The following is a 72,089-nucleotide window of genomic DNA, read 5'->3' on the forward strand; positions in this document are numbered from 1 at the left end:
AATTAACCACATAATTCTCTAAAAGGGGTAATCATAATCATATTAATTGATTTGACAATAATGCCTCTAAATTTAACACTCATTTAACATAAATTTTAACAGAGAACTATATATCTATGATAAAAAATAACGTGTTTTTACAAATTGAAAGTCAAAAATTAAAAAGAGTACTAGCTCAATAGTCAAAGGATCATTTGTAGTACTACTCTAAACTTTTTAACTAATTTGGTACGCTAATGTGGCTTCGATCCACATGTGATTATAAAATAATATGTTATTAATTCATCAATGGAAGACAATTGTCCTTGCAATTTTAAAAGTTTATAAACTTAATTGAGTTCTCAAGTTAAATCGTAATTGAGTTCAATATACTAAATCATATGTGGTTGATGGTGGTCGATTATTATTCTTCCCAAAAGGTTGAATCCTCAATCTTAATAGTCCCAACATCCCGACTCGACAAAGCATATGCGAGGATATAAATCATGGTAATTCAATTGAACCACAAAGGCTAGCTAGACATTTGCTTACTGCGCACAAGTAATCTCCCTCACTTTGAGAGGTTATACCCACATTATCGGTGGTCCTTGATTATTCTTTCCAAACTTTATCCTATGACTAATTGAGGTGTCGATTATGGTTATACGTGTAAACAAACAAATTAAAGAGCGTTACATTGGCGGTAGGCAGAGCGCGCAGTTGAACATCATAGGATAAAATTACTTTAGCAAAATTTCAAATGACAAGAAAGAAGATTCGTACGTGCAACATGTGTCCGTGTAATAAGACAGAAAAGAAAAGTGATTTGATGTACACATTAATTAATTTCGATTATTTTGACTTATTAGTGCTTCATAATCTGTACCAAAAGAGAGAGTCAAAAAAAAAAAAAAAAAGATTATTGGATTAGTATTATTGCGTGCATATTGGCTATGTACACGGATGGCTCTTGTGTGTATCCCTCTCCCTCGGTGGATATCTAATCATTCTGTTGGTGCATAAATCTTGAATTTTGGTGGATCAACTGTTGCAATTTTTAGATTTTGGAAACAAGTCTATTTATATACTCATCATCGCGTTTTCATCCCTTCAATTAAGGTGTTTTTATATTTAGAATAAAAAATTAATTCATGTGATAAATAATACTTTATACTCCACTGGTCATGTTTGGTAACATATAATTAATCTTTTCATAACAGACCATTTTATTTATTTTTTTGAAAACTACGGACTCTATTACATGAGGCTCGATCTTATGACCTCCCATATAAGAAAGTCACTACATGCCATCGGAACTCCCAACCAAACTGAAATTTTAAGTCACCTTATAAGGCTAAGTCACTTATTGACTTAGTCATATATTTACCCCACAACCATTTAAATAATAGATACTCTGTAATATACTCCGTATTATACTACGGAGTATATTTTAAACAAAATAAAATTAAAAAATTTATAATAATTTGTTTTTATAATATTGTGACATATAACGATGAAAGAAGAATATAATGAAAGCAGCGATTGTAGGTGTGGGTGGTCCTTAAATGGTGTGATGGATGAAGGGAAATTAAATGGCATGCAATAATGTGAATGGGAATTGAAGATGGAAAAGAAGAGAGTCCACTGTATATATATATATGCAGCGCAGCTGTATGCAATGATGCATGCAAGAAAAGCTACTGCGTATTACACTCATATATCTTCTTTTTCCCTCTTTTTCTCCGCTCCACGCCACATTCATCTTCTTCGTCTACGCCAGTCATCAGCCCACTGCTATTATTGGCCACGCAATTCATTCCCTACCTTAAGTCTCCTCTAAAATCATTGCTTCTGCCTATATATATAACCAAAAGGTTTTAAGTACACTTGTACTGTTAAAGTTATGCTTGTTCATTTTTAAATTAGTATGCAAATGAAAATAGGGTAAACTTCTTGAAATAGGGTTTGGTTATTGTAACTTGATTGGATTAGTCTTATCCTAAAGTTATGCGGTTGGTTTTCCACTACTGTTTTGTGAAGAAACAATTGTGGAAAACCAATCACATTTTTCTTTCAAACTGCGACTGTTTTCTTTAGAAACGATTGTCGATTCTTATTTAAATATTTACAATTATGTCACCGTAATTTTTTATTTAAAGAATAAAGGTTAACGTGTCATCCCGCACCATGAACCATTCCTAATTATTCATGCCGCACCAAAACTTTAATAAGTGATATTTAGAGTCATAGACCATAATTTTTTGTTGGAAATTAGTGAATAAATCGATACACAAAATATATATAAAAAAATATATATTTGTCCCGAAAGATGGAATTTAATTTATACAAAATTAATTCCAACCAATTTTGGTACGAAACCAAAATTACATACATATATATATACCTCGTATATATATTAACCAACTAGGGATTTATTTTATCAAAATAATCCCACTACAACTAGTACGAAACTAGTACACGGGACTTAATTTTCACGAAATTAATCCCACCACAACTAGTACGAAACTAGTACAAGGATTTAATCTATCCGAGATTAATCCTACCACTTGGTCCGAAACCAAGAAAAAATAAACAAGAGACGGGTTTCTAACCTGAGGTTTAACCCAATGCGAAGAAACAAGAAGAAGCAGATGAAGCCCGAGTCGTATGTACACACACTCTCCTTAAAACCGATTCGCCACCTCCCGAGGGTGCTAGGATCGTTGTGGCGTCAGTCTCCCAGGATAAAACGGACGACGACTTTGGCGTTCGAGCACTCCAACCCAAAGCCCGGCGAACTAGAACACAAGTTGAGCACTCCGATGTTTTATGGAATTATGTTGGCAAACAATTTTCTCTTTTGAAATCAGGGAGATTAGAGAGAAAAACAATGGTTTTTTGAGTTTAAAAAAAAATGGTGTCCAAAACATTATGCCAACATAACAAGCTATTTGTAGGGAAAGAGGAATTAAGTAGCATTATAATGGCCATTAACCAACATAAATCCAAGATTTAATAATTGGATAATAACGTTTGAAACGGTCGTAATTATTATCGTAATAATTCCAACGGTCACGAACTTAATACACGATTAATTCGTACAGACCATAACGACCCGTTTCAAAATATCTGAGTGACCGAGAAGTCCATACCAACCCGAAGGTTTAACGAATTGGGACCGAAAACCACACGCGAGTGGCTCACACGTACCGAAACAGTGCAGCACGAATCAATGCATATAGCATTGACTCGTGCTCACCAAATCCATAGCACGAAAGGAGCTCACACGAAATGAACTCATTACTCAATTCACTAATTAAGCTTTAGTTCCATTTCTCAAATTAAGCTCCCAAAGCTTAATTATACAACTTTCGTGTAGCACTGAATGCTAAGCACGAAAGGAGCTCCATTCCCAATTCACTAATTAAGCAAACAATGCTTAATTACTTAAGCTTAATCAAGCTTATTTCGTGTACAACGAATCAAAGCTTAATAACAAGTTGCTAACTTAATTAGCAATTATCTTAAGATTTTGACTTCTCCCAAATAGGTTTACTTTGAGAATCAATTTCTCATTCACCTATTACCCATTTTGAGCGTACATTATATCAAATTCTTCGTCTCACTACGAAGAACCCGAATCCACTTTGACCCGACCCAAATCGGAAGTGGACCCACATATATTTGTACCACAAAATAATCACTCAAAATGCCATTTTTAGCTAAAAATTCGAACATTTTTTTCGTCTAGAACTTTTTACAGGTTTTCTACAGGTTACCGGTAATAATATTGCTGACACGAATTTTTTTTTTTTTTTTGGTATTTTTCTTCTTTCGCCTTCGTATTATTTTTTTTCGTATTTTTCTTTTCTCCTAAACGTATAGGCCTGCTCTGTGTGTTTTTCGCTTCTCGTTTCTCCGATGCCAAACTCCGCAAAGCAGGCCTATAATGAGCATGCCTGATAAGAGAAACGAGAAGCGAAAAGCGAAAAACGAAAAATGCAGAATAGGCTTATACGTTTAGGAAAAAAAAAAAGAAAAATACGAAAAAAAATATGAAGGCGAAAGAAGAAAAATACAAAAAAAAAAAAAAAAAAAAACTAATTAAAAATTTCATGTCAGCAATATTATTACCAGTAACCTGTAGGAAACCTGTAAAAAGTTCTAGACAAAAAAAAAATTATAGTTTATGACTCTAAATATCACTTATTAAAGTTCATGATGCGGCATGAATAATCAAGAATGATTCATGGTACAGGATGACACTTTAACCAAAAATAAATTAAACCACTGTTCGTTTTAAAACAATTGCTAAAAGTCGGTGTTTTTTGTGCATTTCTGTACTAGTGAAACTCCCAAGAACTTTGAATCCCATATATGCCCCCATCAAGCTTATTTGCCTTTTCAAACATATATCTTAAAAATTAAAAGACGTAATATTTAATAAATAAGGAATAAGGTTCAAATTGGCCACTGAACGTAACCTGAAAATGTAATTAGGTCACTGAACGAAAAAAAAAAGTACAATTAGGCCACTGAACACTCCAAAAATGTGCAATTTCACCTGATAGCATGTTACCCTCAATTTTAGTAGGTTATCTGCTTACGTGGCAGCTGAGTTGGCATTTTTAATAAATTTTAAATCATTTTTAATAAATTTTAATAATAAATTTTTATTTAAAAAAAATTTTAAAAAAATAAAAACGACTTTATTTTACTTTTTTTTCAATTTTTTTATAAAATTTATTATTAAAATTATTTATTAAAAATTATTTAAAAATTATTAAAAATGCCAACTCAGCTGCCACGTAAGCAGGTAACCTGCTAAAATTGATGGTAACCTGCTATCCGGTGAAATTGCATACGTTTGGAGAGTTTAGTGGCATAATTGCACGTTTTTGAAGTGTTCAGTGGTCTAATTGCACTTTTTGTTCGTTCAGTGGCCTAATTGCATTTTCAGGTTACGTTCAGTGGCCAATTTGAACCTTATTCCAATAAATAATAATAAAAGTGGAAGGACAAGTTTTGGGTTGGAAGGTTAGTACTATTATTAGTAAATACATCACAACATAAGACGTGCAACGAAAGCTTCGTCTCAACTGCAATGCATGTAAACTAATTAATTAACTAAACGTAACAAAAGCTGAAAGACTTGTCACCAAATGAAAACAACGTAACGTGATATAGATAGATGTGCCCCAGACCCCCATGTTCAAGAAATTTAAGAGAGAAAGACAAGTGTTACCAATCAAGATAAACATCCTCATTTATTATTGTCAAAATTTATTTAGATTATAAGTGTCAAAACAAGTTCATAAGGCAAGTTTGGTTGGATAAACAATTTTTTTCTTCATATTATGCTAGTTTTTGTATTCTGCAGAATAGGACTAAACTAATCGAATTTCTGTATAGTTTCATTTGAAAAAATTGCCTAAAAAATATTGCATACTTATAGGTTTGAATTTCTAGGTGTGACTTCTGACCTCATTATTAAAAATATAATAAATTTCAATCAAAGTTATATTCTTAATTTATGTCTATGTTTTAATCATTTTGTACATTGTACTTTTACAGCACGTTTGGTTCACGGAATGAATTTTGAGGTAATAGGAATGCTATTCCATAAGGAATAGAATAGGCAAGGAATAGAATAGGAATTGCATTCTATTGTTTGGTTCGCGGAAGGAATAGACTTTATGAATTATATTACAGTGTTTGGTTGATTTAAGGAATAGAAATGAAATATGTTTTAAAAGACATAAATACCCTTATAAAAATATGTGATGTTGGCGATGGTGGTGGTGGCGGTGGCGGTGGTGGTGATGGTGGTGATGGTGGTGGTGGCGGTGGTCGTGGTGGTTCTAGGGTGGTAGTGGTGGTGGTGCGGTGCAGTGGTGGGGGCAACGGTGGTGGTGGCGGCGGTGGTGGTGATGGTGGCGGTGGCGGTGGTGGTGGTGGTGGTGCTGCTGGGGTGGTAGTGGTGGTGGTGGCGGTGGCAGTGGCAGTGGTGGGAGCGACGGTGGTGGTGGTGGTGGGGGCGGCGACGGTTGTGGCGGTGGTGGTGGTAGTGGCGGCAGCGGTGGCGGTGGTGGTGCTGGGGTGGTAGTGGTGGTGGGGGCGGCGACGATTGTGGTGATGGTGGAGGTGGTGTCGGCGGCGGCGGTGGTGGTGGGGGCGGCGACGATTGTGGCGATGGTGGTGGCGGTGTCGGCGGCGGCGGTGATGGTGGTGGCGACGACGGTGGTGAAATAGGATAAATTTATATATAGGATAAAAAAATTAGGTTAAAGAAAAGGGTAAAAAAGAAAATAGATTCTAAAATCTATTACTGAGGGTTCAGTAATAGGCTAATACCAGGGGGACCCCTAGTAATAGCTATTACCTTATTTGAGGTAATAGGCTATTACCAGGAATAATATTCCTGGTAATAGAAATGGTTACCAAACAAAGGAATAGGCCTATTACTGGGAATGCTATGCCATTCCAGGCCTATTCCGTGAACCAAACGGGCCATTAGAGTTGGTTCCTTACTGTTATAGCTTTTTTTTTTTTTTTTTTTTTTTTATCTTTTCCATTATTGTTAACATGCACCATGTATCCACTATATATTTTCTTATATTCTTTAATGCTAAAAATATTTGTAGACATTATATATTGAATTAATATATATAACAAATAAATTTAATTTCATATAAATTTTAATTATTAAAGATTTGTTAGTTATTTTTCAAAATATAAATATTAGGCATATGTTTTTGCGCATCGTGCATAGAAAAGACTAGTTATAAATATAAGACCGATTTTAAATAAATTAATTTCCATTTCTAAGGCAACTTTAACTAGGTCCAAGCAACCCACTTTCGTTAGCACTCGATCTGGGCAAATTATGCTCTGGAATCGTGTCCACCTTGCAAGGTGGACACGGTTTCAAAACGGCATCGTTTTGGTGAAAAATGAAGTGTCAATTACAAAAAAATGCTTTCTTTTGCCGTTAACGGCGTTTTGTCTTCAGAAGTATATGTTCATAATTATAGAACTCTATATTCATAATTATAGAAATCTATGTTCATAATTTTTGAACTTTATATTCATTAATTCTTGAACTCTATATTCATAACTGCAGAACTCTATATTCACAGTTACATAACAGTATATTCACAATTTTTGATATCGCTGAATTCTTTTGACAAATTAAAAAAAAAAAAAATCTGATTGAATTGGTGGAGGAAAATGGTACCACTAACGACACCGTTATTCCAAAATTACCAAACAGCGTCGTATTGGAATCATGTCCACTTTAAAAGGTGGACACAATTCCACGGCATAACAATTGCTCGATCTGGGCATTGTCCATTCCACATGAAAGCCCAAATTTTTCTTTGATCAAAATGAGTTTGTTTTGGGGTAAAGAACTGTTAAGGTCCAAGATTCATATCCACCGAACTGACAACTGCTTTGTAAGGCAAATTATATCACGCACCGCGTGTCTTTTTTTTTTTTTTTTTTAAATGAAAATAAATAGTGTTTGTTTTTCGCCGTTTCGCACCCTTTTGCAAAAAGTAACTCTGTTCTTCAGTGTCATTTTGTACACACTGCAGTTTCAGTTCAACACAACTACAGTTTCATTTGGATATAACTATAGTTTCATTCGATATTTATAGACTCAAATATGTGAAAATGTTATTTAATTTTATTTTATATACATGATCATTTTGATATAATTACAGCTTCATTGTACAATATACACTCAAATATGTGAAATGTTATTCAATTTCATTTTATATACACTGCAGTTTCATTTCACTATAACTACAGTATCATTTTGATATAACTGCAGTGTCGGTTTAGATATACTGTAGTGTCAGTTGGTGTTTAATACACCAAACAAGCGGACTTCGTTAACTATAACGGCGGGGCGTTTCTTTACTTAAAGAAACGGTGCCGTTTTTTACCGCGGTGCACATGCACCGCGGTCTATGATATAACGACTGGCTTTGTAAACTTCAAATTGTTTTTATTTTTGTTAAAGCATGAGGTGTCCTGAGCGGAAGCTTATACCGTGGATCCTAGTCTTATATAACATCGTTTTTTAATAACGATTTTTTTTAAAAAAAAAAATTTTAACGGCAACCGTTTGATTATTCAATTCACGTTATAATTTTTTTTAGCATGTGTATATATCTTGTGTTATGCAATTCAGTACCTTAAGAATATGACACCCTTAGCTTAGTTATTCAGATTGACTTGAGAGAAAAAAAATTATTATACAACATAGCAAAATATTGACCCCTTTTATGCATGCTCAATATTTTCACTCAGACTATACCTTTTACGAGACTAATGTTTATTTATGTGTGCTTGTATGTTATTAGACCCGTCATATAATTAGTAATATAACTTCTTGATTTCATAAGTTACCTATAAATATCATTCAATGCATTAAAAAGAAAGGGTTGATACTTTGCTACTATAACAAAACTCTACTATCAAGTCATAACGCTTTGGTTAGGCCTACTACTATAGTAGGCATATAGGCTAGCTACTTGACTACTTCTAGCTTATATAATGGCCATTCCACTTTGGTGTAGTAGTATAAGCCCTTTTCCAACCTAGGAAAAGGAATCCATACCTCCCATTTTTTGTTCTCGGTGGGATCTGAACCGGCAAATTATGCCCTGGACCCGTGTCCACAGTTCATTGTGGACACGGGCCCAAAATGACGTCGTTTTTAAAAAAAAAAACGCGTCATTTAGTTAAAAAAAAAAAATTGTGCGTGTTTTGCCGTTAACGGCGTTATGTTTTTTGGATTATGAATATACAGTTATGCTGTTATAAATGTACAGTTATGCCGTTATGAATGTACAGTTATGCAATTATGAAATTATGAACACAGAGCTCTAACATTATGAACTTACAATTATGAACATATAGTGATAAAATTATGACCATGGAGCTTTAAAATTGTGAATATAGAGCTTCGAAGATTATGAATGTACAGTTATGGAGTTATGAATGTACAGTTATGGAGTTATGAATGTACAATTATGGAGTTATGAATGTACAGTTATGGAGTTATGAATCTACAGTTATGAGATTATGAATCTACAGTTATAGAATTATGAATGTACAGTTATTGATCGAATTATGAACAAAGAACTCTGACATTATGAACTTACAATTATGAACATATAGTGATAAAATTATGAACATAGAGCTCTAAAATTGTGAACATAGATCTTCGAAAATTATGAATGTACAGTTATGGAGTTATGAATGTACAGTTATAGAGTTATGAATGTACAGTTATGGAGTTATGAATGTACAACTATTAACATATAGTAATAAAATTATGAACATATACTCCTATAACGAAGCGGTTTGAAATTTAAAAAAAAAAAAAAAAAAAAAAAAAAAAAAAAAAAAAAAACAATGCCTAACGGCACTGTTACCCGTGTCCAACATGCATGCTGGACACGGGTCCATAGCATAACGATTGATCTGAACCATGTACTCTACGAGACTAATAGAAAAGTAAAATTTATAACCGTATATTGGGCTGGCTGATCAGTTAAGTTGTGCCTCAAGGAGCCATTCCCATATAATTTCTCCAACATAATGTCATTTGCGGCATGCATTCCTAAATATTAAATTTCGACTACTCATTTATCCATTTCTTCTCCTTTCTTAAAATGATATGATTGACTTTTAGAATCTTTGTTATTCATTGTACTGTTGAATTTTTAAAAACAATCTCAAGTGATTGGTAAGTTAAGATATGTACTTCATGACCTTGGAAATAAGGCACAAGCATTCTTATCGTAATCACAGGTTTTCTATGTCTCAGTCACACTATGTGGAGAAACTTTTGACAAAATTCAATACCATTAATTACAAACATGCTAACACTCACTATAATTCTAACATACACTTAAAAGGGTATTTGGTTGGAGGGAATTTAAATTCCCTTTCCACTTAATTCCCACCTAATTCCAAAGGCAATAAAATTCTTTAGTTTGGTTGGAAGGAATTGTAATTCCATGGAATTGCAATTCCCCCATTTTCATAGAATTAAAATCCCATGTCCCCCCTGGTATTTTAATTCTTGGGATTTTAGGAAGAAAAAAAAGCTAGTGATGAGACAAAATTACCCCTCCATTTTTTAAACCTAAAATTAATGCCATAACAACAATGGACATTTTGAACTTTATACTACTTATTCCCTTTCCATTCCAATGTATACCAAACATTGGAATTGAAATTCCCAGTAATTCTATTCCTGTAAACCAAACACTGAAATTTAAATTCCCAATTTATTCTCAGTAATTCATCTCCCATGGAATTGCAATTCCTTTCCCACGTAATTCCCCCCCAACCAAACGCCCTGTTAAGGAAAATTATGGGAGCCCTATATCCCAAGGAGAGTATACTAAATTTATTGGAAGCGTGAAGTTCTTAATGAACTACATATGATTTGATATAGTATATGCAGTGAATAGACTCAGGCGGTACACCCATAACGTAACCCTAGCACAGAGCACTGGGATGCTCTTAAGCGGTTGTTAAGGTACCTAAAAGGTACCATGGACTGGGGCTTGCATTTTGTGGAATATCTTTCTGTATTAGAAGGGTATTGTGATGCAAATTGGGTGACCGGTAATGATGATCTAAGTTCTACAAGTGGATCTGTAGTTACATATTCACTATGTGCGAGACTGTTATATCATAGAAATCTACTAAGCAAATGTGCATAGCCAGCCAAATCCACTATGAAATCTGAGCTTATTGCTTTGGACCTAACAAGGCAAGAAACTGAATGACTGAGAAATTTATTATTTGATATTTCATTATGGAAAATGCCAGCTCCACCAGTGCTTTTATCACAAATCAATCATCTACATTGCCAAAAATCGTATTAATAATGACAAAAGGATGCACATTAGAGTAAGACATGGAACTGTGAGACAATTACTCATGAATGAAGTAATAACGATGGAATATGTAAGATTTGAGAAGAATATTATATACCCTCTTATTAAAGGGCTCATCAAGAGGGTAGTTCTTGACATATCAAGGAAAATGAGGTTAAAGCCTATGAGGTGAAGAATTCATTGTGGATACCACTGTAGTGGTTAACAAAGCCTTGGAAAGATTCACAAAGAGTATACAATTGCCTTGATGTATAAGTCATATCCTTTGCTGAATAATTAAGAGATTGAGCGTGAATGTTCTTAATGATCTCAAGTCTGTAAAGGGATAGAACATGTGAGATCACCTATGTGGGTGAGAAGGTTAGTCACCTTCTATGAAAGAATATCAAACTTCTTTATCGCAGAATGTACTAATTTGAGAAGATATGTGTTGCATTTGGTTCAAATTATGATGTCTATAGAGTTCAAGATTCATTCATTCAACAAGTAACAAATACCTAATGTCACTACGTATTGGTTCAAGTTTTATGACGCCAACGTTTAAGCATTGATTCACGGATCAAATCCTCTTGAACAAGCACTAGTACAGAATCAATCATTTGCGTCCGAGGAAGGTTGGACGCATATGCAGGAAACGCAGATTGTATGAACAATCTGTGTCCGAGGTAAAATCGGACGCACATAGTTGACTATATGGGTCCGAAGTTGTTCAACGCATATAGTAATTATATATTTTTTTAAATACAATCTGCCAATTATTATTTTTTTCATTTTATTTGATTAAATTTTCAATTTTTATCCGGTACAAATTCACACTACCAACAACACTGCCAATCTGCCACTACTGTCACTACCACTTCAAAGCTCTCAACCACACCAACACCATCACAATACACTACAAAACTAACTCAAACTAATTCATATATTCAACACTTCAACACATTAGCTAAAGTTCATAAATTTAACACTTCAAACACATTAGCTAAAAGTTCATACTATACGTTCAACACTAAACACATTCAAATATCTAACACTTTGAATTAAAATTTTCAACATATTCAAACATCAACACTTGAATTAAAGTTCTCAACACTTGAATATCAAATTCATAAGCATATCAATGTATATTTATCTACAAAAATTTTATAAGCATTCTTCACTAAAATATTTGGCCAAAACCTCACGAATCTCATCAATTTGCTCTTTTGAGTAAGACTTTGCCTCAAATGCCTATAAAAAATTTAAAATAATCAAATAATTAATTTTAACATTAGTAAAGTATAATTTAAAAATATTTAGTTTTAATAAATTTTACATACCGTTTCTAAATGTTCAAATTCATAATATAGAGTGTATATCTCATACATGTATCTCAACACATAATACCCGCACTAGCATGTCATTGCAAATTCTTCTCATCCTTTGCATTTGCAAACAAACGTTTGAATCTTGGAATCACCGGTAGATACCACAACAACTTCGCTGGAGGACCTTTCTTCTGCTCACATGCATCATCGAGACCTTTACGCGTCCGTTTATAATGTGATGATCCACACTTTGGACACACATGTAAGTCTTTGTATTGTTTCCAATACAAAGTACAATCGTTTGGACATACATGGATCCTTTCAGTCTCCATACCCAACAGACATAACATTTTCTTTGCCTCATATATAAGTTGAACAAGGAAGTTCATTCTCATTAGGAAGCATGTCCTCTAAAAGTTCTAATAACCCCGTGAAACCCTTATCACTCCACCTATTTTTTGCTTTTAAGTTATACAATTTAAGCATTGCTGATAATTTTGTAAATTTACTACATCCAGAAAACAAAGGTTTTCGAGAATTCTCAAAAAAACTTTCAAACTCTTGAGGCATTTCATTCAAATTCCCTTGCATATCACGCATCAATTCATCTAGCCGGTCATTGTCTCCATCATTTCCAACATTATCTTCATTACTTGGATCTTTCTTTACATTTTTTCTACATTTACTTTGATATGTACTCACACTAGTAGGTACAATTTCATTATGCCATATCCACCGGTCATATTCTTCCTTAAAACCACGACGTATCAAATGACTCTTAATTTGTTCAGAACTACGAAACTTTTTTAGATTTCTACAATCATAACACGGGCACACTATATAATTTTCACCAATTTGACTTGCATATTCCTCGGCAATTTTTATAAACTCTTGAACTCCATGAACATATTCAAGTGTATTGCGTATCTTATACATCCAACACCGATCCATATCTCCTATATATTGTCGCACTACATTTGAGATATGATATATGAGTTAGTTTACTTGAGTTATAACTTAAAGGCTCAAGTTCAAGCTTTAACTAGATAATTTAAAATTTAAAATACTACGTAAAACTAGTTAATCTAAGCTACTCAGTGGAGGCGTTATTGGTTCTTTGTGTTTCAGTAGGTTGAGAAAGTATATGAATAGATACTACATTGTAATAGAGGCAGTAGCATTCAAAAAAAAAAAAACTACATAATACATAATACATAATGCACATTTTTTTTATATACATATACAATAACACACAACAAATCTAAACTAAAATAAACAACAATAAAACTTCTAAAATATATTACAAATAAATAAAATTAAATTAAAAACTTAAATAATATATATATACATACATACATACATACATACATACATACATATATATATATATATATATATATATATATATATATATATTAAAGTATGTACCTTGCGGCGTCGATCGGCTGGAGACCAGCGGTAAGCTTGCGGCGTGGACGGGAGCCGGTAGTGGCGGCGAGGCTGGAGACCGATGGCGAAGGTGACAGGGCTGGAGACCGGCAGCGATGGAGGAGTGCAACGAAGGAGAATAGCGTGGGGTTGTGGGACGAGAAAACGATGGGCTGTGGGGACGATGACGACCGGTCAGTGACGGCGAGCGACAGCGACGGCTGTGGGGACGACGACGAGGGGGTGATGGAGAGCGGCGGCGGCTGTGGGGTGTTTGTTTGGAAGCTGTGGGGAATATGACGGGTTGGGGGTTCTTTTATTCAGAAAACCCTAATAATATGCGTCCGATGTTAGGAACATCGGACGCATATTATATTTTCGCGTCACCTATATGCGTCCGAAGTGCAAGAGCTTCGGACGCATATATTTGTTCTAAATACGCCGCGCCACAATGTGCATCCGAAGTTCCCAAACTTCGGACGCACATTGTTTTATATTTAAAAATAATAATAATTATATTGTGGCATTTTAATTACAAAAATGCCACCGCCTCCCACATTACGCGTCCAATGTTTAAACTTTCGATCACTAGTACAAAAAAAGCTTTCTGAGTCTCCAATAAAACACTTTCCGAGTCAAAAAAATGTAGCTCGGATTCCAGTGACTGTGAAACTCCTTCGCTTTCCGAGACACCCGTACAAGGTGACGCGGAAAGCGGAGGAATGTTTTTTTTTTTTTTTACAGACTTTCCGAGGCACCGGCTCCGCGCCAACTCCATTTTCCAACTTATTAAATTGGTTTATTTTGAAAATCAATTTTTCATTCATTCATTATCCATTTTGAGTATATGAAATTGCACCGTGAATCTTGAAATCAAAAAGTAATGTATTTTTACTTGTTTTTTTAAGTTAAGCACCAGTTACGTTCATTAATTAAACTGGTTTAAACAAATATAAATAATGAAGACAGAAAGCATAAACGAAAGTAAAAACACAAAGAAATTGTTACGCAGTTCGGATCTCTTTTTCCTACGTCTGCGGGGCACTCCACGTCTGCCCAATCCACTATAGATGTTCACCAAAAGGAGTATTACAAGAGGTAAATACAGATGGCCTCCAGCCTTTACCACTATCACTCTTTCTAACACCTATCCAGGACTGACACACGTATGCCAGAACAATCTTCACAAGATGTTTCAGCAGTACCACGTACAGAACATGTATTACAGATTTAAGTCTAATTAACAATTAAATAACATAGCAGATTAAATTAGGAAGCTTTGTAAGGAAAGTGTGCACTCAGAATTGTAGTTTCAAAATTGGCAAGTTTCCCTTTTGATGTGCTTTCTGTTTATACGTTTCACCTTCCACTTTCTTGATCCACATTATGTGTTACACATGTGATTCAAACATCTTTAGCCACTCATTTTTTAGTAATCTCTGACTTGCATTTTGAATCCTTCTTCATGAGAAAATCTCCACCACAAATTGATCTTGGTCCAAAAGATTAACTAAATAATAATACTACTAAATAATACAAACTAATAAATCAATCTAATAAATTGAACTAATAAATTAGCCAAATTAATGTGTACTAATTTGTACACTTACAATCTCCCCCTTTGGCAATTTATTTGGTAAAACTACAGTATAAATATACTTCGAGAAATAACAGAATTTTATTTTATTAACGTTCCGTAGTATATGTACTGAACAACAGGATAAAATAAATTACAATTGGAAATTTAATTCTTTTGGACCATAAACCACTTGTGTGTGGTATTTAATTATTTAGACCTTGTTGGTTGTTGACTGACTTCACACACACACACACACACACACACACACACACGCACGCACGCACGCACGCGCACACACACACACACACACACACACACACACACACACACACACATATATATATATATATATATATATATATATATATATATATTATGCTGTCAGTAATTCATGCATGTCATAAGTTAAGAGTGTACCAAACATACCATTCAAGTCACACTGCATTGGATTACTCCCCCTAACTTGGAGCCGTTTACTTTCGACTACTCCCCCTAACTTAGTGCCGTTTATTTTCAATAAACCAGTGAAAATATTAAACCACCAAAATTATCAAGAATTACCAAACAACCAACTTACCAAATAAACTCCCTTGTAGACTGTACATATCTTCTTGACTGGAGATACGGTTCATGGTCCATAAGCAAATTCAACACACACTAATTAGATTGACAATTAAAGTCGCCAATACAAATGGGTTTTTAATGTGTATCATTTGTACACTTACAATCATCTCCCCCTTTGGCAATTTAACTGGCAAAAACTAAAACATCTATACTTAGGGCAAACAAAAGATAATAAACATCACTTTTATTAACAAATAGCCCATAGTATATCTGTTTGACAGGATGCTAAAAGTAAGAGTTTAATTATTGAATTACCTTGGCCAGTGAACCGTAGCTCCTTTCCCAAATAAGTCTCATTCAATTCACTGTAAGAGGAGTCAAAACTGTAGATTGTTTCATCCAAAGATAATGCATTATAGTAGATAATCCAATCCATAATGCAACCGAGACCCTTATACCAAAATAGAATCCATAATCCATTCATGCCAAATACTAAACATAACAAATTCCATATTCCAGAATTAACCAAAACTCCCCCTTATTCCAACCATACTCCCCCTTAGTATATACTCCCCCTTTTTGCCAATAAATTGACAAAGGTGAATATCTATATTAGTGGATTGAGTCTGACGGAGTGCCCTATGGGACAGAACCTGCAGAAGAAGATTAGAAACAAAATGAGAAAAGCAGAACGTGATAACAATTTTAACAAATAACATATAAGCACAAGTCAAGTTGGGGCAGATTAAGTAGATAAAACATACCAAGTAATAAATACACTCAAGCACAAATTCGTAGCAAATATAACAAAAGGCAAGGTCACTCAAAAAGACAGATTAATAAATAAGACAATAAGCACATTCAGATAAAACACATTTACGCACAGATTCATATAAAGCAAAGTCAAGCACAGATTCATACCAGATAGCACGGAAAAACACACAAACAAAACAAGCATGATCATGTAAAGCATATTCAGCCAGAGATTCAAATAGATCAAAATCAGGCACAGATTCATATAAATCAACTTCAGGCAAGAATTCATAACAGTTAGCGCAATAAGTACACAAGCAAACACAGATACGGTCATGACCAGACCAACAAAAAAAAACATTCACATAGTAACAAAGGAGAGTACAAATATTAAACAAATTGCATCAAAAGTTCATCAAGTAACCATAGAGAATTCAAAGATGCAACATAGAAACACCAATAAAATAACTTAAGCAAAAAATATGTTTATTAGTTAAAAGCACTCAAAACAACGCAAGTATAACATTTAGTAAACGCATAGAAAACCGTCAAGAACAAAACAAAGAATCAAACCGCAATTTAGAGTAGTAGGTAACGAAAAGGACTAAATGCAAGAAAATTTAAAAAAAAAAAAATTGGAATAGTGGACCAATCAATCATAGAGAGACACATGCACAAAAAGACATAGATGCAATGCGAGAGCATGTAGGAACTGAACCATTAATTCAAAAGGTAAATTCTCTTATCCTGAGACAAATTCTATTACAGATGCAGAATATTACATTGGCAAAGATGAAGAAATGTCAAGATTTGATAAATGCAAGGATATTGAAGTAAAGGGCACCAAATTAGGTAAATGAACACATAAAAACTTAGCTTTAGACATAGGAATATTTGCAGGTATTTCACAAGACACATTAGACAATAACACCCTTAAAACATTAAAGGAATTAACAAAAGGAATTAGAGAGTAATGAACCTGTAGACCTTATCACCAAAGATGATGGCAAAATTAATTTTGAAGATGGATGATCTATTGTGGATGCGTGTTGGGATGTCAATGTCGTCTTGATCAGTGTCAGATTCTGATTCTGGTTCTGGGACAGGTTCAGATGGCGTTGGTGATGACGTAAGTGACTCTGGATCTGGTTCAGGAGTTTCAGATTCTGTCACTGACTCAGGTTGTGTATACCAATATCATTCGGTTGATCATCAATTACAACATTTGTAGACTCCATGATGGTCTTGGTCACTTATTTGTATACACGATATGCACTGCTGTTCGTTGAATAACCGGAAAAGATCCCGTCGTTGCTTTTTGGTTCAAATTTTGCAACAGTATTTCTATCCTTCAAAATAAAACATCGTGAGCCAAAAATATGAAAATATGTAACGTTCGGCTTCTTACCTTTCCATAATTCGTATGGGGTTTGTGTTGTGCCGGGACGAAGATAGACGCAGTTGATAATGTGACATGAAGTGCTTACAACCTCTGCCCAGAACTTTTGAGGTAATCCTTTGGTGCTGAATACTCGTGTTTATGGTATGTTGAGTTGGATGAAATGATTTGGTAAGTTTCCCAGCTTGCCAGGCACCACAAATGGTTGATTCAACTTTCATCTTGGGTAACACCTTCTATCTTCGTTAGTTTATAGATGGCCTCCAGCCTTTACCACTACCACTCTTTCTAACACCTATCCAAGACTGACATACGTATGCCAGAACAATCTTCACAAGATGCTTCAGCAGTACCACGTACAGAACATGTATTACAGATTTAAATCTTCTTAATAATTAAATAACATAGCAGATTAAATTAGGAAGCTTTGTAAGGAAAGTGTGCACTCAGAATTGTAGTCTCAAAATTGGCAAGTTTCCCTTTTGATGTGCTTTCCTTTTATACGCTTCACCTTCCACTTTCTTGATCCACATTATGTGTTGCACATGTGATTCAAACATCCTTAGCCACTCATTCTTTAGTAATCTCTGACTTGCATTTTGAATCCTTCTTCATGAGAAAATCTCCACCACAAATTGATCTTGGTCCAAAAGATTAACTAAATAATAATACTACTAAATAATACAAACTAATAGATCAATCTAATAAATTAAACTAATAAATTAGCCAAATTAATATGTACTAATTTGTACACTTACAGTATACAATATATCGATTTCTTCATCTCACTATAAAGAATCTAAATTCACTTTAACTGACTCAAATTAGAAATTAACCCCACATATATTTGTACCACAAAATATACACTCAAAAGTCAAAAATTTCATTTTAACTAAAAAATTCCAACAATCGATAGAACAAATCATAGAGTAGATCGCCTCCACTAGTCATATTCTGTGGTGGCGTACACCTGAAGCTCATTTGCTACGCATGTTTAGATGCGGAAAATCCCATATTGCTGCTATGGAAAAAGCTGCAAGCAACAATTTGAACAACACTATTCTAGTGTAAATAAGAAACACAAACAAAAATTAAAGTAAATTAAATAAGAAATGTGAGCTTTTTTATTACTTTGCCCCGAGCCTATAAAATAATAGGATTGATCCTGTTCACAAGTGGCGCTAATGCTAGTGTAAATTGAACCAGTGATCCTAATTAATATTTGCCTTTTAGAGTTTAAGCTTGAATTGAATGAATAAGCAAATAAACATAGGCAACATAAAGATGATAGAAACCCTAAAACCCTTAGTTACTTGGAGCGACTTGAGAGCATAATTTTGTTATAGTAGCCAATTATTGACCCCTTAATTATTTGGTTAATTAGCAATCTATGAAATCTTAATGTTATTTATGAAGGGTCCAATAACATATATACATGCATAAATAAACCATTACCATTGTAAAAGTAATAAGGCATAGCCAGAGCGAGAATATTGAACTATATATTATATAACTTATTACACAAGTTCCTAAGTAACCACTTATGCTTGGATGACAAAAAGTCATTCAAGAACATAACACTCAAATATCGTGGTCTAGGGTCTAAGCGTCAATGACCGAATGGCCTCTCTCATTCTATAAGAGTCATGTTCATGAGATCATTCCATGATCGGTTGGCGAGACCCGAGAGTAATAATCCAAATTCGTGTCTAAATAAAAGAAAAGAAAACTTGAAAAAAAAAAATTCATTTAGAAAGGAAGATTGAACGTGTCTAAATAAAAGAACAGAAAACTTGAAAAAAAAAAAAAAAAAAAAAAAAAAAAAAAGAGTTTTTCATTTAGAAAGGAAGATTGAACAAATACTCAAAAACTCTCGAAACTAGTATGTTTTATCATTCACAGTCAAGACATCAGTTCTACCAAAACACAACACAATAAATTTTTTCATTAGTTACAGGACCTCATTACAATACCTTCTCTTGGAATAGACTAACAGTCCATTTAGTTCATTGGAAATAAATTTTTAAAAAAGTTTTAATTTCTTTAAATTGGAAATTTCATGTTTGGTTGGTAAGAAAATTTTCCCATGGTGTTTCAATAGGATCCCTTTAGTATTTTAATTTCCACATCAGCAAAGAATAAGTAAGCATATTAAGACAATATTGTTACTATTAAAATTATATTTATTCCTTTCAAAAAAAATATATTGTTGGGTAAAAAAGGTGGAAAATCCCAAAATAATAATTCTACAGAAAAATTATTATTATATGAAAAAACAGAAAACTAGGAAGGAAAAGGTGGAGTGTTTGGATATAGGTTTAGCACGAGTTCGAACACAAAGTTATTTTTCTTAAAACCTTATTTGCTACCTCCCACAAGTGCTAGGAGCGTTGTAGCCTAGGTTTCCCAGAATAAAACGTGCTACAATTCTTTGTTTAAGAACCTAAACAAAGAACCCGGCAAACAAAACAAAGTAGTGAACACTGTTGGCTAAAGAAGAGAGTAGAAGCAGAGTTTTGGTGCTGAAAACTTACCGGAACTCCTCGTGCCCGCAAGTGAGCTCGGGCTTGAATCAAGCCTTTTCGATCTCTTCTAGTTGGAATTTGATTTGTCCCTCCAAAGGTTAAAGTTTTGTTCTGGCAAGCCTGTGCTAAATGCCTCCCAATTAGAGATCTGCTTCGCGTAAAGAGAGTTAGTTGTGAATTTGTGATGTTCATTGCCCAATCCGTGACATTGGTATTGAGTCTGCTTATCATCTTTTTGTGGAATGTAATTTAGCTAATGAATGTTGGAATAGATTGGGAATGCAACTGTTGCGTATGAGGGAGCCCCTCTTCCATGAATGGTTTAACCACAATTTTCCCAAGTTGAGTAAAGATCAATGCTGCCGCTTAATCATGGGTTACTGGGAAATTTGGAAGCACAGAAACAACAAAGTTTGGCAGAAACGGCTGACTCTATCCTAACCAAAGCTCAGAACTTCTTGGCAAACTGGAGAGAAGCAGCTAAAACCACTTACTCCAGTCCGTCTGAAATCTGAATCTAGTGCTCATCATGCCAAATGGACAAAACCTTAGCAAGGCTTCTTAAAACTTAATGTTAATGCGACTATTGACAAGGAGGGTGGTATGATAGGCTTTGGCCAGGCCTAGTCCAAACATTTTAAAGGTCCGAGGCGAAAATTAAAAAAATGACTCATATATGAAAAACTAAAATTTAAGTTTAATAATAATAAAAAAAATGACAATATCAAATAACATGAAATAAAATTAGAAAAATTCAACAATTTTTTAAATACAAAAATATTAATGACAAAAAATTTCTAAGTGTTTTACTCGATGCAAAATCATCAATAATTGCATCAACATTAATATTCTCTAGCATATCCTTCTCAATACACAAAATCTTTAAACCATTCAATCTTTCTTGTGACATTGAAGATCTCAAGTAGGTTTTCAATAACTTCAATTTTGAAAAACTTCTCTCCGCTGATGCTACAGCCATGGGTATCGTCAATAATATTCGATAAGCAATAGATATCATTGGGTAGCAATCCGCAACTTTGACAAAATCAAGAATCTCAATTGATGACATTAACGTTTCTGGCAAAGTCATATGTAAAACTTTTAATTCAAAGAAAAGATCATCAGAATCAACATCAAACATATCATTATGAGAAAAAGTAATTGCAAAATTATTGCAACATTCTTTTAGTTTATTATTATCCAATGACTTCAATATTTTTGAATTGTATAAAAATCCAAAAATATTTTCAAATATTTTAGTTGCTCAAATATATTATTCAATGAAAAAATTTCCATATCCACATGTTTTGAGTAAGTAACCATTTTAGATCACTAGTTTCTTCATTACTCAACTTTCTAGTATAATGAGCATATGAAAAATGCCTAGAGTTATTATCAAAAAGAAACACAATATTTAATTCTCTTATAGGTCCCTTTTCAACTAAAATATCTTTTGATTTATTATCAAGATTAGACCAATTTCTAGGGTCATAAATATCAAAATGAGGAGTAATTTGTTCATCAACCAATATATTTTTAACATTATTCTCATTTGATAAATTATCATGTTCACCCAAAGGACTATTATTAATTACATTATCATGTCCACTCAAATTACTAATATCCTCGCCAATGATCTTGATTACTCAAATTTTCATTAGATTGATCAAGACTATCCACGTTTGGTCTTTCTAAATTTTCTTTAGAGGATCCTATTATTTTAATAGATTTATTCATAGCTCCTCTTTGTGAATCTATAAACTGCTCAACTTTTTTTTTTTCTCTTTTCACTTCCAGATGAATGTTTATTAGGCAACATTATATAAAAAGAACTATTATAATTAAAACTGATCTTAACCAAAAAAAAAAAAAAAAAAAAAAAAAAAAAAAAAAAAAAAGAGAAGAAGAACGGGAACAAAATCACCTGGCACGTATGAATCAGTCAATCTAAAATCTTTATTTCTACCAGTAGGCAACACGTAAACATGTGCCTTCAGTCCCTGCATAAATAAATGAAATTATAACATATAAGTCAATGGCCAATTAATTCTGAGTAAATGCCAATATTTTTTGAACATGAACAGGAGCAATCCACAATTAATTTTGCATATGACATTCTAATAGACACCATTTTACTTTGAGAATTATTAAGGAATAGATATAGTTGGGCTTAAATAGTTAAACTTATTAATTACAATTACATTGTAAGTAGAAAACTAGGAATTTAAATCCCCAATAAGTAATAACTTATAGTTTTCAATTTTCAAATCCCAATTCTGCAAATTCTTCTGCAATATTTCCAATTCTGAAAACCTAATAACTTGTAGTTTTCACTTTTCAATTCTACAAATTCCTAAATTTCTAATACAGTAATACAATACATTATACATGCTGGCATTCTACAATTATTCAAATCCCAAATCCCAATTCCCAAATCATAGACTTTTCAACAATACAGTTAACAATACGGCCTAATTCCCAAATCATAGTTTTCAAAAATAAAAAAATCTCAAATCATAAAATACCTTTGGCTTTGCAAATTAAAATTGTAGACCGGAGTGGTGAAGGCGCGGCAATTCCCGACGAATAGGACCGACTAACTGGAGTGACCGGCGATTATCGATGAGTGTTGATGATATTGGTAGAATCGGTAGATTTGCATAGAAGATTTGTTATTTAATTTGTGGATTATGAAAGTAGATTGTTGAATGAATGGTTGTGACTTCACTTTTCTTCGATTCTTCCCAAATCTTATGTCTTTTCGACTTCGATCAGAAGGCATCCAGTCAATAGTAATTAAATAATTTTTTTTAATGTATCATAAGAAATATATATTATATATATAATATATAATCCTTTATATAATAAAGCTATATGGTTTGGGAAATAATTAATGTTACAATTAATGCCACAACATCCTTTATTATAAAAAAAAAAAAAAAAAAAAAAAAAAAAAAAAAAACACAACATTTAAAAAATAAAATAGCTATATATTATATAATCATATAAAAATATACTTTTGAAAAATAAAATAGCTATATATTATATAATCATATAAAAAATGTGTTCAATTAGAGTTTAAATTTACACATACAAAATTTAAAATTTGCTTTCCAAATGTAATTATTTTGGTTAGTATTCGTAATGTGAAAATTATAATATAGATGAAATACAATTAAGAATAAATCAATATAATTATGTAAATTATCTCTATAAGTTTATTTGAATATGCACATAATTAGAGATTATATTAACCATACAAAATTATAATTATAATTTTAATTTTAATTTTAATTTTAATTTTAATTTTAATTTTGTATTCTATAAAAATAATAAATACTTGACCAATGGAACCTCAAAAATATTATTATATTAAATAATTTAAAATATTTTAGTTTTCTATTTTTTATTTATGTTTATAATAACATAATTTTTTTCCGTGCATCGCGCGGGTGATTACTAGTATATTAATATATCATAGGGTCTATGAGGCCCCCTCTAGAGATGGGCCCTGGGCAAGGGCCCAGCCTGCCCTTGCTCCAAGGTCGGCCCTTGCTTTTGCAGTGTATTAAGGGACGACAACGGAAATTTTATTGCAGCCAGGGGTCTAATGGAGTGGAGCATATGTACCAAGGGACGTAGAGGCAATGGCAATAAAAGAAGCCTTGAGTTACAGTGAAACGGACTCTCTCCAAGTAGTTCAATTTCTCAATTCTATTAGAGGAGACTTTGTGTTTCATTTTATCCTTAGGGATATTGAACACTTAATGAGTCAATTCTCTCATGTGTTTGTTTCTTTTACCAAACAATCAGCGAACTGGCCAAACCACATGTGGGTCAATTTTGACAAGTCTGGTTATTCAGAGTGGTTCTCCAACCCTTCACCCCACATGTTAACTAGGCAGTCTGTTTGTTGTTCAGAGTGGTTCTCCAACCCTCCGCCCCACATGTTAACTAGGCAGTCTGTTTCTATGTCTGGTTGTTCAAAGTGATTCTCTAACCCTCCACCTATCATTTGTAATGTTTGTCTTCAGACTTGATTTAATATATTCTCGTTTTTAAAAAAAAAAAAAAATTATCAATTATTGTTCTAATCGATGCAATCTTATCACGCACTCACCTAAAAATTGGAGATCTCAATATAATCTTGTCAGCTCATCAATTGGAGAAGCTTTCACAGTGAAAACGCACAAAAAAGGATCTTTTCTCAACAATGGGAATACAAGGATGGGGAATAAAGAGGGTGCACTACTAATGGCACCAAACCCATCTTAACACCTTTTGCCACATTATGTTTTGGTTAAGATGTCGCATCATCTCCTCATACTTTCTCCACAATTCTTTGCTGTTTTCCCATTTGATTGAACAATTTCATCTTCTTCTCAGAAATCAATATACAATCAATTTAAATACCTTTGTAGTTGCAGATGTAAACTACATATGAATTTTCGAAGATTACACGACGTTACAATGATGATTTTTACCTATTCAAATTAAAATTAAAATTAAAATCCTATGGTAGAAGTAAAAAAAAAGAGAATGAAACAAAATAGTTTCACTATTATAAACCAAATAACAAACAATACCCTTACTTGATTATCAATTTCACAGAAAAGCATCCCCAAATCATTCAATAATTCATTTCTAATCCACGAAACCTACCTAAAGCTTAAATCAAATTATCCCCAAACAATCCCCCCTTCCCCCCTTTCTCTGCTGGGGCACCATAGCTTTGATTTCCCGCCGTTTGGATTTTTTTTTTTTTTTTTGGGTTTGATTCCCGATTTCTTCACACCTTTAGAATCTTAGCAGCTCGGACCACCGGATTTTCCCTCGCAATCGCCTCGCGTCCGGCGGCTTTGTAATCGAAGGTGCAGTCGTGGCGATCCGAGTACCTGTGCTCGGAACAGAACACCTCGCCGCACCGGCATCGGAAGCCGATCAGCCCGACTTTCCGTCTGCACCCGTCCCCGGAGCACCGGTTGACTTCTCTCGGCCTCTTCAAGGGACGATTCACCGCTTCCGCTTCCGCTTCCGGCCTCTTCGGAGGAGAAACGACCGGATCGGACCTCTCCGGCGACCTCGCGGCACCAGATCTCGAATCATCAGCATCGGAATCCTTCGGATCTGATCTCGCGGAGCTACCGGCAGACGACGAAGCCGCCGCCTGCGCTTGATCATCGGCGCCTGAGAGCTGCGGAGACACCGGAATCGTGGGAACGCATACGGATATGGTCTTGGGAAGCTTGAGCTCGGTTTCTTCTTTCTCCCGTTGATGAGCCATGGATTGTAGAGAGAGAAAGCTGTAAAGGAGAATTCTAGAGAGATAGAGGGGAAGGGCGTGTTTGGTTGTCTCGAGCGAGAGAGAGGAAAATAGAGAGTCGCAGAGTCGCAGGCAGAATGGGGTTTGATAAGTCGGTAAAGGTGGGCTATGGAATGCACATCATTGATTTGGGGAAACTGAGATTACCGAAATGCCCCTATGACTTACTGTTATTACGATGTTGATGTTCACAAAGCATCGGCGTTTTTAAATCATCGGTGACGTGTAGCTTCGTGGGCTGAGGGAGCGATGGGACGCTTTTGTCCTTTTCTCCATCTCAAGCTACGCAACAAGAGCCACATAAAATGCACCACGGCTTAGCTGTCAAAATCGGAATTTACATCTAATTAGCTCGTCTCTCTTCCATGCATCAACCTAAACGCCAATATTTAATATATATCAAAAATAATTAATTAGCTGAATTGATACTTGAAATTATTCAATTACTTGCCATAATAATTGATACTCATTTATTAGTTTTGTTCATTGTACATGCTTGCATGAACTAATTAAAATAATAATTATTATTATTATCAATACTACTATTATTAAAAAAAATAAAAATTTTAACTTTATGCCCAAACATTTAATAATAATAAGATTAGCAGTAAAAAGAAAAAAATCCATAATTCGAGAAACCATAAATTCCATAATGGTCTAAAATTATTTCTACATGTTATTTTACTATTTATTGAACTGTTAGAGTCTATAGGGCTGTTAGACTATCTACAAAGTAGTTTCCACTTTTCATGTTATTGTCTCTGTATAAATAGCTGCTCAGTTCTTCGTGAATAAATGTATAAAACCATTTTTTATATAAATCATCTTGTATCAGCCAAATCCACGATCCCATGGCCAGTGAACAAAACCCACCCATTCCAGCCGCGGATTCTGCCTCCGCCGGCGGCTCTGCTGCCATCACAGCCATCCCGGAAACTCGCCACACGAACAATCTCCACCAAGCTCACCATTTTGTCTCTATAAAGCTTTCTTCCTTCAATTACCTTTTCTGGAAAGCTCAACTCGTCCCTTTTCTCCGAGGCCAGAGTTATTTTGGCTATGTCGATGGATCCAGTGTATGCCCGCCGGAATACGTCACCACCACGACAGAAGCAGCTGCCCGAACGATGAACCCTCTTCACGCCGTTTGGGTGCAACAAGATCAATCGATCCTCAGCATGCTTATTTCATCAATGGCGGATGACGTTCTATACCTGGCGATTGGTCATCTCACGTCTCGTTCCCTGTGGATGGCCATCGAAACGGCATTAGGTTCCACTGCCCGAGCGCGCTCCCTCAGCTTACTTACACAGCTACAAAGCTTGCGCCAAGGAAATGCATCGCCGGCGGTGTATCTCGGCAAAGCCCAAGTCTTGGTCGAGCAGCTTGCACAGGGGGGCGCCCTATCAGACTGGACGAACAAAACCTCCACGTCTTTCGTGGTCTTCGTCCAGAATATCGGAGTTTGGTTGCATCCCTCACGACGAAGAGTTCTCCTCTGACGATCCCGGAAGTTGCAGATTTATTGTCTACACACCAGTATTTGTTCCCAGAAGAGTCGTCTGTGGCGCTGCCTCCGTCGTCGGCGGCTATAATGGTTCACCAACCACCATCTCCGACTTACAACCGGGGTCGTGGTCGTGGTAATAGAGGTAACCGGGGAAAAGGACATCGCGGCGGTCGTAGCGGCGTCAGGTGTCAACTCTGTGACACCGACACCGCTGGCCATACGGCGTTAACTTGCTACCGCCGGTTTGTTGATCCGTCCGGCGTGCAGGTTCATTCCTCTCACACCAATGTTCATGCCGCACCGCCGCTGCAAGCCCATATGGCCTCCCAACATCCGCAGGAAGACTTCCATTCCGCCCCTTTTTCCAACACTTGGTTCCCCGACACTGGAGCTAGTGCTCATGCAACACCGGACACAACTGTCTTAAACCATGTCGAGCCTTACATAGGTGATGAGATTCTCTGAGTAGGGGATGGTACAGGTCTGTCGATTCAAAATACAGGTTCTTTTTCTCTCCCTTCTATGTCACGGTCACTGTTTCTACATAATGTTCTGCACGTACCTAAATTGCGTGCTTCACTTCTTTCTGTTCAACAATTTACTTGTGAAAATGGTGTTTACTTTGAATTTCACCCGAGTTATTTTGTTGTGAAGGACCATACCACCCAGCAAGTTCTTCTTAGTGGTCCTAACCAAGGAGGTATATACTCACTCCATGCCTCCCCGGTTGCGTTTGTCTCAGCTAAAACATCCCCACAAACCTGGCATAACCGCCTCAGGCACCTGCATAATCAAGTGTTGCGTCGGTCCTTTCAAGTTGTCCCGTTTTAGGTTCTTTCCATTCTATTAATAACCTTTGTACTGCATGCTAGATGGGAAAATCTGCACGATTTCCCCTACCCCACATTACAAGTTCTAGTAAGTCTGTATTAGATTTAATTTTTACAGACATTTGAGGTCCTTCTCCGGTTCCCTCAATAGATGGTCATAGGTACTTTGTCTTGTTCGTTGATGACTACTCGCATTATGTCTGGTATTACCCAATGAAGCTAAAAACAGATATATATGCAATATTCAATGTATTCCATGCTTCTGTTGAAAAGTATTTTTCCAAGTCAATAAGATCTATTCAATCAGACATGGGCGGTGAATACCGTAAATTGCACTCGGTTTTCTCCGCCGCAGGCATTTCCCATAGATTATCATCACAACACATTCACGAACAAAACGGGCGCATGGAACGAAAACATCGCCACGTGGTTGAAACTGGACTAGCCCTACTGGCTCAAAGTCATGTCCCGAAAAAGTATTGGGTCTATGCGTTCGAGTTAGCAGTTTATCTAATCAATCGTTTACCAACCACAGTCACACAAAGGGTCAGTCTGTATTATCTCTTATACAACAAGTCTCCTAATTATTCCTATTTAAGAGTCTTTGGGTGTGAATGTTTTCCATGCTTACGTCCTTATAACAGACACAAAATGGACTATAGGTCCACTGCGTGTGTGTTTTTGGGATATCCAGATTCTCTACTTAGATACATGTGTTTGGACAGAAGTACAGGCCGAGTTTACATGGCGAGGCACGTGCGCTTCAATGAAAGTGTCTTCCCTTTTGCAACAGTACGGGAAGAAAATGCATGTGCCACTGGTGATGTCACACCTGCCATGCCCTGGGCATCTGCACATCTACACAGACTCCACCGCCAACACAGTCGTCCCCGCCAGCCTTGCTTGCTGTCCAGCCACCACCCACGGCAGTGCAACCAGCCGCCAACATCAACCCAACCTCATCGTCCACGGCGGCCCCAGCCACGACGTCCTATCATCCGTCGACGTCTTCAACCATCACCACCAGGCGCCGGCGCACGGTGCGTCCCACTGTCCGTACGCACCTGATGCAAATGCGGCAAACCATTAATGCACGACAACGGCCGACAGCTCTGGTGGCCTCCGTTGACGACGTGCCATTCGCAAGCTGTGAAAAGTTCGCATTGGCGAGCTGCGATGGACTCAGAATTCAACGCTTTTTTACAAAACAAAACATGGTGTTTAGTTCCCTCCCCCCCCCCCCCCCCTGAAGTAATATGAACATAATCGGTTGTAAATGGGTGTTTCGCGTCAAGCGAAAGTCCGATGGGTCTATTGAGCGATACAAGGCTCGCTTAGTCGCCAAAGGGTTCAACCAAATTCCCGGCGAAGATTATCGCGAGACATATAGTCCCGTGGTCAAACCGACTACAATCAGACTCCTTCTGGCTTTTGCAGTGTCAAATAAATGGGTTATGCATCAGTTGGACGTTCATAACGCCTTTCTAAATGGACATATCAACGAAGATATCTACATGCGCCAACCATCGGGGTACTCAAATCCCTCAGTGCCTGATTATGTGTGTAAATTGCAACGCTCGTTATATGGGCTAAAACAAGCCCCGCGGGCATGGTTCAAGCGGCTGCACGATTATCTGTTGCAAATTGGGTTTCATGCCTCTAAAACCGATGTATCCCTGTTTATTTTTAAGTCTGGGTCAGCACGAGTATACGTCCTTGTCTACGTGGATGATATACTCCTGCTTGGCAATGATTCTAACATAATTGACAGGTTTATGAAACAACTTTCATCCGCGTTCAAGATTCGGGATCTTGGAGTCCCTAGTTTTTTCCTTGGCGTCGAAGCAACGTATCATGCGAACACTGTTATGTTTGTTAGTCAGTGTTACATTTGTATTATTATTGTAACATAATATTAGTTTGAGCTATAGTTGATTTAGTCCTTAACTACTTATCTGATGTATAGGACTAGTTGGTTAGGCTTAGACTTCCAGGTCTATTGTATCTCTTAGTTGTGTTACGTTGATTGAATACATTGCACATTCATCTGGTATCATACGCTCAGGTGATCCTTTTCTCTCTCCTCCAAAACAGACATGTCGACTAATTCCAGTGAGTGCACGGTGAGTGCAGCCGTGACGTCGTCGACAACCCCCACCAACCTCACTACCGCCCACCACCTTGTCTCCCTCAAACTCACGACCAAAAATTATTTATTTTGGCGTACTCAGCTAATACCGTTCCTATGCGGGCAAGGCTTGCTCGGCTATGTCAGTGGCGACACCCCATGTCCGGCTGTGTTGATTCTTCCGCCGGCGACCAGTGACGCAAGCTCCGGTGCAGCGCCGTCTACTCCGACCCCCAATCCGGCGTATGGCTTTTGGATCCAACAAGACCAAAGCATACTGTCGCTCCTTATCTTGTCCTTATCGGACGAAGTTATGTATCTCGCGGTGGGCAGAGATACATCCCGGGCGGTGTGGACGTCGATCACTTCGGCGTTAGGATCGTCGACGAGGGCAAGGTGCTTAAATCTTCTTGCGCAGTTTTAGAGTCTCTGTCAGGGAGACAGCTCGCCCGAAGAATACCTTGGACGGGCGCAACTGATCGTAGAGGACTTAGCGCTAGCCGGCCGACCGGTGTCACTCGACGAGCAGAACCTCTACGTCTTCCGAGGGCTCAGGCCAGAATTCCGGTCAATGGCGTCTTCTCTAGCTGCCTCAGGTAACCCAGTCACCATTCCCCAACTCGCCGATTTCCTACAGGCTCAAGAGTTCATATGGGCCGAGGATTTTCTGCCGGCGGGTGGCGTGCCGGCGGCGTTGCATCAGGCGCTGCATACTGGCAGAGGGCAGCGCGGTTCAGGTTCTGGAGGTGGATCGCGTGGCTCAGGTTCTGGAGGTGGCGGACGAGGCCGGAACGGCAGAGGAGGCCGTGGTGGCTGGCAGGGCAGAGGGCGCGGCGGAGTTCCTCGCTGTCAGATCTGCCGAAATCAAGGACACACGGCGGTGCATTGTTTCCGCCGATATGACCAGCCTCCTCCTCAAACGTATGTGGCAGTGTCCGGGGAAGAATGTGCGGTCATGGCTGATGGATGGTTCCCGGACACAGGTGCTACATCTCACGCGACGCCGGATGCGACAATGATGTCCCATTCTGACTCGTACACTGGTGGTGATGTCTTACGCATGGGTAACGAGTTAGGTTTGGGTATTTCCAGTACTGGTCGTGCATCGTTAAATTCCGTGTCTGGTTCATTAGTTCTAAATGATATATTGCATGCCTTACAGCGTGTCTTACAAAATTGCCCTGTTGATAAAAATAAGTCAAACACGTTTCAGGTGTGCTCCGCGTGTCAGCTTGGGAAATCATCCTGATTTCCTTTAGATAGGGTTATTTCTTCAAGTAATAATGTATTGGATCTAATATATACAGACATTTGGGGGCCCGCACCCATTGTTTCTACGGGTGGTTTTCGTTATTTTTTGTTATTCGTGGATGACCACTCACGTTTCTGCTGGTTTTACCCATTAAGGTTAAAATCAGACATTTATACCGCTTTTGAGTAATTCCGTGTTATGGTAGAACGCCAGTTTTCGCGTTCTATCAAATCTATTCAATCTGATCTTGGCGGTGAATACCGCAGGTTACACTCTCGTTTCACGTCACTTGGCATTGTGCATAGGCAATCATGTGCATATACGCATGAGCAAAATGGCCGTGTTGAACGCCGTAACAGGCATATCGTTGAAACAGGTCTCGCTTTACTTGCTCATAGCTCTATCCCACAAAATCATTGGGATTCAACGTTTAAAACGGCAGCTTATCTAATTAACTGCCTACCCTCGTCAGCCATACAGTTCTCGAGTCCGTATGAGCTACTGTTCAAAAAGCCCCCACCATATACTTTTTTCCGTGTCTTCGGGTGCAAGTGTTATCCCTATCTGCGGCCCTACAATCGCCACAAGAGAATACCGCTCTGCATCCTGTGTCTCCTTAGGATATCCCACGTCCTATAGAGGTTATCGATGCATGAACCTCAATACCGGGAAAACCTTTATCTGTCGCCACGTTCGCTTTGACGAAACTTGTTTTCCCTATGCTGCAGGTTCTAGGGTTGATATACAGACAGTGCACCCAAGTCCACCATGGGCATCAGGTCCACTTGTTCCTTATAAACCGGCTGAACCGCCACTAGATGTGGCCCCGTTGGCAGTTCAACCACCTATGGCTATTCAAGAACGGCCTCTAGCTGTTCAAAGTCAACCTGCACCACGGCGTGTAAGGAGGCGTGCCCCCCGGGCTCAGCCTCAGGATCGGGCGCATGTTATGCGTCTTCGTCATATGACGAAGGGAACGGGTGAACCGTTACAGGCCTTAACAGTCTCTGCTGACCCTACTTGCTATACACAGGCAGTGGGGCATCCAGAATGGAGAGATGCCATGGACCAAGAGTTCAACGCTCTACTCCATAACAGCACCTGGTCACTCGTATCACCTAAGCCCGGCTTAAATGTGATTGGCTGCAAGTGGGTCTACCGCACTAAACGGAAGGCTGATGGGTCCGTTGAGCGGTACAAAGCCCGTTTGGTGGCCAAAGGGTTCAATCAGGTCGCAGGGGGGGACTTCTTTGAAACTTTTAGTCCAGTAGTTAAACCGACTACTGTCCGCATGTTACTATCCATGGCTGTGTCGCAAGGTTGGACTCTACGGCAGTTAGATGTTCACAACGCTTTCCGAAACGGGAATCTTGCTGAAACGGTATATATGCGTCAGCCACCCGGATACGAGGACCCAACACATCCTGATTATGTGTGTCTTTTACAGCGATCATTATACGGGCTTAAACAGGCACCACGGGCCTGGTTTAAGCGCCTACATGATTTCCTTCTTACTACTGGCTTTACAGCCTCTAAGACTGATGTCTCGCTCTTCTATTACACAGCTCAGGACTCACGTGTTTTTCTTCTGGTATATGTCGACGACATCATCATGATGGAAAATGACACCGCCTTACTGACCACTCTACTTAATCGCCTATCCGCAGCGTTTAAAATTCGGGACCTGGGTCAGCCGGGGTTCTTCCTTGGGATTCAAACTCTGTCAATTCAAGGTGGCCTACATTTGTCACAACGGCGTTATATGGAAGATATTTTGACTAGTGCTGGGATGTCTGATTGCAAGCCACTCGCTACCCCTGCTTCTCTGTCATATTCTGTTGCTCCCTCTTTTGAGTTATATGAGAATCCCACGTAGTATCGTCGGCTAGCTGGTGCCTTCCAGTACTTGACTATTACCCAGCCGGATTTATCATATGCAGTCAACCGGTTGTGTCAGTTTATGCATGCCCCGACGGATGATCAATGGGGTCTGCTTAAACGAGTTTTACGGTATGTTAAGGGAACTCTCACGCATGGTCTTCGTCTGCCTGTGTCTCCGTCTACGGCCATCAATGCTTATTCAGATTCAGACTGGGCCGGGTGTCCATTGACAGGAAATCAACTAGTGGATATGCGGTCTTCCTTGGTGCTAATCTGGTTTCCTGGGTTTCTCGCAAGCAGCGGACTGTGGCCTGATCATCGACAGAAGCAGAGTACAAGGGTCTTGTTGATGTTGCTGCTGAGGTCACTTGGGTGGTCTCTCTTTTACGCGAGCTTGGTCTTCATGATGGCACTCCAGCTTCATGATGGCACTCCAGCGACGCTGTGGTGTGACAATTTGGGAGCCACCTACTTGTGTGCGAACCCGGTCTTTCATGCTCGTACTAAGCATGTGGAGATCGACTATCATTTCGTTCGGGATAAGATGGCTTCTGGTGACTTCTTGGTTAATTTTGTTTCAACAAAAGATCAGCTAGCGGACATCTTCACCAAACCACTGGCAGCAGCACGGTTCGGCGTGTTACGAAGCAAGCTCAATGTTGTCTCTCACCCACCTTGTGCTTGAGGGGGAGTGTTAGTCAGTGTTACATTTGTATTATTATTGTAACATAATATTAGTTTGAGCTATAGTTGATTTAGTCCTTAACTACTTATCTGATGTAGAGGACTAGTTGGTTAGGCTTAGACTTCCAGGTCTATTGTATCTCTCAGTTGTGTTACGTTGATTGAATACATTGCACATTCATCATGTTGTCCCAACAGCGCTACATAAGTGAGCTACTACGAAAAGCTGGCATGGAATCCTGTAAGCCTCTCTCAACGCCAATGTCGCCTGTAACGACATTTTCAGATAACGCCACCCCCTGGATAACCCGACACCGTATCGTCAGTTGCTGGGCTCGCTGATGTATCTCCTCATCACCTGCCCAGACTTGTCTTTTGCGGTGAATCGACTGCGCTAGTTCATGCACAGTCCAAGAGAGGACCATTGGACAGCCTTAAAACGGGTCTTGCAGTACATTCAGGGAAGTCGCACTCTTGGCCTCCGGCTCGTCTCGTCCTCAGAACCGGTGCTACATGCCTTCTCCGACTCAGATTGGGCTGGGTGCACCACTGACCGGAAGTCAACTGCGGGATACGCTATTTTTCTTGGTCCTAATTTGGTCTCTTGGGTATCCAGGAAACAACGTACTGTAGCCCGCTCCTCAACCGAAGCCGAGTACAAGTCCCTAGCCAATGCCGTTGCAAAAGTAACTTCGGTTCAATCTCTACTTCATGAGCTTGGGTTGCATCTGCCTATGGTTCCTGTGTTGTGGTGCGATAACTTGGGCGCCACGTATCTCTGTGCCAACCCGGTATTTCACGCCAGGACTAAACACGTCAAGGTTGACTACCACTTCGTCCGTGACAAGGTTTCGCCCGGGGAAATGAAAGTCAACTTTGTCTCGACGCATGACCAGCTTGCAGACATATTTACCAAGCCGCTACCCTGGACACAGTTTTGTGATCTACGTTTCAAGCTTGGCGTGGTACTTTGTCCCTCGTCGACTTGAGGGGGGGTATTGAACTGTTAGAGTCTATAGGGCTGTTAGACTATCTACAAAGTAGTTTCCACTTTTCATGTTATTATCTCTGTATAAATAGCTGCTCAGTTCTTCATGAATAAATGTACAAAACCATTTTTTATATAAATCATCCTACTAATCTAATGAATATGAATATAAAGAAGATTTTGCAAAAATAATAATAATAATAATAATAATAATAATAATAATAATAATAATAATAATAATAATAATAATCGGTTATTAATAATTTAGATTAAAATTACATGGCATTATTTTACTATTAATCTAATGAATATAATGAAGATTTTGCCCAAAAAAAAGAAAAAAAAAAAAAACTCGGCTCTTAATTATCTATAGTTTATACTATATATTATTAAAAACAAAATCCTCCATTTTAACTTTCCTCCCAACCACTTAATAATAATAAGGTTAGCGGTAAAAAAAAAAAAAAATGAATCCGTAATTCGAGAAGTCATAATGTTCTAAAATTATTTCTACGCATTATTTTAGTATTAATCTAATGAATATGAATATAAGGAAGATTTTACATTAAAAAATGAAAAAAAAAATCAATTATTAATAATTTAGATTAAAATAACAGGGAATTATTTTACTATTAATCTAATCAATCAATACTATTATTAAAAACAAAATTCTCCTTTTAACTTTTCGCTCAAACACTTAATAATAATAAGGTTAACAGTAAAAATGAAAAATATAAAAGAATCCGTAATTCGAGAAGCCATAACGTTTTAAAATTATTTCTACACATTGTTTTACGATTAATCTAATAAATATAAATATAAGGAAGATTTTGTAAAAAAAACAAAAAAAAAATCAATTATTTATAATTTAGACTAAAATTACTGGGCATTAGTTTACTATTAATCTAATGATTATAAGGAAGATTTTGCAATATATATATATATATATATATATATATATATATATATATATATATATATATATAGAGAGAGAGAGAGAGAGAGAGAGAGAGAAAAGAATCGGTTATTCATAATCTATACTTCTCTACTATTATTAAAAACAAAATCTTTTTTTTTTTAAACTTTCCGTCCAAACACTTAATAATAATAAGGTTAGCAGTAAAAAAAAAAAGAAAAAATTGGAAAAGAATATGTAATTCGAGAAGTCATAATGTTTTAAAATTATTTCTACGCATTATTTTACTATTAATATAATGAATATGAATATAAGGAAGATTTTGCAATAAAAAAAATATAAAAAAATTATAAAAAAAAAAAAGAAAGAAAAGAATCGGTTATTAATAATTTAGATTAAAATTACAGGTCATTATTTTACTATTAATGTAATCAATCAATACATACATACTATTATTAAAAACAAAATTCTCGTTTTTAACTTTCCGCCCAATATAAAAAAAAAATAGTACTTGGCAACAATATATTTGTTATAATTACTGAATAACAATATATAAGTGTAGCTCAAGATTTTGCAATAATTAATCAAACAAATAATTAAATTAATGATATATAAATGGATCCAACAACATTAAACAATTGGTTTTAATTAAGGCAGATTATCTGCATATGGCATTTATAGACTTATTTTAGAATCATATATCGCAAGCTCAAGGATTTGTTTTAGAACTGAATTTTTGTGCATGTTCCCAATTTCTATATTTCATTTATATTCAATGCAATCATACCTCCTCCAAGTCTTTGGTATTAGTTGTTACATTATTTGTATGTTGCTTCCAGTTTGATAGATTATCACAGATATATATAAAAATTGCCAACATAAAGTTACTATCTTTTATTTCCAGTGAATTGAATTAAATGATTCACTAGGCTACTGCCATATTTATTCTAATTTTATATTTTTGGAAGTGTCAAAGTGAATATCTCTAAGTGAATATATATATATATATATATATATATATATATATATATATATATATATATATATATATATGGAAGGGATCAGGTGCAGGTGGGGCTTCCCGTGCGGTTGTGCGGGTGGACGCACGTTAAGCATTAATCTGACGCACTTAAAGTACAAAACACGCGCACATTAAGCAATAAGCACACAAACAAAACACCTTAAGAACACAACCCCACGCATGTTAAGCACAAGCCTCACGCACCTTAAGCACAGAACTCAGACACCTTTTAAGTTTCAACAACTATTCACATTAAACACAAACTCACGCACGTTAAGCACAAAACTCACGCACCTTAAGATCAAGAGTCACGCACCTTACGCACAAAACTCACGCACATTAAGCACAAAACTCATGCACCTTAAAGTTTCAACAACAACTCACATTTAGTACACACTCACGCACATTAAGCACAAAACTCACGCACCTTAAGCACAAGACTCACACACACTAAGTACAAAACTCACACACATTAAGAACAAAACTCAGTACACACTCACCCACATTAAGCACAAACCTCACACACCTTAAGCACAAGACTCACGCACCTTAAGTACAAAACTCACGCACATTAATCACCCGCACAACCGCACGGGAGACACTTACCCGCACTGGAACATAATTCTATATATATATATATATATATATATATATATATATAATAATAATAATAATAATAATAATAATAATAATAATAATAATAATCAAGTTAGAAGTGTATCGTTTGAGATATTTGTTTAGCTTAATTTGTGAAATTAATATTATGCATTTATAAGAACATCTCAGGGTGTTCAATACAGTAACCATTGAACAATTCATGGTGTTCAATAGTATTAATAATATATTCATGAAAATGTTGAGATTATTGGAATTTTTAGCTAAAAATGGCATTTTGAGTGACTATTTTGTGGTACAAATATATGTGGGATCCACTTCCGATTTGGGTCGGGTCAAAGTGGATTCGGCTTCTTCGTAGTGAGACAAAGAATTTGATATAATGTACGCTCAAAATGGGTAATAGGTGAATGAGAAATTGATTCTCAAGGTGAACCTATTTGAGAGAAGTCCAAATGACGAAAGGATAATTAAGCAAGTAGTTAATTAGTATTTTATGCTAATGAATCGTTAAGCACGAGATGTGCTTTTGTTAAGTTTTGAGCTTAAAACACGAAAGCTTAATTCAAGTAATGTGCTGCTAGCACATTACAAAGTGATAAGCTTTGAAAAAGCTTATTTTGAAGAATTGGGAGTGGAGCTCCTTTCGTGCTACACGAAAGTTGAGCAATTGAGCTTTGGTAGCTTAATTTGAGCATTGGAGAATTGGAGCTCCTTTCGTGTTCTTTAGTGAGCTCCTTTCGTGCTGCACCGTTTTGGTGCGTGTGGACCACTCGGGTGTGTACGGACTTCTCGGTCACTCAGATATTTTGAAACAAGTTCGTGACCGTTGGAATTATTACGATAATAATTACGACCGTTTCAAACGTTATTATCCAATTATTAAATTTTGAATTTATGTTGGATTAATGTGTCATTATAAGCTTTTAACTCCACTCTTCCCTACAAATACATGATGTTGGCAGATTGTTGTTTTAACTCCGTTTTGAAAAAGAAAAAGCCTTCTTTGTTTCAAAGAGAAAAAAATTTCTGCCAACATCTTCTGTAAAATATCGGAGTGTTCAGCTTGTGTTCTAGTTCGCCGGACTTTGGGTTGGAGTGCTCGAACGCCAAAGTCGTAGTCCGTTTTATCCTTGAGACTGACGCCACAACGATCCTAGCACCCTTGGGAGGTGGCGAATCGGTTTTAAGGAGAGTGTGTGTACACACGACTTGGGCTTCCTCTGCTTCTTCTTTCTTCACGTTGGGTTAAAACCTCAAGTTAGAAACCCGTTCTTGCTTTTATTTTGTTCTTGGTTTCGGACCAAGTGGTGGGATTAATCTAGGAAAGATTAAATCCTTGTACTAGTTTCGTACTAGTGGTGGTGGGATTATTTTGATAAAATAAATCCCTAGTTGGTTAATATATATACGGTGTATATATATGTAATTTTGGTTTTGAACCAAAATTGGTTGGAATTAATTTTCTACAAATTAAATTCCATTTTTTCGGGACAAATATTATATATATATATATATATATATATATATATATATATATATATATATATATATATATATATATAGGCGGGTTCAGGTGCGGCAGTGTCTTACGGTGCGGCAACACCAATAGTTCAACAAATATGCAACATCAACGTTAGAAAAATACACCACACAAAACAGAGTAAACAGAGCCCTGCATCACCAAACACACAGCATTAGGTGTGAGTAAAAACACCATACGCTGTTCGAAAATACACCATTGGGGGTGTTGAGTTATATGGTGTATTTTTTGAGTCTGTTGTGTATTTTGTGATGTTATATTACATTTCATTGTGGTGTGCTTTTATTACACTGTTGGTGCATATTGTTAACACTGTTGGTGTATTCTGGAATTCCGCCGCACGGGAAGACCCTGCAGCATTTGAACTTTATTATATATATATATATATATATATATATATATATATATATATATATATATATAGTTTGTGTATCGATTTATTCACCAATTTCCAACAACAAACCATTGGATCGGACATTTGCATTGTTTAACTTGTCCGGGTGAGAAATGTTAGACCTATTTGTCAACTAAGTTTATAAATTTTAATTGTATAAATCGAAATCAAACAAAGATAACATTAGAACACATAATCTATCCAATTCATTTCATCAATTGCACTATATAACATTCGTTGTTATAATTTATATAATTATATTATATATCGATCCAAATATTCTTAAAATATTATAACAAATCCATTTTGTGCAACGCACGGGTGAAGATACTAGTAGGAAATAATAAGAAAACAAAAGAAGAATACTTGAGAGTTACAGTAAATCTTTTTTTGTCACTACAATCTAACCCCATATAGTATCTGATCAACATGATTATGCCAACATGTAACAATGATACCATCATACCAGGAGATACTTAGCATAAACCTAATCTAATACAAAAACATATGTATGATTGAATGTAGAAGTATCCTTGCAGGTAAGATGTAAAATAAAAAGGGAAAATGACATTTTAAAAACATATAAGAAACGCTTAGTATCTTGTTACCATTCTAAACAGAAGGTTACAGGTTTGAGTCTCATCCTAGTTGAGGATTGGCGTATTATGGTGAACGACACATATGAGCTTAGAAACAAATAAAAAAATGTATCAATATGGGGATAACTCCAACCAATTAAGATGACTAAGGAAACAAACTTGTAAACATAAGGTCACGAGTTCAAATCACAGACCTCTTGGCTTGAGCGATCAGTGATTTACCTCCTTGTGGTCATTTAATTACCGGCTAGGGTCACAAGGCGGGATTTACTAAGTGTATACCCTCGGGTAGTGGCTGTGGGTTTCCCTCAACACCCAAAAAAAAAAAAAGTATCAATATAAACAAAAATTATAGGGTATGTTTGTAAATATTGGCCAATTACCAAAAAGTCCATTTAAAATAAAAATACAATGTCTAAACTCCAAAATATTTTTAAACTTTGACAATTAGACATTCTAAATTTCAAATTGTTTATATTTTCATTGATATCTTCATTTTAAAAACTTATAAATTCTAGATCAAACTCATCTAAATATAAGCTGGCAAATCGAAAGATGACAAAATCTTAAGTTAGTAAGAAATATTATAAAGTTTTAATTTTGAAATGAATGGTTCAAATGTTATTTTAAATAAAAAATATAAATTAGCATTATTGTATCAAATATTATTTCAAAAAAAAAAACTATAATTATTTTATATATAATAATAATAATAATAATAATAATAATAATAATAATAATAATAATAATAATAAGTTTGGGCCTTGGATTGCCCTGGACTGGCCCACGAAAGGCCCCAGCCTGGCACGAGACCGGCTAAAGTAATTCACGGTCGGTCCCAGTCCATGTTAACCTAGGCTCGGGATCGGCCCAAGCCCATACTTTGGCCATCTTTAGAATGTAGTCATTGTTTAAAAAAAGGTTTATGCACAAAGTGGCAAGCAATTTAACTACATGCATTATGGTAAAAAGACAATAGTGGGTACTCCAAGAAGGTTAATATCAATTCAATGAAAAAACACACACAAACAAGTATTCCATCATTCATAGTAATTCCAAAATTATGAACTTGAAAATAATCAGGTGCAAAATGGATGTGAAATTTGCTTATGAAACTAAACACATCCCATATTGCGATATTAGTATTTGGACTACCAGCAAAGATATTGTTATCATTATCCAGTCAACAAGTTATGGTAATATAATGGAACAACAGTTACTACTCATGAACTTTCTACAAAATAAATATTAATATTTTAATCAATACTTTCACATGAGAATTTACGATCATACATCTCACAACAAATGAAACATGTAAGGGACTAGACTCAGCTACTACCTCGCCATCGATTTGAACATGTGACCTCAATTTTGATATCAATTTTTGGATCCCAGCATTGCACTATGCTTACTTTTAAGTAGGTCACCTATCATATAAGTCAAGCACGCTTAACCACATAGTTCTTTAGTTATCTGGTTGTCATATCCTTCTTAAAACCAATTGGTGATAAGCCGGTGGACATTAACCATTTAACCACATCCCTCCATAGTAAATCACATCGTCATGTCTCGAATCGAGCATGGCTGAACTCGGCCAACTCTCAACATCAACAAACACTTGCAAGATCAAGATCGAGTTCATAATACAAATAATATAGTTTTTGTTCTAAATCAAGTTCCTCAACAAACATTCTGCAATTTATTGGGAAATTCTGTGAGTTTTTGTTCTAAACTCAGTTTCTTTATCTGCTATCAAGTTTGTAATACCTTGGTGTTAAATTTCATCATGATTTGTCTTAAAGACTTTACTGACATTACCCTTCCTATGGGTTATTGTAGATTTGATTATCTACTTGCGATGTGTAAGCGAGAGAGATTACTACTTGAGAAAGAGGAGCAAGTTAAGCAAGAAAAGAAAGGATACTACAATGATGAACGAACTATTTAGGTGGGGATGATCTCAATGAGAGTTTGATCGAGCCTTAAAACCATATAGTGCCTCCTGATAAGGAGGGATGGAGGAAAAAATGATTGGTTCATTTTATGGCTGCTTATCCTAGTAGAACATTGTGAAGTCAGTGGTGCAAAGTACAACACGAAGCAACACCCTAGAGTCTGTTAGTTCACATTCCAGTGATGATGGCAGAATTTTTTTAAAGAGAATAGAGAGGAGATAAAAGTATCATGAGGTTGGGGGGTGAAACTGAAGCTGAGAGAATCAATTCAAAGAAGTGAAATAGGGGAAGTAGGGTGCCAACAACGGTCTAGAACCGCCATCAGAACTACCAGTTGAATTTAGAAATTTAATTCTCCAATTGGCTGTTAAGCGGGCAATATGTGTCGAGAAATTGGTAACTCAAAAAGATCTTACCGAAACATATGTAAATAGCACCCATAATAGGCTGTCAATTCCAGTAAGGCTTGTGAGGGAGGTGTTCCTTACGGAAGAATGAAGATCATCTTTTACTTTGTCAGCACAATGGGAAGAATGTGTGTTCTATAAATGAAATACAAGTGATCACACCAATGATGGAAGTCGCAACGGTGAGCTTGAGGAAACAAACAAGTTACCTTTGAACTATGCTCTAGTTTTCTCTATCTTCTGCAACTTCACCCACCATTATATTCCCAAAAACTTTGAAAAACTAATTCTTTGAATTTTGAAACAAGCATATTGCATAAAAATTCGGTTAGTTGATTGTTAGAAATTGGGTCATAATGGTAATTTCTCATCCTTCATCCCATTTTGGATGATTCATTCTTCTTCCCCTTATTAAGCTCCACATAGAAATGGAGATCTTCATCCCCAAATCAACTTCAATCCTAAATAAATAAATAAATAAGGGGAAGAAAAAAGGAATCATTTACATTTCTATGGGGAAGAAGAATGAATCACCCCAAATGAGATGAAGGATGAGAAATTACCATTAGGACCCCTATTTCTAGCGGTAAACTAACAGAAATTTTAACAAAGAACTAAATTGTGTAAAATCATCAAAGTCGATGACTAAATTGAGCACAAAAAGTCATTTAGGACTAAATAGAGTAAAACCACTATAGTCGAGCACTATATTGGGTATTAACTCTTCATATCATCATGTATACGTACCTACAACACATACATATACCTGTAAAATTAAAACATCAAAACCAAATTCTGGTGATGATTTTGACAACGTACAATATAATGAGTTTTATCTATATTTAGTTTTTTTTTTCTTTAATCTTTGGTATGTGCATGTTTCTGAATAATGATTTATATCTAGATTAGAGCTGTCGAAACAGTCGGCGGAGTGGGGCCTGCCAAAGCGCACCATATGACAGGGACTAAGTTAAAAAGTCCTCCAAAATACGTGCATAAATAGGCCGGCCTGCGGGCCTTGGCGGGGGCTCGCCAAATTTAAAAAGTTTTAAATTTAAATAAAAATTAGGAGAAAATTTCAATTTTGGTCCACTAACTATTGCACTTGTGTTAATTGCAACACTTGACTTTCAAAAATGTTAATTTAGTACCTTGACAATGTAATCTTTATCAATTTTAGTCACGCCGGCCAAATATGACCGGAAAATTTTAAGTCAACAATTTAACTTAAATGGGAGGGCAAAATCGACATTTCATGTTCACTCCAATTTGGGTAAGACTAAAGTCACGCTCCTCCCGCATCTTCGAACACGAAAGCGATCCAGATCAGAACAGAAATGGAGAACACGAACTGCTGTTAAGGTACAAGAATTCCTTAAACACCTCAATGATATGATGCGCCTCTTTGTACTCATCGCAATCGTCGTCTTCCTTCACCCTAAACTTGAACCGCTTCCCGGCGACGATCTTCATGATCAAATTCAACGTTAACTACCGGAACCACTCGTTCATGTCGACTGTTTTGGCCGAAGAAGAGCCACTAATCATTCGCTAAAATCTGTCTCTGAGCACCAAGGAAATGAGATTGAGAAAGTAAGGAAAAGTCTAAAGAAGACCTCCAACTCCATATTGGAAAATTCTGGACAGTTAGAGATTGGTGGTGAAGCAGTTATTCACGGCTTCCCAGCTACAAACCACCAGGATCCGCCATCGCCGCCATCCGGCCAAGAGGAATATCACCGCCAGTTTCCGGCCGAGAGGAATATCTCCGCTACCGAGTGTGGTGGAATGGAGTCAAATGCAAACACAGAAGAAGCATGTATGGTGGAATTACAGTGATGCAAACACAGAAGAAGCAAGTATGATGGAATTACAGTGATTAGACCGCGATCGATCCAGAAGGTCGTTGTGCATGCAGGCGCCTTTGCCGTCGCGGACGTAGCTTTCCCAAAAGGGACTCCTCAAGAATGTAAAGGGGGACGGCAAGTTCAGGCCAAGAACATACACACACTTACAAGAGCTATTATTTTTCTTCTATTTTTGAAAGGTGAATCCACCAAGGTTGTGTTGGACCTCCCTGAACCCAAAAACCCTAAAACCAACACACGGTGTACAAAGTTCATGTAAAACTAAAAGTCTACAAAGAATGAAGAGATATTGTCATACTATATAGAATTCTTCTAATAATATCAAAATGCATGTATTTATTTACAACAGAATAAATTTTTTTGACAGATTAGTACTGTATTATTGGTATACATTGGAAAGTAGCATTTCAGCATTATAAAATCAACAAATAAAGAAATTAATTTTTGTTATTCAAATGAAAAATAAATTGTATTATTAAACATTGCCAAAAAAAAATCTCCAAGTGAGAAAATAAGGAAAAATAATTTTATACTAGTGTATAATTCTAAATATATTAGAAAATTTATGATAATAGTGTTAAATTATATGATGATGTAGATGCTTAGTTGTCAAATAATAGTCCAACTCAACAATTTTGGGTTGGGTCATCCTAATAGTGAGTTCAATAGTAAAATTGGACAAAATTACTTCAAAATGTAAATATTTCATATTAAGTTGTCAAATTTTTAACCAGTTTAGTTAGTGTGAGTGGCCGTGCACTCTTATCACTTAAGTGATGTTGGGAATTCAAATCCCCTCTCTAATAAAAAATCAATCTGACAGCACTTTTCTCTTTTTTTAGGATAATCCCGTGCGAACAGTGATTAGTATGAGTATGATACGAGCTTAAAAATGTCTCCTAATTAGGACATTTTCAAGACATCTCGTGGTCTAACCAAATTAAAAGTTGTCAAATTTTAAAGGTCTAAATATAATTGCAATGAATCGTAAATGTTTGCATTTTTCTACAAATAAAACTTTTTTTTTTTTTGAAGAAACCACATTCTACTAATAAAACTTTAAAAAGTGCAACTAAGCAATTTTTACCTTCTTTTTTTTTTTTAATGTAAAATATTGATTATCATTGATTTGAATGTCATGCCATATCATTTCATACTTTTATAATATATTAAAAGAGTTAATACCCAAAATCGTCCTCGACTATAGTGGTTTTTCTCAATTTCGTCCTAAACGACTTTGGTGACCTAATATTGTCCCAGACTTTTGTGTTTCGCTCAATTTAGTCCCAGACTTTTGTGTTTTTGCTCAATTTAGTCCCTCATTTGTTATTCTGTCCATTTGGTGTTAAATAAATGAGTTAATACCCAAAATCGTCCTCGACTATAGTGGTTTTTCTCAATTTTGTCCTAAACGACTTTGGTGACCTAATATCGTCCCAGACTTTTGTGTTTCGCTCAATTTAGTCCTTCATTTGTTATTCCGTCAAATTGGTGTTAAATTAAGGGACAATTCAGTAATGTCAATATTGATATCTCTTTACTTTCAACTTGTGAAGTATGAAATTCCTCTTTCTTGTACGAATTACACCCAGAATTACTCCCGGACCTGCAAATCAAATTTTATATTCGCAGTTTTAGGAGTAATTCTGGGAGTAATTCGTAAAAAAAAAAAGGGATTTCGCAGTTCACATGTCTATGAGTAAAGAGATGCCAATATTAAAATTACTGAAATGTTTATTTATTTAACACCAAATGGACAGAATAACAAATGAGGGACTAAATTGAGCAAAAACACAAAAATCTGGGACTAAATTGAGCGAAACACAAAAGTCTGGGACGATATTAGGTCACCAAAGTCGTTTAGGACGAAATTGAGAAAAACCACTATAGTCGAGGACGATTTTGGGTATTAACTCTTAAATAAATAGACAATTCAGTAATTTTAATATTGGCATATCTTTACTCATAGACATGTGAACTGCGAAATCCCTTTTCTTTTTTACGAATTACTCCCAGAATTACTCCTAAAACTGCGAATATAAATTTTGATTTGCAGGTTTGGGAGTAATTCTGGGTGTAATTCGTACAAGAAAGAGGAATTTCGCACTTCACAAGTTGAAAGTAAAGAGAGATCAATATTGACATTACTGAATTGTCCCTTTATTTAACACCAATTTGATGGAATAACAAATGGAGGACTAAATTGAGCGAAACACAAAAGTCTGGGACGATATTAGGTCACCAAAGTCGTTTAGGACGAAATTGAGAAAAACCACTATAGTCGAAGACGATTTTGGGTATTAACTCTATATTAAAAGGTATGTGACAAATACTATATTAAAAGGTATGTGACAAATACTATTATTATAAACCAAGTAATTGAGGCGAGGCAATTAATCAAGCTGACAACAATAGAGGGGGAATGATGAGAGAGAAGAATGCCATTTACCATCTACTAGAGATTAGAGAAATAGAAAACCTTATTTGGTAAATGATTTAAAAAAAAAAAAAAAAAAAAAAACTTTTTGGTCCATTTTAGCTATTTGATTTCATCACAAAGGTAATGTAAATATATGGTAAATAATTTTTAGGATGGACCCTTGGAAATTTGACAAATTAAAATTAAATATTTATATTTTGTAACGATTATATTTTTTAATTGAGTTAATTCTGAATTTAGTACTTTGATTATCACTCATTTCTTATTTTAGTCATTGATTTTTAAAGGTACCACATTGAGTATTAAATTATTTTCAATTCTAATCCATAATTAGCTTTTCCATGTGTGAATTGTTAATATTGAAGGTAAATTTGAAAAGTCATGACCGCGCCAATTTTTTCTCACACACAGAGAATAAAGTCTTAATTTTCTTATTCTAGTAACCCTAATTTCACCCTCAATTTTAATAGATCGCACAAGGAAAAAGCTTACAATGTATTACAATTGAAAAAGATTCAATACTCAAGAACTAAATTTGATAGCTTTAAAAGTTAAATGACTAAAATTAAAAGTGAATGATAATCAGAGAATAAATCTAAAATTAACTCTTTTTTAAAAGATGAACTTAATGTATTAAATCATGATAAAGACAGTCCACAAGGAAACTAGGAGGGACATAAAACCACTCCCCACAACCTGACTCAGAACAAGCCTCCCTAGCAACTGTATGGGCAGCAATTTTCGCAGATCGTTTAACAAAACGGAATTGAACATCATCAATCATTGATGTCAAATCCTTTACATCATCAACTAGTAGTCCAAAGGAAGAGTAAAAAGAAGGAGATGAAAGTGCATAAAAAACTGTTTTTGAGTCCATCTCTACATCAACACACCCCATGCCTGTGTCCTTCAACCAGCTTAATGCTTCTCGTACACAAATTACCTCTGCTTCATTAACAGTACGCAGATGTCATTCAACCAGATATTCTTTGCTGCCAAAAACACGCCCTGGTGATCCCTCAGAACCCAGCCTAGACCCATTGAGTTTGTTGTAGTGTTCAGGGATGCATCCGTATTCAGCTTCAAACGCCTAAAGGTGGCGGCCTCCATTGCTCACACAACCCAGCCGTGTGCCCTGCATGGTCTTTGAGATTAACAGAGATCCAATTATTCCAGAAACTAATTGCACGACGCAACATCTTATTAGCATCAAATATAACCCCCTTCCAAACACTGTCATTCCGACTTTGCCACAACCCCCAGCATGCCATAACAAACTGGTGTAAAACATCCCCACTCAAAGAAGTAATGAATGCAAAAAATCAGTCAATGACATTACCATGAGCCACCCCCATCGTTGGCAGTCCAATCTATCCCCAAACATTAGCAACTTCTGTACATTGGACAAACAGGTGGTAAGCACTCTCAGACTCCCTCCTGCACATGTGACAAATTAAATTGCAATGAATATTTTTCGCTTGTAACGCATCTCTAGTTGGCAGATAGGAAGAAGCTAGTTGCCAATAGAATTGTTTAACTTTTGGAGGTACATCTAGATTCCAAATTCGTGCCCATGGTCAGGTACCATTGAACTCACCTTTCAGCCGGCGGTAACACGATTTAACAGTGTAGTCCCCTTTCAGTTCCCACACCCAGTACCACGAGTCCTGCGGCTTTCTTACCGAAATAGGAATGTTCATAATTAAAGCGGCATCCCGGACATAAAAAATACTCCGAACTCGATCCTCATCCCAACCTGCCTGTTACACCTTTGCTAAAATTAACTCTTTTTAATCCTTCAACATACCTGACTTTCTTAAGTTGATGCATAAATTATTTTTAAGAGTACAATATAACATTATTTTTAAAAAATTATATAAAAATGTCTATTTCATTAACCCTCTGGACATAGTTCACTTGATTAACTAACTCATAAATAAGTTAATAGGCTTTGCTTTACTGACTGTCGCACAATGCAGAGTTTTAGTTTTGTTGTAGGTAATACGATGAGATGTCCTACCTCAAACTTAAGACAACATTTTACATTTTTGCATACATTTTTTTTTTGAAAACATTTTTGCATACATAAAAGGAAAGCAACAAAAATAAAATAAAATAAAAAGATAAAATCATGTTCAAACATCATAGTCACCCATTAATACTTAAATCTGGAGAATCAAATTATTTTTAAAATTAAATATATATATTTTAAAAAAGAACTATAATTAAATATAATCATCTCAAAAAATAACATTTAAATATTAAATTAACAAAATATAAAGATTTGGATATAGAGTCTGTTTGACAAAGTTTATTTAAGAGCTTATAGTTTATTTTAAGTTACTAATAAGTTATAAACTCTATTTGGTAATGTTCCCAAAATAAGCTCTTAATTTAAAATAATAGTTTCTTTTGGAACGTTACCTAAAGTAGCGATGTAGCGTTTCAAAATAAACTAGTAGTTTGCTAACTTTTTTTTTCTTATTTTAAAGAAATGATATTTCTACCCTTCACAGTTAAAACTATTTTCTCTCCTCCCTTATCCGCAACTTTCACCGCAAATATTATTATTATTATTATATGAAGGAGATTCGCGCCAATATTGCTACTTCATTATGAGATGCTAAATCATGATTATGCTAATAGTTTTATTTCAAAATGTTAATTTTCTTAAAAACAAAATGTTAAATTTTAATAGGTAAACAAACTAATTTAAATTTTATGAGGATATCTTTTTTTGTCTTTTTACATTTATCAGCTTATCAAAAAGCTAATTTTAACAAACACTTTCAAGCATAATAGCTCTTCAGTTTTCAACTCCTAACTTATATCTTTTCTGCTTTTAGCTCCTTTTCAGCTTGCAGCTACCTTTTCAACTAGATTTGCTAAACATAGCCATAATATGACCTTAAAGCCAATTCTTTTTTTTTTTTTACTCCGTATTTTTTAACATTTCACAAGACGGAGTTGAAGCAGTGACGTGCGAGTTCACCGTTAAGAAACCTACGGCGCAAGCACCAGAGCTCAAACCGCCACGGCATTCTTAATATTTTCTCTTCTTCCGCTCTGTGGGCGCTTTCCACTCTCCCACAATAATAATAAATCCAGGTTCTTTCTCCTCTTTGATCTCGATTCTCACTCACATATGTGATCTTTACTCATTCAAATCTTTTATCGTTGCTTATCCTCACTCATCCCTTTTTTTTTAGATTATCGTCTTTTTGCGTTTCTGTTGTGGAAATTAAATTGTTGAAGATTTGGCGTCGATTCGTGCTCTTATGTAAGTGGATTAGTAATTATTCTGATGTATGTTAACGATCCGTTCTTGGATTTTCGTCACGTATCGAATAGAATTTTTTTTAATTGTTTGTTTATATTAATTTGTTAATTTGTTAGTTCATCGCATTTTGAGTTCTATTTCTTAGTTGATAGTTGATACTGGTGGGTATATTTTTGTTCTTCATTTCTAGAAAGACAGGCTTTTAGGGTGATGATTCTTTTGGTTGCTTAAAGAAAGCGAGATTGAAGATTGGATGAATAGTTTGGAAACCCTATGGGATGTGAAATGAGATTTGTCTTTGGCATTAGTGCTGTACTCAATTTAGAAATTGCTCGCCAATTTGAATGAGAAATGGAAAGTGTTTGTCTATTGAGCCTTGGTAAAACTTACTAGTTTCAAATGCAGTGTATTGCCTATAGTTTAAATGGTGTATGGCTGTATTCCTGATTGGAACATTTTATGTTTCTCTCTTGGTTAAGCTATTTTCAAGAATCTCAACTAGTAGAGCTAACAAGAGATTCCCATGAGGGAGATAATTGGTCCACTTACTGATACGTATCTGAGTGTTGTGCCCAATTTACAACATTGCTTATGAAAGGTTAGAGCTTCTCTTCATTGGTTCAGTAGAGGGTTGACTTTGGAGATATGTGTATCTGGGTAAAAATATTGCTAAGCACCTCATCAAGAAGTGAATGCCATTGGTACCCTTTTACTTTTTTCTTTGCCCACAGATTTGAATGATTGCTTGAATAATATTGCAGCAAAAAGGTGTTTGCTCAATAGTGATTGATATGGGAAATTGAATCTTAAATGCTGTAGGTGTATACTGTATTTATCACATAGTATGTTGGAATGTTGATAGGTTGTTATACGCTATGTAGTTATTAGATTACTGCATATTGGCTACAGTATAAGCAATGGTCATTAAAATCTTGTCAATACATTTCTGTTTGAGGAAAGTTTAGCACTTTTGATAACATAAACTGCTCGTTTACAATATACTTGTATTTAAGATCTCACTAAGGAAATAATGTGTGGAGTGTTTGTTGCTTCTAGATAGAGAACAAACAGTATGGTCAGAGCGTATTCACAAGAGCACACTTATAAGCATCCATGGGAGCGAGTGACTACTGCATCGTGGCGAAAGTTTGCTGATCCTGAAAACAAACGCGTTCTATCACACATCCGTGCGGTTGACACTTTGAACCACAAGCTTGACTCCAGTTCAGGGAAGCTTTACACTACTCGTGCTGTCACCATCCATGCTCCAGGACCATGGTTCATTTCCAAAATCACCGGTCAGGACTCCTGCCATTGTGTTGAATCAACTGTTGTGGATGCCCAATCTCGCTCAATGCAGATATCCACTCGTAACATCAGTCTTGAGAAGTTCATTGAAGTGGAAGAGAAGATCCGATACGATCCTCATCCAGAGAATCCTAATGGATGGACAATTTGTAGGCAGGAAACTAGTATTAGGATAAAGCCCCTGTCAGCGTTGGCATCAATGGCGGAGAAGATAGAGCAGAAATGTGCTGATAGGTTCCAGCAAAACAGTGCTAAAGGCAGGGAAGTGATGGAAAGGATGTGCAAGTATCTTGAGACTGAATCAGGTGGCATTTCAATGTGATCTGTTTGCTTAACTTTGAATGAACTTCTTCAATGCTAATTCTTAGGGGCTCCGACCTGTTGGAGGTGAGTTTTTGTTTTTGTGAAACAAAAAGAGAGTAGGCTCTTCCTTTAGCTTTGTAGAACTGGATGTAAAATCATAGTTCATGCAGGGGCAGTCATGTGATGCAGATAGCCAAATGCATCTCTGTGGAATAATAATGACTTTCAGAGATGAGAGTGTTGTATCCATTGATTTCTCTTTTCATTTTGTTGCTCAAGACTCCCTTCCATTTTCAGTAATGATCTTGTTCCCATTCACTCTTTCTCCAATTTTGTATGATGATTTTCACCTGTCATACTTGTCCCCCCATTTAACATTGTGACAATTACTTTCAGTACAAGGTTAAGAACCATTTTAATGATTTACTTGAAGCCATGTTCAGGAGAGTGGTTAGATTTTAGAATGCCATAATGTTTTGATATATACATCAGGTTCTTTTTAAGGTTTATCACTTTAACCTGAAATTATAGACATCAGTTAGCCGCCAATGACCTTGTGGTCTAGTGACATGAAGTGGCTCTCCCACATGGGTTTAGCCCCAGTGAGGGCGGTATTGACTCTTTGTGCTTCAGTAGGTTGAGAAAGTAACTATGAACAGATACTACATTGTAACAGAGTCAGTAGTACTCAAGAACTGGAAGCATAATTCACACACCTGACCACAATAATGTCCATGGATGTTTTCCACATGGATTTGCACATACAATTTAGATAGGGTTCCATGTGAATTTAACCCAGAAAATCAATACATACAGACTTGAAACTCAAGCAAACCAATTACAAAGAATAAGAGATCATTCCACCTTTTTCTTTGACTGACTGCCTTGTCTTCCAGGATCTGAAGCTATGTAGCCAATCTGAAGAAGCCCCTCTCAGATTAATTTAAGACCCAAATTCCAGCAGACAAGTGTCCTTATATCTTATCCAGCTTTTTAGCCTTGATGACAGGATTGGCCTGAGCTATTGCATCCCGAGCACAAGTGTGGTAGTCAAATGGACAGTCATGTTTACCTTAGTAGCAGTGTGAACCACAGAAAAGGTTACCACATCTGCATTTGAATCCAGTTAAGCCAACCCGTTTCTTGCAGGTTGTGCATCGGCTAGGGCCCTCCTTGACCTTAAGCTCAACAGACCCCAGAAGAGCTTGAAGCTCGGGATGGCAGCAGCCCTAAAGCCTACCGGAAAAAGGTCCCATCTCATTGCTACTCATTTTCTGTTAACAAGGTTTCCAATTGCAGATGTAGCAAGCTTAGCTTGTTCATGTTTCAATAGCATGTTCTTATAGCACTTGGAGCACATGTTCATGTTTGCTGCACTTCAGGAGGGGGGTGGCATCCGGTCTCGATCATCATGCTCCATATTGTCTCTACTTCTGCATTGAACTTCATTTTGAGAAATGCTGACACTGATAGAGTGCTAGAATCCAAAGGCATTCCTCTCCAACGAGGAAAGAGGAAAACATGATCAATTGGACAAAAGGAATATCCTTTACTAATTCTATTTGGTACAAAATAGACAAACATTTATATCTATGCGCATGTGTAGACACAGAGGAATGAAGCATGCTAAAAAAGCATTCTACACATTAAGAATTTGATGCTACTTCTGACTAGAAATAAACAAAGTTCACATGAGTCACATACAAACAGGCAGGAAAATGTTATTTCAAAATAGAAATAATACTATAATAGTCACTTTTCTTTGATAAAATAATAATAATAATAATAATAATAATAATAATAATAATAATAATAATAATAATAATAATAATAATAATAGTGATTTTTCCTTGTTCTCCCTCTTGTTAGACACTAGTAATCATCAAACTAGTCACAATGCCCAATTTGTTTTGGAGCTTAAGTGGTTGGACCCAAACACTAAAAATATAAAAAGGGCTTTCGTGGTAGACAGAGTAGAAACCATTGAAAAACCAATTTTGCAAGAAGCTCCAAACTGAAGCTTTCAAACAAAATTTTGATTTTTGATGGATACCTAACTCAAGGTACCCAGTAGGCACCGTGAGGCAGTCAAGATTGGAAGGTGGTCAACTTGACGACCAGTAGCGAAGCGGAAGTCCAAATTGACATTCTAGAGATATTGGAAGATATGCTACCATATCCCCCAGTTTCCATTCTCAATTTGTAAACCTTTTTATTTCCTTTCTTTGGGCCAGCCACCCATGTATAAATACCCCTGGACTCATATTGTAAGGAGTTCGACTTCTATTTTCTGGCAATAAAATCATTCGCGCACTATTTTAGCATTAATTACGATAGTGTTGACCTGCCGATCGGCTACCAGTAGTCGTGAAATTAACATTGGTGCCGTTTGTGGGGACTTGAAGAAAAGTCATGTTCTTGAAGCAATCTACTAATTTGAAATCATGGTTTGCACCGAAAGGAATCATTGCACCACTTCCAATGCTCGAATCAATGCTAGCCGAGGTGTTGCTAGCCGCGACTTGTGTGAGCTACTCAGCCGCCCAAACTCATAGTATCTATCCCTGGATTCGCATCGTCGTTCCATCCAATTGCCTAACGGATCGGAGACCAGGGGTTGGGTGATACCTCCATGAGCGACATTCCTCTGCCTTCTGCTGCGCTATGCGCACTAACCATGGCTAAGGTAATGACTCGCATGCTTGATATGTATGAGAGGGAGAAGGAGGAGTGGGCTGCCTTCGTTGGCCAATAGCTACCCCTCCGCCAAGGTCTCCTAGAGAAGTAGCGCACCCCAGGAAAGCGCGACCCGCTGAGCAAGTGGCTCGGTTGGAGGCTCATTCTTGTTCCAAATGAGTTCTAGGTCTTTCCATCCCTTCGCGGTTAGGGTCGGGGCCGCGTGCCCTTTCGGCCTTTGATAGGCTTAGTAGTCAGGTTGTTTGTCAAATGCCTAACCGTCTGACTAGGCAGTCTAAGAAGAATTGGGAGTCTACACTAGAGCCTAGAAATAGGCGAAGCATAAAGAGGAGGCCATGCGCCAAAGGTGGGAGGCGGAAGCTTACTTAGAGAGCAAGAGACCCAGACTCACCGCGCGAGGGTTTAGAAGAATTGGAAGAGGTCGGTCCTCTCAACACCCTTAGGGAATTGATGTTGTCAAATAGATTCAGGCCCCCTTAAGAAATAGTAAAACTCATGGAAAATGTTACTAGGTTAGATTTCACGATTCAAACTTGAGGAGGGTATTTGGGGTGGACCCCCGAACACCCTTTGACTTGACTGACGACCTCGAGGTCGTCTTTGAGGTCAACTTCCTCATTTTAACCATGGGATCGGGCCTCTAAGGTCGACCTTTGGGCACATTTTGACTTGGGTAATGACCTTGGAGTTATCTTGAGGATGGCTTATTTGGCTCGTTTACTAGATTGGGCTTATTCCTAGTTCGGCCTCTAGGTGTATATTGATTTATGTGACACCAATAGTCCTTCTTGTGTTAGACTTCCCTCGGGATGTCGAGTTTGTCACCGATCTCAGTCCAAAGAACTCACATACTGGTATTTGAGTACCCAACAGCTCCCAAGTGGACTTAGCTTGGGTCGAGTGGTTGGCCTCTTGCTCATGACAACTTCAACTTATGTATCCCCATCATGTCACTTCGACTTCCTAGGTGAGTTGGATTCAACCTCTACTTGGCTATCTGTCGCTAAGCGAGGTCGATTTGATGGCACCGCATTTGGCCCTAGCGGGAACTAAGTTGTGGTTAGTGTCTCGCTTAGCCCTCTCCTCTCGGGGTTTGCAGGAGCAAGAAGCACTAGGTCCCGAATCTAGCAGTTACCCCGGCTCAAACGTCCTAGGTCGGCTGGATTGGGTCAACAACGGTGAAGTCGAGGTTTACTCCCCACCTTGGTAGTAGTTCCAGTTGTATCTTAAGTCCCTCATCTGACCCAAAGGTAAGGTTTGCCAACTTACATTTCCATTGGGGTGGTAGCCACCCAGAGTGACGCTAGTGAGGTGAGAGTTATGGGAGTTATGTGAACTCGATCTCGCCATGGTTAAAGTAGTGGTTTCGTTGGATGGAAGATGATAATAAATATGGAGCACGCTCAAGCTTCTATTTTAAGCTCTCAATGAAAGTACCAATGATGGAATAAATTAAAACATGGTTCGTATTAAGTATTAATCGATTCCAAATAATGAAACAAAAATGAAATGATGGAAAATAGTGTAAAGAAAGGACAAGAGTGCTCGTATAACAGCTTATGTAATACAAGAATGATGTTATAATAGGACAAAAAAGCCTCCCTCAACAAGACAATGATTCCACTATTTAAACTAGTTTCCCTAATACTCCGCAAGACTCAGTCTTTGCCCAACCGACATGTCGGCTTACCTTAGAGGTCAACCCCATGAGCCGACCATGGAGGCAGACTCTAGAAGTTTTCCTCGCCGCCCGAGCATATTCACGGCTTCCTCTTTCTATGTTGTGGACAGGCCCCGGTGGCCGAGCCCAAGTAATGGCCGACCCCAGGACCTTGAGTCGATACGACCTCCACTTCCTTAGGTAGCCTTCGATAATCCTGGGTACATCTTTTGAGCTCATTCCTAGTCCGGCTAGTCAACATGACTTCCCAACGCGAGCACCCCCAAGATCGGCCCTCAATCTGCATGCTTCGCCAGAGGTTTACATCACACCTCTCGGGCTTAAAAGTTTGGACCGGGTCTATTATATCCATCAACATTAGCAGTTTATTTACCAATTTTTATGTACTACGTACTAAGTTAATAAAACTTGTAATTTTTTTTTTAGATGACAAGAGAAATGCATAGTTACTACCTAAGAGTTTGTAATGGGTAAACAATGCTCTTGTGAGGTATTATTATATTTAAAGGTACGTAACTATTATTCTTTGATTAATAACTAAGGCATCAATGCGTCACCAAGAAATTGCCTAAAAATTTATGCATAGATGTGTAGTTCTCAACTTCTCATAAACCTCAGGGGTGCCAATGAAATTAAACGTGTAAGAAATACTTTATAAACATTAGTTACTATGACATACAATATATCATGTTAATAAGTACACACAATATGTGATCTGTATCATGATATCACTATGATACACAATATATCATGTTAATAAGTACACACAATATGTGATCTGTATCATGACATCGTGGATTTCATTTCGTGCGAGGCTTAATTTTAGAGACCAACTTGAAAATAATTACAATATTATTATGCGGAGTAATATACTTTGTTATGTTATAATATCATTCAGTTTGTCACATCATTATATATCTCTATAAAAAATGTTTTTTTTGTTAAAGTTTTACTGACTATATTATAATGTAATATCTGTCTATACATATTTTCTCAACCTAATGAAACATAAAGAGTCAATGTCCCCACTGAGTTCGAACATGTGAGATGCCATTAAGCTACAAAAAAAAATGTTATTATAAGAATTAAACCATCATTACTTAAATAAATAATCAATAAAAGTGAATCATTATGGGGTGTTTGGTAAATGACTGTTAGCTGATTGGTTAGTGAGTTTGACAAGTTGATAGTATTAGTTGATTGTAGTAAAGTGTTTCGTAAATTAGTTGTTAGTTGTTAGCTGATTATATACAAAATGACTTTCTCAAAAAACTGATCTAAAAAGCTACTTTGAGAAGCTTTTTGAATTTTAGCATTTTGGAGCAATAAGTTGTTACAAAAAGCTAATTAATCAAACATTCATATTCATTGTTTAACCAAGTCAGACAGCTAATAGTAGTCAAATAAGCCAAAATTGACTGATAGGCTAACTATTTTACCAAAAGCAAACTACCTACTTCACCCACCATATTACCCCTACTACCTACCGGTATAATACCACAGACGCAAGTACCACTTGCATTAGTGGTTAATTTCAACAAAAAAAATTATTTCCATCAAACGCAAATGGGTCATGCATTTCTGACAAGAAACGCATGTCCCAAACGATCTTTTCCTAAGATATTCCACTTTTCAAAAGTTTCTCAATTTTTGTCAACAAGTTGTAATTCATTCTCATTTCAGTCTTTGACCCGGTAGGTAGTAGGGGTAATATGGTGGGTGAAGTAGATAAATAAATGAGGTAAAAGTTCACAAGTAATGAAAATTATAATTATAGATGAAATTATGTGTGCTTTTGTATTTGAAAATTGAAAAATGCTTCTTACTATTACAATTACCACTCCCTATTAGAGTGTTTTTTTTTTTTTTTTTTTTTTTTTTGGATTACGTAAATAAGTTGGTTCTACCATCACTTAATAACGAATCTATGTATCTAATTTTTTTAAAACAAAATATATATATATGTGTGTGTATGTGTGTGTGGCCGGAGAGTAATTAATATTGAATAGTAATTGTAGAGATCTCTAGCATGTTTCTAATTATTGATAACAAGAAAAAGTGTAGTAGACAAAGGTGATTGTGGGATAGATAAATGGTGGTAGCAGTAAATAGATAAGTAAATAAGTTGTAAGGGTGAGCGAAGTAGATAACGTTCGTAAGTAACAAAAGTAGTGATTATATATAAAATTATGCGTGTGTCTAATAAGTTGTAAGGGTGAGCGAAGTAGATAACGTTCGTAAGTAACAAAAGTAGTGATTATATATAAAATTATGCGTGTGTCTAACATTTAAAAATTTTGAAAAAAAAAAAGGATATATTTTTAAATTTTCAAAATGAAAACTATGCAAATAAACATATTTATTGTTTTCTAATCTTTAGTTTTTCAAAGAAATAGAATTCCTACTTATTGTTTTCCTTTCTATAAATTAATAAATGTACCTCCAGGGCATTGGTCTAATATATAACAAATCCTTTATATAATAAAGCTATATGGTTTGGGAAATAATTAATGTTACAATTAATGCCACAACATTCTTTATTAAAAAAAAAAACAACATTTAAAAAATAAAATAGCTATATATTATATAATCATATAAAAAATATACTTTTGAAAAATAAAATAGCTATATATTATATAATTATATAAAAAATGTGTTCAATTAGAGTTTAAATTTACACATACAAAATTTGAAATTTACTTTCCAAATGTAATTATCTTAGTTATTATTCGTATTGTGAAAATTATAATATAGATGAAATACAATTAAGAATAAAAATGAACATCGACGAGTCAAAACGAAGATCCTCGAACTACAATTCCACCGATCTGCAGACCTCACCTAGGGTTTCAGTACACAACCATGATCTGATGAAATCGGTCATTATCAGCTGTCCGAGACATCAAGATCTTGGTGAAATACAAACTGACTCATATTTTTAAGCTATAGTCTACGATCGGACAACAGAGATAATTATGACAGTGTTTAGAGAGAAGGTAAGAACAGATGAGAGAATGCTAGCTGATCGACAAAGGGGAGGTCTGGCTGTGATGACACATTAGATTAATATGCGTGATCCATACAATTATGTGGACCATCGTTCCTCACAATAATTTACCAGTAGAAATTGAAATATAAATAAATAATATATATATATATATATATATATATATATATATATATATATATTTATTTATTTATTAGAAACTGTCCGTGTAAATTATTATCATTATAATAATTAATGCAATTATTATTATTATTATTATTATTATTATTATTATTATTGTTATTATAATTAACAATATTATTATGGTTTTGTGAAAATTAAATGTTGATTATCAAAATTTAATTTTCACAATAACAATATTATTATGGTCTTGTGAAAATTAAATGTTGATTATTACCATTTAATTTTCACAAGACCATATGACTTTATTATATATAGGATTGTAATTTTATATTCTATAAAAATAATAAATACTTGACCAATGGAAGCCCAAAAATATTATTATATTAAATAATTTAAAATATTTTATTTTTTTATTTTTTATTTATATTTATAATAGCATAATTTTTTTCCGTGCATCGCGCGGGTGAATTACTAGTCTCATTTAAAACTTGATAGTAAACAAAGTGGTGGTTATCCAATAATAATAATAATAATAATAATAATAATAATAATACCAGGACTATGTGGTTTAATGGTACCCAGGTTGGACTTCCATTTGGAAGATTATAAGTTCGAGCCTCAGTGGAGGCGTTATTGGTTCTTTGTGTTTCAGTAGGTTGAGAAAGTATATGAACAGATACTACAATGTAATAGAGCCTTTCAAAATAATAAAAATAATAATAATAAAACCCGCATGGGTAGCTCAACTGGTCACAGAAGTGAAACTTCGAAAGAATGACCAAGGATCGAGTCTGGCAGTGAGGGGGGTTCCTTGTGCGCAGTGACCACCGATGTAGCCTCTGTGGTTCATGTTCAGCCATGATTTACATCCTCCCAAATGCTCTGTGGGGTTGGGGTTCAGCCTTTTTCGGGAGAATAATAATAAATATTATTATTTATTATCTAATGGCCCTGTTTGGTAAATGGCTTGATGGGGTAAGGACCCCGGCCCAAGAGATAGGGGCCCAAAGGAAATGGTTCGAGACAGGAGAAGTGGGCCAGCGTCCGAGGAGCCCGAAGAGCAATTGGGCCGAGTCCTGGAGTCGGCCCAAGCCCAGGCACGGGGCCTGGTTCAGAACTGCTAAAGAGGAGCCCAGTAGGAACTTAGGCTGAGACGAGGAGTCGACCAAGGCCCAAGCCCAGGGAAAGACTCGGTTCGAGGAGCCGTTGAGAGCATTGAAGAGGCTCGTTTAAAAGGGAGCCGTTGGGGCATTAAAGGCAGGACTCGGTCAAGCTGTTACAAGCCTGGAAGAGCCGTTGGCCGACCGAGTAATGGCGTCCAACGGCTCCATATCTTGATTAGTCTTGAAGTCGGCCATTAAGGGCCTTCAAGTCGGTAGAGGAGGAGCCGCTATTTAAAGGCTCCTCCACTCTTGTAAAGACAGACGATTGAATACCCGGAGAGGGGAGAATACCAGAGAGATTCCGAGTACTAGCATTGTTTCCGAGATAGGCATACATTTTTATTGAAAGGTGTATCCTCCAGCCATAGGTTGTGTTGGACCTCCTTGGGCCCGAAAACCCAAAAACCATCATTGGCGCCGTCCGTGGGGATCGAACTAAGAGTCACGTGTCCTCCTGAGTGAGGTGAGTCCAAGAAACGACAACGAGAGTGTCAGTCGAATTAGAAAAGCTTCCGACATGGCGGGAAGTGAGGAACAATCAAGCCGTCGCGACAATGGACGGGAGGCAGACCTAAGAAGCCAGCTGAATCGAAGAAACACCCGGAGCCGGGAAAATGAGACAACACCGCCGCCGACACCACCGATAAACCAACAGTTGCCCCAAGTGCTACTCACCCCAGAGCAGCTACGTGCAATCGGGCGTGCCTGCGCCGAAGCAAGCATGGGAGTGAGAGAACAGTCCGTCACTCGCCAGCCACAATGCGATTCACAGCCGCCCCATAGGCCCGATAACCGGCAACAGAACCGACGGGCCGAAAGCCAACTGGTACAGTCCATTCATTCTCGGCTGGGTCCCAGCGTCGGGCGGCGGTCGGCAAGAGAACGATTGGGTCGGAAGGAACCCAGTCGTGCCCCGTTAGCTGCTCGCGATCGGCAGGCTGCACGAGAGAGGAACCGTACCAAAAGAACCAGGACTGAGACTCGCCGCGTGGAGCAACCCCCCGCAACCACGACCAACCGGCCGAGTCTGAAGTCGGTGAGAGCACGGAATCCACGGGAAATCGCACCCGGGAGAGGGTCGAAGTGGCGAATTTAGTCCAAGAAGTGCGAAATCTGAAAGAACGGATAGAGGGGAAAGCCAAATCCCCAAGACGTACGTTATTGACCGCCTTACCCTTCTCGGACGAGGTTATGGCTTTTAAGATACCGGGTGATTTCAAGTTCCCGGAGCAGGCCACGTTCGATGGAACCGGCGATCCCCGAGAGCATTTGCTGAGCTATCAGGCTAAGATGCAGGTTTTGGGGGTACGAGATCCAGTCATGTGCCGCGCTTTCTTACCCACGTTGAAAGGATCAGCACAAAGGTGGCTAGTGGCGCAGCCCTCGGGGTCGATTCACAGCTTTGAAGAGCTGGCAGACTGCTTCATGAGCCACTATGCCGCTAATATCAAACCACAAAAGGACCTAACACACTTGGGCGACATTCATCAGGATGAAGGCGAGTCCTTGAAAACCTATTTGGCCCGCTGGCAGAAAGAAATCCAATCCATAGAGGAGGTCGAGGACCAGACGGCGCTCACCTTCTTCATCGAGTCCTTGCGGTCCGGCCAGCTATACCGAGACCTGAGGGACAATCGCCCGGCCACCTACGCAGAAGCCATTCATATGGCCAACAAGAGGGCCAACACAGAGCAGGCTATGAAGCATAAGCGGCAGCGCGAAGTCGGCGGATCCGCCAGCGGGAAGAGGACGCGAGCTGAAACCAAGGAAAGGCGCCCGGACGTAACTCGGCGACCCGAGGTCAGACGACCGTACGACAGACCCGTCGTCCACGCCTATCGGCCGGCTCCCTAACGGCCGGTACACGAGATACAAGCGGTTGCCCTGCCTCCGCCTCCGCCGACCGACGATCGCGCGACGAACGAAGAGACGGGTAAGACCTCTAAGTACTGTCGTTATCATAAATCTTATACTCACAGCACGGAGGAATGCTTCTACCTGAAGAAGATCATGGAGGGTATCATTCAGCAAGGAACCCCGCCTCCTAATCAGTGGAGGCGGAGATCGGTCAATCGAGGGATGACGATCCCGCCGTCGTTGCCGAAAACAGTCGAGGCAAGCAGCTGGCTCCCGAAGAGGAGGAGGCTCAGTGGCGCCAGAAGCCGGTTATCAACATGATAGTCGGCGGGCCGGAAGGTGGTGACTCAGCGAACACCAGAAAAGCTTGGGCCCGCCAGCTGTACGTCGGGACGGTGTACGGACGCGAGGAGAACCCTAAAAAGGTGTGCCGAGAGCCCATCGTGTTCACCGACAGAGATTTACCAGCCGGAGAAATACCGCATCGAGATGCGTTGGTTATAGCCATGGACATCAATGGCGTTGTCGTTCGACGAATCCTGGTAGACACCGGAAGCAGCGTCAATGTGCTATACCTAGAAACCTTCATCAAAATGGGAATGACTCGAGAAAAGCTGAGCCCTGTCAAAACTCCCCTCGCCGGTTTCACAGGGGACTCGGTGGAGGCGGAAGGATCAATCACACTTCCAGTTGAGATTGGCAGTTACCCAGATGTACAGAAACTCAGCATGAAGTTCATTGTGGTGAACCTGGCCTGTTCGCATAACGCTATACTCGGCCGACCGGGTCTCGAGGATCTAGGAGCTCTGATTTCAATCGAGCATCTTTGTTTAAAATTCCGCACGCCAAAGGAAATAGGTACAGTGCGCTGTGACCGAAAAGTCGCCCGCGACTGCTATCTGCAAGCATGCAGAGGGATGGGCAAACGCGAGATACAGGTCCATGAGATCACCAAGAGGCCCCCAAAAAAGACGATAATACCTCGTCCGGAGCCTACCGTCGAGTTGGAGGAAGTCGAGATCGACTCCACACAGCCGGACCGACGGGTCCGAATTGGAGTCGGCCTCCCCGAGAAAGTAAAGGAAGAGATTATAAAGGTGCTCCGGGAACACCGGATGGTTTTCGCTTGGGGCCCGGAGGACATGCCTGGCGTCGACCGATCGATCATATCGCACAGACTCGCCGTGGATCCCGAGCATCGACCGGTCATACAAAAGAAGCGATACCTGGCCAACGACCAAAGAGAATTTGTGAAGAAGGAAGTGAGCACGCTACTAGCAGCCGGGCACGTCCGCGAGGTTAAGTACCCGGAGTGGTTGGCGAATGTGGTCCTTGTACCCAAGCCCCCGGCGTGGCGGATGTGCGTGGACTACACCGACCTTAATAAGGCCTGCCCAAAAGACCCGTTTCCCTTACCTCGGATCGATCAACTGGTCGACGAGACGGCGGGGTCGGCACTGTTGAGCTTTATGGACGCCTTTAGGGGGGTACCATCAGATATTCATGCACCCGGCGGACGAAGAAAAGACCGCGTTTTTAACGCCGGACGGGGTTTATTGTTACCGAGTCATGCCCTTCGGGCTCAAGAACGCCAGAGCCACATATACCCGAATGGTAGCCCGACTATTCCAGCACCTGTTGGGAAAATCGATGGCCGCGTACGTCGATGACATGCTCGTCAAGAGCCGAGATGAGAGCAAGCACGCCGAAGATCTGGCCGATTGCTTTAAGGTGATGATAAAGTACAACCTCCGGTTGAACCCTAAGAAATGCGCGTTCGCCGTGCAAGGGGAAAGTTCCTGGGCTACATGGTCACCAAGTGAGGTATCGAGCCTAATCCTGAGAAAGTACAGGCCATCGTTGACATGCAGCCTCCCAGCACCGTAAAAGACCTGCAACGGTTGACCGGCCGACTGGCCGCCCTTAGCCGCTTCCTGAGCAAGGCGGCGGATAAGACCGTGCCTTTCTTCGAAGCCATGAAGAAGAAGGAAGGATTCGCTTGGACCCCTGAGTGCCAGCAGTTGTTTGAGGAATTGAAACAATACCTCTCGAAACCCCCGGTATTGTCTACCCCCCAGGCGGGCGAGCCCTTATTTCTGTACTTAGCCGCCTCCTGCAAGGCGGTGAGTTCGGTGTTGGTCCGAGAGGAAGAACGAGTCCAACACCCGGTTTATTACGTGAACCGCTCCCTGAAGGCTGCCGAGTCAAGGTATACCGCCTTGGAAAAGATTGTATATGCGTTGGTGGTCACCGTGCGCAAGTTGGCACCCTACTTCCAAGCCCACACTGTCCGAGTGCTGACAGACCAACCGCTCGGAAGCGTTTTGCGAAACCCATCGTCGTCCGGCCGCATGGTAAAATGGGTCGTAGAGCTAACCCAGTATGGGATTGAGTACCAGCCCCGGCCTTCCATAAAAGGTCAAGCCTTGGCCGACTTCTTGGTCGAATGCACGGCGAGTGAGGAAGAGAAGGAACGCGCCACGGAGAACTGCTTAGGCGAGTGGTGGGAAATGCACGCGGACGGAGCATCAAGTCGACAGCACTGTGGAGGTGGTGTCGTACTTATCACTCCTGAAGGATTCCAACTGTATTATGCCTTGAGCTACCTGTTCCAAGCCTCCAACAACGAGGCCGAGTACGAAGCTGTGTTAAATGGCCTCCGACCCGCCAGGGCCTTAGGGGTCGAAAGGTTATGAGTCAAGACCGACTCTAGATTAGTAGTCGGGCAGATCTCGGGCACATGTGAGGCCAAGAATGCTCGGATGAATCTATATAGAGAGCGCGCAGTCGAGATGTTAAAAGAGTTCGGAGCCTACGAAATAGAGTATATATCCCGAACGGATAACGTAGAAGCTGGCATATTGTCCAAGATTGCATTGGAAGGAGTACCGGACCACCTGGTAAAAATCTGTCAGAAGGAGGAGCTAAGTCAACCAAGCATTGAAGAAACACCGCTAAGGATCCAGCAAGTGACTGGCGAGGAATGGACCGAGAGAAAAACCCCGAGATGTTCTGGATAGAGGACATCCGGCGATTCATAGAAAAAGGCGAGTTACCGGTAGACCCGGGAGTCGCCGCAAGGGTTCGACGAAAGGCCCCCTCTTTCCAAATCATTGATGGGCAACTATATAAACGGTCGTTCGGAGGACCTTTGTTAAAATGTTTGCTAAGGACCGAGGCCGAGAAAATAATGGACGAAGCCCATAGAGGCATTTGTGCCGCGCACCAAGGCGCCCACACGCTCGCTCGGAAGTTAGTCGTCCAAGGATATTATTGGCCAACCATGATGCGGGACTGTATTGAATGGATATCCAAATGCGACGTTTGCCAGGCATTCGCCAAGAAAGACACCCGGCCAGCTACCTTTTACACGCCGGTCACCACCGCCATCCCATTTTCCAAGTGGGGGATCGATTTGCTGGGGCCATTACCAGTCGCCCCTGGAGGCTTGAAGTTCTATGTCGTAGCCATCGACTACTTCACCAAGTGGGTCGAGGCGGAACCACTGGCTACCATAACCGAGTACCAATGCCGACACTTTTTGTGGAAAAGGGTGATTTGCCGCTTCGGCCTGCCCGAGCACATTGTCAGCGACAACGGGCGACAGTTCGATTGTCAGGCATTCGCCGACTTCTGCCGCCGACACGATATCCGCCACACTAAGGTGTCGGTGGCATACCCACAGGCCAACGGACAAGTCGAGAACGTGAACCGAACGCTAGTGGATGGGATTCGGAAGAAATTGGAAGATATTCGAGGGAATTGGGCGGATGAGCTTGACCGAGTCTTATTATGGGCTTATCGCACTACCCAGCGGCGAGCAACGGGAGAGAGTCCATTCTCACTCGCGTACGGCTTTGAGGCCAAGGTTCCAATTGAGGTGGTCGAGCCCACTCACCGGGTCCGTACCTATTCAGACACGGAGAACGAAGAGAGTCTTCGAATTGAGAAAAATTTCTTAGAGGAAAAAAGGGAAGCCGCGAGTGCGCGAATGGCTGAATACCAACAGGCGGTAAAAAGATATTGCGATCGGAGGATTCGTCCGCGAGCCTTCCAGGTCGGCGACCTCGTACTACGGGATCGACAGGCCAGTCAGCCCACAGAGGGGGGCAAGCTTGCGATTAAGTGGGAAGGACCATACCGCATTGCTGCGGTTGTCCAAGCTGGAACCTACAAATTGGAAACCATGGAGGGCAAGCCCGTGGACCGGATTTGGAACGTCATCCACCTAAAGAAGTTCTACCAATAGAAAGGCACAGAACATGTATGGGCCCGAGGGTCCTGAGAGACTTGAATAAAAGTACAAGTTACGGTTAATCACTCCCCAGACTCGGCGAGAAAGAGTTAGGAAACAAGGGCCCAGACCCTTAGTCGTTTCCGTGAAAAAGCCAAGAGGAGTCGCCTCGACTGAGGGACTCGGCGAGTATTTAAAGAAACAACGGGGCACTGACCCTAAACGTTTCTGAGAAAGAAAAAGCCTAAGGAGTCGCCTCGACTGAGGGACTCGGCAAGAAAGAGTTAGGAAACAAGGGCCCAGACCCTTAGTCGTTTCCGTGAAAAAGCCAGGAGGAGTCACCTCAACTGAGGGACTCGGTGAGTATTTAAAGAAACAACGGGGCACTGACCCTAAACGTTTCTGAGAAAGGAAAAACCTAAAGAGTCGCCTCGACTGAGGGGACTCGGCGAGAGAGAGTTAGCAGGGCCCGATGCCTTAAGAATACTTCTTCGATTTACAGAACCATTGAAGATTAAAGAAAAAGCGTCGGGCACAAGATAATACGAAAAGGGAGAGAAAATGGGAATTTTATTAAAATTTATCCTAAAAGAATAGTCCTAAACTACTGGGGAGGGGGTGTCGACATCAATCCCTTCAACTTGAGCCCCAGCCATTGGTCTAGCCAGGGGAACAGAAGAAGGGTCCTCAGCCTGAAGAGAGGACTCGGCGAGCTCAGGAGGTGTTGCTGTAGGAAGAGTCGCCGGATTAGCAGCCGCCGGAAGAGCTGTCGGGTCAACAGTCGTCGACGGTCCTTCAGTCGCCGGAAGAGCGTCTATCACGGGCTTGAGGCCCCAGCCCTCGGGAGTGAAAGAGGAGTCGCGGACCAGCAAGGCAGAGTGGATTTTTGTCTGCGCCTCGCGAAAGCCAAGGCGATAGTCACGCTCGCCCAAATCCAGGAGGAACTCGTCACCATCCGGCGTCGACAGCCACTCCTTGGCAATTTCCTTTTGGCGAGCCTCTATCGCCGCCTTCACATCCGCCACGAAGACGGCCGACTTCTTGTAAGCCTCAACGGAGGTCGCAGCGATCGTCACCACCTTGTCCCGCTCCTCCTCCCACTGACGAGTGACCCTCAGCATCTCGGAGTTGTGCACTTCCACCACCTTGAGGTGCTTCGCCTGCTCTTCCAGAAAGGCCTCCTCCGTCTGGCGTAACTTGAGGGCCATAGACCGCACCTCGGTCCTGTAGTTCTGCAACCGCTTGCTCATCTCCATCTGGAAGGTGAGGTTCTGCGAAACGGCCACGAGTCAGATAATAAAAGGAAAGAACGAATGAGAGGAATTAAGTCGGGAACACTTACGCGGTACGACTGGCGCAGCGAGGCCTCGATGATGTACTCATCCCCCAGAGCATGAGTCGCCGCCACGTCCTTAGGCAGGAGGACGTTAGCACACTACTTGCGGACGGAGGAGGCGCCCATCCAGATCTGGGCATCCTCTTCTACCTCATTGCACAGCCGGATCCTTTTCGGAGTCGGCTCATCAGTTTGACCGGCCGGACGCTTAGAGCTTGGACTCTCTGTCTGAGGAGGAGGCGGCTGTCGAGTGGGCGACACAACTGGCGACGGAGTCAAATCCACCACATTACGAGGTGGTGGGGGAGTCGACCTTGGGGCCGGGGACGGTTGGGAGGAAGAGGCAGCAGCAGTGCCGGAAGTGCGCTGGGACAACCGACACCTCATCTTTTCGGCTCTGTCCGTCATCTCTGGGGTCGGTTCAGCGGCCTCGTCGGAACTGGAGGAGTCGGAGTCGTACGGACCTGCGAAAGGAGGGAAAATCATAAGTATTCCGAGTCGGAATGTGACAGAATAAAAAGAAGAGGAACGAGAGGCAACGAAGACTACCTACGGTGGCCGCACCCTCCGGCAGCAAGCCACGCTTAGCCATGGCCCGGACTCAGGACCAGTACTTGACGGAGTACGGCCCAAAGCCCTTCAAGAACTCGCCGCCCAGGACCGCATCATCGGAAGGGATGGCACGCCGAGAGCAAGGCTTGAATAGAGCGGCCGGCCACAAGGTCGGAAAGGTGAAGGAAGAGAAAGCAGGGCGAACGAAGAAGTAGAGGAGTTTCCAGTCCTTAATGGAATCGGACAACCCCTCGAAAAGTTGTCGCCCTGGGCGAGCGGCAACTTGAACAAAGCCCGGCGAGTGCGAGCCGACCTTGTTCACGGTGAAAAGATACCGGAACAGGTCTAGATCCAGCTCGCACAACCACTAGTGGCAGAGGTTGACGAAGTAGGTGAGGAGTCGGTGAGAATTGGGCACTAATTGGCCCGGAACTAAGTTGTAATGACGATAAAAAAGGGAAAGGAAAGGACACGGAGGAACTCGGAAGCCAAAGGCAACCGAGTGCAGGTGAATGCCGACACAACCCTCGGGGGGGTCGTAAATTTGCCGGCCTTCCGGGGCGAGGACTACGGCTGAAAGCCCAAGAAGGTATTGGGCCATTTCCAGGACCACCGCATTAACAATGGACGGTGGCCCGGAAGGACGGACGATGGAATCAAACTTGCCTCGCGGCCGTCCGATGCCACCCGGCAGAGCCGCCACCGTCGTTAAAGGAGCGGGGCTTAGCGGAGTAACCGCCCCGAAGAAGAGGGGGTCGGAGGAAGAGAAGACGTCGATGGAACGTCCGCCGGAAGTTCCATACGACGAAGAGAAGACGTCGATGGAACGTCAGCCGGAAGTTCCATACGACGGGGAGGAGAAAAAGAAGACGAAGAAGGAGAAGACGAAGAGGGGGAGGTCGCCACCGGGTTATCGACCGAGTGACGACGGGAAGAAGAAGAATGTGAAGAGGAAGACATTACCTAAGTTAGGTGGGAGATCGGAGGAAACGCAGAATGGCCGGAGAAGCTCGAGTTGAGAATGAAGAGAGACTGGAGAAGAGAGTGGAAAAGAGACGAAATAGCTATTTAAAGGGGGAGGAATTTCAAAGGACGGCCACGTGCCATCTTCTCGTTGGAGGAAGTGGAGGTGACGGGATGTGAAGGGACGCCGCATTTAATGCCTCAAAAGGCGAGGCGACGGTTCAGGCCTAGGGTTAGCCTACAGACCGCGCATCTGCCCTAGGCTAGGGTCGGACGTCAGTGACCCGGCCTGCTAAGCCGGAAGCCCATCGTAGGCCATGGCCTCTGGGCCCACGAAGTACGAGCTAGAAACTTCTAGAACGACCCGGCAGAACCCGGCCCATCAGATGATATCAGCCAAGTTCACGAAGAGACTCCGGTCGCCAGGTCGGCAATCAGACTCGGCGACTCCCTCGCCAGGAGGGTCTCGCCGTAGCATGACTAGGAATCAGTCCCGTAGACCAGAGGCCGGGCGACAAAATAATAAGAAAATGTAGGGTCGGACAGAAAAGCACACAGTTTATTGAATTAGCACGAAGATTACAAAGCCCAGAACTCGGCCGATGCAATTTACAAGAGAAAAACGGGTCAAGGCTTGGCTTCTTTCTCTGTCGACGGGCGAGCAGTCGGAGGGCCTTCCAGGAGGTACTGAGAGCGGAAAGGCAGAGGACTCGGCTCAGGCTCAGGCATTTCGTCCAGATATACGGCGGGCTTCCCGTCATCGATCATTTGCAAAGGCCTCTCCAGAGCACTCGGCGACATGGCAACACCAAAGAGGGGAGGAGCCTCCCACTTCTCTTCCACCATTGGTTCTGGATCCTCCACCACAGGCTCCATCTCCACGTCGATAGGCTCCCTACACATCAGGTCCAGCATGTCTGGAGGCACCACAATGGGGTCTGAAGCCGAGTCGCCCACCAAACGACCTCCGTTAGCCAGCCTCCTCTGCCTTAACTGCTCCAGTCGAGCATGCTTCTTGTTACGAATGGACCAGCGACGATCACCATCCCTGTAACTCATAGCGCCGTACCTTCGCAAAGTGGAGAGTGTTGCGATTTGCATCAACTATGAGGGGCCTTTTTATAGCCCAGTAAAGGCGAATATCTAGGCGATAATCACGGAGGAGATTATAACTGACATAACTGAGCCGGATTAGACGGATGACGCGAATCTCTGTCAGATATTAGTTCCATCAGATCCGCCCGGGAAGAGCAAGATTCGCACGCCAACGCAGAGAAGATTGGATTCGCCCAAGATACGGGGAATCTTGCAGGTGTCAGACTGAAAAGAGTCTGATGATGTGACCGACTCTTTGACCAGTCGTCCGGGTGGATGCGCAACGGAACACGACAAAACATAAGGCAAGGCGAAAGTAGCATTTTTTATTATTATTGTAAATAAGGAGGGTACAAGTAGCAAGGAGCTTATTACAATAAGGAATATGAAAATGCTCCTAAAAAAAATCCCCCCGAACTATGGCCGACTCCGGTACATATGATCACTCGCCGGGCGAGGAGGAGTCGCCCCCAAAGAATCCCCCCGATGGTCCAGGTGGGGATGGACAGAACGAGTCCCAGAAAGCTGGCATGAGCGGTGGCGCAATTGGCTCCTCATCATCCGGATACGCCTCCAGGTAGCGGGCGTAATCCTCATCATTCATCAGGCCCGTAACCGGCCCGTCCAGGTCGTCCAGCGGAATTGAGAAGGTCATTCTGAAAGTAAGTTGCTCTGGAACCGCCACCTCAACAAAGGACCCGTCTTGAGAAGTCACTCGGGCAGTTGTGGGAGTAGGCGGATGGCGTGAAGGCGGAGCGACCTCACGTCGAGGAGGAGTCGGCGGCTGAGAAGCTGAAGACGTAGCGCCGGCAGGAGACCTCTGAGAAGCCGGGCGAGGAGTCTTCTTTTTGTGTTCCCTTTCAGGCCGAGTCCGCTTGGAGGGCAGCAAACGCCAAGGAGACCCGAAGTCAATTCGTTTTCCTTTCAGGGGAGAACGACCCATGATGGACTTGTGAAGGTAAGAAAGAAGGGAGGAGGCCATTTATAGGTGCCAAGTTTAGACAGAAGAATCCAAACGGCCCCGCGAGATCCGGAGAGGATGGCTGAGGATCCGGACGTTACAAAAGGCTATTCAAGGCGTGGATACGGTGATTGAAGGAGATGGACAGTTACTACTTTTCCAAACCTAGGCTAGCATACCGGGTATGAAAAAGTGAGGGACTAGTTGATGGGGTAAGGACCCCGGCCCAAGAGATAGGGGCCCAAAGGAAATGGTTCGAGACAGGAGAAGTGGGCCAGCGTCCGAGGAGCCCGAAGAGCAATTGGGCCGAGTCCTGGAGTCGGCCCAGGCCCAGGCACGGGGCCCGGTTCAGAACTGCTAAAGAGGAGCCCAGTAGGAACTTAGGCTGAGACGAGGAGTCGACCAAGGCCCAAGCCCAGGGAAAGACTCGGTTCGAGGAGCCGTTGAGAGCATTGAAGAGGCTCGTTTAAAAGGGAGCCGTTGGGGCATTAAAGGCAGGACTCGGTCAAGCTGTTACAAGCCTGGAAGAGCCGTTGGCCGACCGAGTAATGGCGTCCAACGGCTCCATATCTTGATTAGTCTTGAAGTCGGCCATTAAGGGCCTTCAAGTCGGTAGAGGAGGAACCGCTATTTAAAGGCTCCTCCACTCTTGTAAAGACAGACGATTGAATACCCGGAGAGGGGAGAATACCAGAGAGATTCCGAGTACTAGC

General features: G+C 39.2%; 2 protein-coding genes and 1 long non-coding RNA gene across 6 annotated transcripts; 1 reads left to right on the forward strand and 2 right to left on the reverse strand.

Moving 5' to 3' along the window:
* Positions 1-24,880: 24,880 nt before the first annotated feature.
* On the reverse strand, positions 24,881-25,840 carry LOC109154536 (zinc finger A20 and AN1 domain-containing stress-associated protein 5-like). Its single transcript, XM_019302303.1, has one exon. It carries the CDS (start codon positions 25,744-25,746, stop codon positions 25,252-25,254), a length of 495 nt encoding a protein of 164 aa, XP_019157848.1. The 5' UTR covers positions 25,747-25,840; the 3' UTR covers positions 24,881-25,251.
* Positions 25,841-25,848: 8 nt separating this feature from the next.
* On the reverse strand, positions 25,849-49,853 carry LOC109154537. Its single transcript, XR_002049736.1, has 3 exons — positions 49,780-49,853; positions 48,367-48,368; positions 25,849-26,067 (listed from the first exon to the last, which is right to left on the reverse strand). It is a non-coding gene; the product is annotated as an uncharacterized LOC109154537 (long non-coding RNA).
* On the forward strand, positions 49,832-52,039 carry LOC109154534 (protein slowmo homolog). 4 transcript variants are annotated; one of them, XM_019302300.1, is made up of 3 exons: positions 49,832-49,924; positions 50,026-50,096; positions 51,137-52,039. In XM_019302300.1, the coding sequence occupies exon 3, from the start codon at positions 51,169-51,171 to the stop codon at positions 51,724-51,726; it is 558 nt and encodes a 185-aa protein (XP_019157845.1). In that variant the 5' UTR covers positions 49,832-49,924; positions 50,026-50,096; positions 51,137-51,168; the 3' UTR covers positions 51,727-52,039. The 4 variants fall into 4 exon arrangements, with proteins under 4 accessions (XP_019157845.1, XP_019157844.1, XP_019157846.1 ...); XM_019302299.1 differs by having other exon boundaries at positions 51,153-52,039; XM_019302301.1 differs by lacking the exon at positions 50,026-50,096 and having other exon boundaries at positions 49,842-49,924; positions 51,153-52,039.
* Positions 52,040-72,089: the final 20,050 nt, after the last annotated feature.

Source organism: Ipomoea nil, unplaced genomic scaffold (genome assembly GCF_001879475.1).
Source record: "Ipomoea nil cultivar Tokyo-kokei standard unplaced genomic scaffold, Asagao_1.1 scaffold2647, whole genome shotgun sequence".
NCBI lineage: Eukaryota > Viridiplantae > Streptophyta > Magnoliopsida > Solanales > Convolvulaceae > Ipomoea > Ipomoea nil.

What these genes read in the sequence shown, in the direction of transcription:
- LOC109154536 (XM_019302303.1), bottom strand. Translation starts at nt 25,746, where the DNA reads ATGGCTCATCAACGGGAGAAAGAAGAAACCGAGCTCAAGCTTCCCAAG.
- LOC109154534 (XM_019302300.1), top strand. Translation starts at nt 51,169, where the DNA reads ATGGTCAGAGCGTATTCACAAGAGCACACTTATAAGCATCCATGGGAG.